The 71247-nt window shown below is 44.8% G+C and overlaps 3 protein-coding genes and 1 pseudogene across 4 annotated transcripts in view; all 4 read right to left on the minus strand.

The window, feature by feature from the left end:
* The window catches only part of LOC106552759 (perilipin-3-like), a 31627-nt gene extending 26186 nt beyond the window's left edge, over positions 1–5441 (minus strand). Inside the window, exon 1 of the mRNA XM_087703356.1 lies at positions 5385–5441. The gene's annotated coding sequence lies outside the window, so the exon portion shown is untranslated. The remainder of the gene's footprint in view (positions 1–5384) is intronic.
* A 9230-nt stretch (positions 5442–14671) lies between these two features.
* Positions 14672–43515, minus strand: LOC106554943 (perilipin-3-like). The gene is made up of 8 exons (XM_087703357.1): positions 43331–43515; positions 32162–32232; positions 31506–31701; positions 30257–30339; positions 24336–24633; positions 22573–22763; positions 17369–17500; positions 14672–16088 (listed from the first exon to the last, which is right to left on the minus strand). The coding sequence occupies exons 2-8, from the start codon at positions 32222–32224 to the stop codon at positions 15621–15623; spliced, it is 1431 nt and encodes a 476-aa protein (XP_087559483.1). The 5' UTR covers positions 32225–32232; positions 43331–43515; the 3' UTR covers positions 14672–15620.
* A 15294-nt stretch (positions 43516–58809) lies between these two features.
* LOC106557325 (phospholipase A2 inhibitor beta) lies at positions 58810–61845 on the minus strand. Its single transcript, XM_087703360.1, has 2 exons — positions 61595–61845; positions 58810–60166 (listed from the first exon to the last, which is right to left on the minus strand). Exon 2 carries the CDS (start codon positions 60163–60165, stop codon positions 59170–59172), a length of 996 nt encoding a protein of 331 aa, XP_087559486.1. The 5' UTR covers position 60166; positions 61595–61845; the 3' UTR covers positions 58810–59169.
* LOC148049866 (phospholipase A2 inhibitor pseudogene) overlaps positions 60057–71247 on the minus strand; it is a 16715-nt pseudogene continuing 5524 nt past the window's right edge. Inside the window, exon 2 of the transcript XR_015695269.1 lies at positions 60057–60166. The product of XR_015695269.1 is annotated as a phospholipase A2 inhibitor pseudogene (transcript). The remainder of the gene's footprint in view (positions 60167–71247) is intronic.

Genomic DNA, 71247 nt, shown 5'->3' on the forward strand with positions numbered 1-71247 from the left:
TTCTCTGCACTGTTCTAAGTCATGGACTATCTGTACAGATAGATTAACAGAAGTAGGTATGAAAATCAGAAAAGTGAACTGGGCATTTATGGGGCTGGTGGTGTGACCTCCCCCAGGAATCCCCAAATGCTGCCAGAAATTTGGTAGGACTGTTTCCAATTCATAGATTGAATTAAAAAGCTTTTTAAAAGTTTATAAAAACTTTATAGCACTATAATGCATTGATGGGAAACGATGCTTAGCAGTGAAAAATTTAATCATTCAGGAATTAGTAGAAAATTGTTAAGTATCTTCCTTGTTCGCACTGCAACCAGGCCACATCGTAAAACTTCAAATAATTAGCATTTTCCCAACCTTGGCACATTTAAGAGATATGGACTTCAAGTCCCAGAATTCCACAGCCAGCATGCAGTGGCTAGGGAATTCTGAGAATTGAAGTCCAGCAATTCAGATGTTTAGATGAGGTTGTTATAGGGACGTGGTGGCTCATGGCTAAGACACTGAGCTTGTCAATCAGAAAGGTTGGCAGTTCGAATCCCTAGCGCCACGTAATGGGGTGAGCTCCCGTTACTTGTCCCAGCTTCTGCCAACCTAGCAGTTCGAAAGCATGTGAAAATGCAAGTAGAAAAATAGGAACCACCTTTGGTGGGAAGGTAACAGCGTTCCGTGCGCCTTCGGCATTCAATCATGCTGGTCACATGACCACGGAGACATCCTCGGAGAGTGCTGGATCTTCGGCTTTGAAATGGAGATGTGCACCACCCGCTAGGGTAGGGAACAACTAGCACATATGTGCAAGGGGAACCTTTATCTTTACCTTATGCCATTCTTTGGTCCAGAATTTACAATACACATCATACCCTTGTAAAATCTTAGTTGTCATAGATAAGGAGATTAAGTTGGGATCAACTCCCAGAATCCCCCAGCCAAATAGAGAAAGGCAAACTTGGTTTGGTGGACTCAAGAGTTGTAAGCCATCATAGCTAAAGAAATTAAGCCAAGATTTTAGAGGTGCATTATGCATATTGTAAATAATGGACCAAAATTAGCATATAAATCACTTAAATTAGCATATAAATCACTTAATTCTGGGATTTCAACTCCCAGAATTATCCAGTCAGCGTGCAAGACGACAACAAATTGTCGCTTGGTGGATTCTATTAGCCATCATAGCTAAGAAAACCAAGTCACAATTTTACAGTGTATTATTATGTGTATTGTAAGTACTGGGCTAAAATTGACATATAAATCAACTCAATTACAGGACTTCAACTCCCAGAATTCCCAAGCCAGGGTGCAAGAAAAAGACAAACAGTGGCTTGGTGGCTTCAGACTTGTTAGCCATCATAGGTAAGGAGATTAAGCCAACGTGGCAGAGTTCAACAAGCTTTTCTCCAGCATGCTGACTGGAGATTTCTGGGAGTTGAAGTCCACCCTTCTTAAACTTGCCAAGGTTGGAAAACAGGGTGCTAAATTCTCACCGGCCTTCCTTTCCCATCCTAGTTTTGAATTATTTTTACATGTGAATGAGTTTCGCCCAAGATTGCTTAAGGTCTGATCCAGCAACTTAAGGATGTCACAATGTATGTATGGCATAAGTCAGCAAATCTCCCTGGGAACATTTGATCTTAACTGGAATTTTCTATTAGAAGTAATGCATAATTGTTTCTTTTTTTTCACATTAGCAACAGAACATATTAGGAGGCTTGCACAAACTGTGACTGGTTTATTCTGGAATTGGGTATGTCTAGTTTAATGAAAAGAAGGACTAAGGGGGGACATGATAGCAGTGTTCCCATATCTCAGGGGCTGCCACAAAGAAGAGGGAGTCAAACTATTCTCCAAAGCATTTCAAGGCAGGAAAAGGAACAACAGATGAAAATAATTACGGAGAGAAGCAACCTAGAATTAAGGAGAAACCTCCTAACAGTGAGAACAATTAACCAGTGGAACCACCTGCCTCCAGAATTTGTGGATGCTCCATCACTGGAGGTCTTTTTTAAAGAAGGGGCTGGACAACTATTTGTCTGAAATGGGATAGGTTTTTTCTAACTGAGAAGGCCAGAGCAACAAACAATGGATGGAAACTAATCAAGGAGAGAAGCAAGCTGGAATTAAGGAGATTAAGCTTCCTAACAATAATGGTATATCGGATCTCCTGCTTGAGTAGGAGGCTGGACTGGAAGACCTCTAAGGTCCCTTCCCAGCTCTGTTTTGATTCTGAAATACCACCAAGATCCCTTCCAATTCTGTTCTTCTATTTAAGTAAGGAAATAAACTGTGGCCTTTAAAATAATAATAATAATTGTACCATTTTGAATGGATTTTACCTTTCAATTCCAAACCACAAAACTCAACTGCCATTCCTTTCCCCCAAAAAATATTAATGTAGGGGTACCTAGTTTTCCTTCAGGCTGTGGGTTGCCCCCAAAAGAGGAGATGGGACACAGGAGGAAAAATAAATGGGATTGATCGAAAAGACTGCTAATTTAATCAAATGTTCCCAAATAGATGTTCCCTTGCCTCAAATTTCAGGAGTAAAGAGGCAGGAGAAAAAAAAATAGTTTTTGAAAAAGGAATTAAGTTGTTAACCATGTTTGGGAGCCCTGGAATTTCATTTAAAGTTTTACAGAGGTAGTCCTCGACTTACGACCACAACTTAGCCCAACATTTCTATTGCTAAGCAAGACAATTGTTAAGTGGGTTTTGCCCCATTTTTGCGACCTTTCCTGCCCGTTAAGTGAATGACTGCAGCTGCTAAGTCAGTAACACAGTTGTTAAGTGAATCTGGTTTCCCCATGACTTGTCAAAAAGGTCGCTAAAGGAGAACACATGACCCCAGGACACTGCAAGCGTCATAAATCGGAGTCAATTGCCAAGCGGCTGAATTTTGATCACATGACCCTGAAGATGCCACAGTGGTCAAAAACACGGTCATCATTCACTTTTTTTCAGTGCCCTTGAAACTTTGAACGGTCACTAACTGAACTGCCATAAGTCAAGGACTATCTGCACTGTGATTGATGGCATTCCAAATGGTCAAAGTTGCTCCATAGCAAAATGGAGAAGTCTAAAACTGAACCAAATAAAAGGCATTGGAATTTCTCAACAGAAGCCTCTTTAAATAGTATGTATGTATGTATGTATGTATGTATGTATGTATGTATGTATGTATGTATGTATGTATAGCAATAGCAGTTAGACTTATATACCGCTTCATAGGGCTTTCAGCCCTCTCTAAGCGGTTTACAGAGTCAGCATATTGCCCCCAACAACAATCCAGGTCCTCACTTTACCCAACTCGGAAGGATGGAAGGCTGAGTCAACCCTGAGCCGGTGAGATTTGAACAGCCGAACTGCTGATAGCAGTCAGCTGAAGTGGCCTGCAGTGCTGCACTCTACCCACTGCACCACCTCGGCTCACATATGTATGTATGTATGTATGTATGTATGTGTATGTATGTATGTATGTGTATGTATGTATGTGTGTATATGTGTGTATGTATGTATGTATGTATATGTGTGTGTGTGTGTATGTATGCATGTATATATGTGTGTGCATGTATGTATATATGTATGTATATATATGTATGTGTGCGTATGTATGTATGTATGTGTGTGTGTATGTATGTATGTGTATGTGTGTGTATGTATATATATATACACACACACATATATATATATATGTACATACATACACATATATATATACATACACACACACACACACATACACACACACACACATACACACACACACACATACATACATACCAAAACTAAACCAATTTTGGCTCCTACTGCGATCTTAACTACTAAACCAGTTTTAGGCACACAATTAATGTTGCTAATTTCTGGCCAAGATCTGTTTAACTTATACATATTTTAATCTTGCATTTCATAATTTAAATATATGCCGCCTAGTATGCCTTATTTTAATTGTGATGCTTCGGACACGAATCAACCAACCAACCAGTTTGGCAACCTTTTAGCAGTTTTAAGATATACAGATTTCAGGATCCAAGTGCTATATAGGCCAGTGGAAGCAGCAGGAGAGAGAGCTACCTCTCAGATAGACTGCTCTTCCAAAGGAGGCTTGGGAACAGAAGTTGCCTTCGGAAGTTGTGGGAGCTTCATCCATGGAGGCTTGCAAGAAGAGACTGGACTGCCATCGGTCAGAAATGGTGTAGGGTCTCCTGCTTGGAGGAGGGGGGGTTGGACTAGATGACCTACAAGGTCCCTTCCAACTCTGATGATAATCTGTCATCTGAAAGCAGCTCACTTTTAAATGCCTCTCCAGTTCACAAAGCTGCGAGGCTGCGGGGAGTCCACACTCACTGGAGGACACGTGTCATTCCATTCATGCAGCCAGTGCGGCGACCCGACTTAAAAGCACCAAATTTATTTATTAAAAGTTTTTTTAAAAAACATAAGACCCTTTATTATTTCAGCAATTCTTTGCAGGCACCGCGCGGGGCGATTTAAAAACTGCACGGTTTTAGAACCGGGATGAGGATTCACTAACCACGAACAGACCACGAATGGACCCGCCCACCGCACTCACGCGTGAAAATCACACAGCTGCCGGAGAGGGAGAGAAAGTTGGGGCGGGGAGAGATGGGTGGGGGGAGAGAAAGCGGGAGGGAAAGGGAGAAAGAGGGGGAGTATGGGGAGGGAAAGAGTGATAGGGAGAAGAAAAAAGAAAAAAGGGAGAAGGGAAAAAAGAAGGGAAGAGGAGAGAAGAGAAAGAGAGAAAGGGAACGAGAAGGAAAAAGAAAGAGGGCAAAAGAGAAAAAGGGAGAAAGTGTAAGAGAGATAGGGAGAGGGAGAAAGAAGGAGAAAGAAGGGATGAGAGAAAGAGAACGAGAAAGAAAAAGGGAGAGAAAGAGGGAGAAGAAGGGAGAGAGTGTAAAAGAGGGAGGAGAAAGATAAAAAGAGGAGAAAGGGAACGAAGGGGAGGAAAGAGGAGAGAGAAAGGGGGAGAAAGAGAACGAGAAGGAAAACGGGGAAAGAAAGAGAGGGCAGAGGAGAAAGGGGGAGAAAGAAAGTGTAAAAGAGAGATGGGGAGAGGGAGAAAGAAAAAGTGAGGAGAAAGAGGGGAGGAGAGAGGAGAGAGAGTGTTAGGGAAAGAGGGAGAAAGGGAACGAGAAGGAAAAACAGGGAGAGAAAGACGGCAAAGGAGAAAAAGGGAGGAAGAAAGTGTAGAAGAGGAGAGGGAGAAAGAGAGGGAAAGAGTAAAAGGGAGACTAGAAAGAGAGATAGGAAGAGGGAGAAAGAGAACAAGAAAAAGAAAGGAAGGTGGAGAGAGACAGGAAAAGAAGGAGGGAGAGAAGGAAGGAAGGAAGGGGAAAGGAGAAAGAGAAAGACGCCGTTCTCAAACTTACCCGACCGAAGTAAAAAGTCACTTCCACAAATGCGCAGTCACGCCCCCGCTTCGCAGCTGGGCTTTTATACTCCGGAGTGACTGCCTTTTGTTGCTGGAGGCAATCAGGAGCGAGCAGGCATCACGTGCACTTCGGAATGTGGGCCGGCTCAGGAGTTGGGGAAGGGGGGGTGAACTCTTTTCCCGAAGCCCCCCCTCTTTTTTTTAAAAAAAACCATCCGGTTTCTGATGGGGAGGGGACCGACTCCGCTTTCTGGTGTAAACGGCGCCAGAAAGGGGCAAATTCGGAGCGGGGAGAGGGGAGAAAAGTTGGAAAGTTGGGTTTGGGGGGATCTTTCTCTCCCCCTCCCCACGTGGGAAGAAAAGTGACCTCCCCTGGTTTGGGGGGAAAGATTGAGTCGTTGCTAATCCGGAGTAAATTCGGATTAAAACATGCCTCCAGATGGGAGCACCTCCACTTTGTCTTGTTTTTTTTCTCTCTCCTGAAATGTTAGTTTTATTCCCAAAAAATTAAAATACAAAAGGTCAAAATATTTTTTTTAAAGAAAAAAAAAAGCTTGCAGCTTTCTCTAATGAAAAGGAAAGTAAATTCGGGCCCTCCAGGGATTTGGGGATGCAATCCCTTAAGAGCTGATTTTTAAATGAAATAAACTGAATTTATCTCTTGGGTGAGCATCCTAAACATGGGAAAAAGAAACTAAAGACAGGATAGAACATGTTATGGCAAATTTACCTGGATGTAGCTCAGTTACTAAATCAGCTTTTTTAAAAAAACACAATTCATTTTGTGGTTTGTTTGCAAACCTTCGAAGGTGGCTAGAGAATCATTTTCCAGTAAAACTAATAATAATAATAATAAATAGATTTCCTAGAAAGTGATTCAGGTCTGTGGTTAATCTGTTGCGATGTTCTTTTGCAGCATTGTTTCATTTTTTTGTAGCCTGTTGTTATCTTGGCAACAGATGGGGAAGTGCCTTGCCTGTAGCAAACCTATAGATTACAAATACAGGTAAGTCCTTGCTTTATGACCACAATCATCATCTTTTAACGTCCCCATAATCCCTTTGGGGGCTGGAGTCTGGGCAACTGAACGGAGCTAGCAAAGTGTTTCAATGGCCGGATGCCCTTCCTGTCGCCAATGTGGAGTCTTGTTCAGCAGATACATTCTCAAGTGTGTCCTTAGGACCACAACGTTAGCCCCAAATTTCTGCTGCTAAGCGAGACGGTTGTTAAGGGAGTTTTGCTCCATTTTGGCGACCTTTCTTTGCCTTGGTTGTTCCTGCAAGTCGTTAAATTAGTAACGCGGTTGTTAAGTGAATCTGACTTCCCCATTGCTGGTCAGAAGGTCTCAAAAGAGGATCATGTGATCCCGGGACACTATGACCCTCATAAATACGATCCACTTGCCAAGCGTGTGAATTTTCATCGGGTTACCATGGAGATACTGTAATGGTTGTAAGTGTGAAAAAAAGGTCATAAGTCCTTTTATTTCAGTGCCATTCTAACTTTGATAACTGAATGAACAGTTGTAAATCGAGGACTACCTGTCCTCCAGAATATGTGGCATACTATTACTGGGGGCAGCATAATCTTTTGGGGATCAGTGTCCAGTTTTTCTCTTCAATTTTTAATATTTTGTTTTTCTTTCCACTTCTTAAAAGTTCAACCAGGGAATTCTGGGAGTTGAAGTCCACAAATGCTGACTGGGGGATTCTGGGAGGCAACTTCTATCACATCTTAAAAGTTGACAGTTGCAAAATTCTCTACTAGATGCTTTTAGCCCATAGCCCTGGGATCTCCTGGTGGTCTCTCTTCCGAGCATTTAGACAGTCCAACCTTGCTTAGAACCTGAATGTCGGTCAGATATAACGACACCGCCCCCCCTCCGCCAACAATCATAGTTGCTTGTTTTTATTTAGCACAAAAATATGTCGGTCGCCCTGATTTTTTTTCAACTTGTGTTCAAAATGGCCGACTAAAGATACTGACAGGAGGATAAAAATTACCCACTTCTTAAACTGCAGCCAAACCCAACATCATAATTCATAGCGAGACCAACCTAAAAAGTAATTAAAGCCTTTGAAATAAGGCTGTAAAGATGAAAAGAAAAAGGCACAGAGGATGAACAGCACAATCTTGTGGTCAGAAATCAGTTTTAACTAAAGGGACTCCTTGATTTTTATTTATTTATTTTTTTTGGTCTCTCTTCAGGATCGGGATGGCACACCACCAGGTAATCCCACAGCTGCAGGGCTGACTGGGGGGGGGGAATAAAAAACAATTGCATTAAAAAGCAACAATATTTTTTTTTCTGGTTGCTGAATTCGTGAGATGGAGGTGGGCTCACAAATTTGCAAAGTCATTTTTTTTTTGAAAGAAATTTTTATCTGTTTTGTGTTCCCTGGGATTAACCTGGGTGCTTCTGTGTATATTTTGGCTATCAGCTGATTATTGGGGGGGGGGTCCTCTGGTGACCTTGGTGTGTGTGGGGGGGGGGTCACTGAACTATGTGAAATACCTTCAGGGTGTGATCCGTGACTCACTTGCCTAAATAGGTAACCTTCAGCTTTCTCTGGGCTAAAATTCAACCCAGCCTCAAAGTTTGTGACTGGACAATCGCATTTATATTACATGCAGGCAGCCCTCGTCTTACAACTGTTCATTTAGCGACCATTTGAAGTTGCAATGGCTCTGAAAAAAAAGTTACAGCACCCCCCCTGGTGACGTGATTTTAAATTCAGGTGCTTGGCCACCCCGACTCACATTTATGACGGGTGCAGTGTCCTGGAGTCACTTTTGCGACCTTCTGACAAGCATGGGGAAGCCCGATTCACTTAACAACCGTGTTACCAACTTAACAACGGCAGGGATTCACTTAACGAAACTGCCAAGAAAGTTCGTAAAATGGAGCAAAAACTCAATTAAGAGATTTCTCACTTAGCAACATAAATGTTGGTTGTAGGTTGAGGACAAATGTACAGGTAGTCCTCAACTTAACAAGCATTCATTTAGTGACTGCGAAGTTACAATAGCCCTGGAGAAAGTGACTTATGACAATTTTTCAAACTTATGACCATTTCAGCATCCCTATGGTCACGGGATGGAAATTTGGACACTTGGCAACTGGCATGTACTTATGACGGTTGCAGTTTCCTGGGGTCATGTGATCCACTTTTACGACTTTCTGAGAAGGAAAATCAATGGGGAAACCAGATTCACTTAACAGCTGTCACTAATTTAACAGCTGCAGGGATTCACTTAACAAGATTCACTTGGCAAGAAAGATAATAAATCGTGCAAAACTCACTTAACAAATGTCTCAGGGAACAGCAGAAATTTTGGGCTCGATTGTGGTCATAAATCGAGGACTACGTGTATTTCATCTAATTTTTACAGCTCATATTATTTTCCCAAACATCTACTATTAAATTTACAATGTAGAGAAAGTCTGTTGAACTCAGATGGGTTCATTTCTGCATAAGCGTCTACATAATTTCTCTTTAAACGTATTAGATAATATATTATTGGAAGAAACGTCCTTCTGGGTTCGGCTCCAAGTGGGGAAAAAGACATTGGAGACATGGAGGCTGCTTGGAAAGATGGTTTAATGGTGGACAGGACCACATGGTTTGAGGTCCTGCGGAAAAAAGGCACATGGGAGAGGGAGAGAAAGAGAGAGGGGGGGGGGAAGAGGGGGAGGGAGAGAGAAAGGGAGACAGAGAGAGGGAGAGGGAGAGAGATTTATACCCTTTGTTGGGCTTTGAATTTGATCTTGTGTTCTGATAAGGAGGTAGATCTTTGTTATGTAGAGTAGACTGGCTCAGGCCCTTATGACCCATTGACAAAGGGGTAGTGGTGATGGTGAGTTTCTGCCTCCCTTTCAGGGAGAAATATTCTGCCATTTTAATATTTCTTAAATATTTCATTTTCCTAGGAGAGGGGTGGGTGCTGACTTCCTACAATATGGTATTTTATTATGATTACTAGTTGATTCTATTAATTCTGCCCAGCAGCTGATATGCAACTCCGGCACACCGGAGTCATCAGTCAGTAAGAGAAAGGGATATTTCCTTCCTGCAGATGTAATTAATAAAATAAATAAATTTAAAAATCCCATTTTTCTTCCCCATTACAATAATTCTTTAAATTCAGTAGTTTTTATATATTAACCAGCTAGGAAGTTCAGGAGGAGGAGATGAAATGGCATATGAAAACAACAGAGGCAAGATAAGTAGAAATACAATATATGCCGGTACCAATTTTATATAATATTAATTAACATCAAAAAGGGATTCCAGCATTTTTAAAATGCTAGACAGAATTAAAAACTCTTTCTTAATTCAACACTTCAGAAAACGAGGGAGCAAAAACTTTGTTCATAATTTCCCAGACTTTAAAATCAAATCCTAAAAGCGCGCGGAACGATACTTATTTGGCAGAAATAATAAACCCTTTTAATTACAAAACAATTAAGAGTTTGCCCACATTGCCCATAATGCTTTGCTTCCAGCCCTTCCTCACGCGCGTGCGCACTCATAGAAGGGCCCTTTTATGCGCTTGCGCAGAGCCATCTCAATGGCTAAGTTTCTCGCGAGCTCAGAAGGTTCCCCTTTCGTTCCTCGGAGGGAGATGGAGACCTTGTTCGCGTTCTCCGCATGCGCAGTGAAGTGCTCCACCCAGTGGCCGTCGAGCGTTATTGCGATTAGTTTGCCGATTGAAGAATTGGTCCGTGCGTATAACTTCGATCTCTGGAGGATTCCTGGGTTCGAGTCCCGCCTTCTCCCCAAAACTTTTTTTTCGGTGGCTGCACCAGGAGCAAAATGTTAGGATAAAGTGGCAATGGAGATTATTGCTACTATTATTAATAATCGTGATATTAATGTTAATAATACCCAAATGCATAGTTATTAATAATAACAATATCCCTTTGGTTATTTGCAAAGCATAATCCAATTTAAAAATTCTTATTCTAAAAAGGAGGAAAAGAAACAACTGCCATTTCATTATAGGGTAACCTCTGTGCAATATAACCATAATTTATTGAATTAACCCAGATGCCCGAGTAAATTATTCCTGTGCTATATATACTAACCACACTAGCTTATTTGCACAGCATCCAAATAAGCCAAGATCGGGCCTCTTGGCTTAATGATTTTGACCTGATATGGGCACCTGACAATGGGGATGGCCCAGTCACCCAGCTGGCTTTCATGCTAAGACAAAACTAGAAATCTGTCTCCTGGTGATTGGCCCAAAATCCCCCAGCTGCCTTTCACACCTAAGGCAGGACCAGAACTCCCAGGCTCCTGGTGATTGGCCCAAATTCACCCAGCTGCCTCTTATTCCTAAGGCAGGGCTAGAACTCCCAGTCTCCTAGTGATGGGCCCAAAAGTCCCCCAGCCAGCTTTTATGCCTAAGGCAGAACTAGAACTCCCCATCTCCCCCTTTTTAACCGGGCCCCTTACCAATAGGCAAAACTGCTCTATTTCTTTCCACCTCTCCGATGATCAGTTCATTGGACTAAACTATAATAACCTTTCCCTGGCCAGGATCTCCCCATATGTTAAATGGGGAGCCAGAGGGGGGGGGGAGTATTTTTCTTCCTTTTCTTCCTTCCCTCCTTCTTTCTCCTTCTTTTTGGTCTACCAAACTCTGCTTCTTCTGCCTCTTTCCATTGCTTAAGGTAAGGGTTAGGTTAAGGGTTATGGTTAGGTTTAGGGTTATGGTTAGGTTTAGGGTTAGGTTTAGGGTTATGGTTAGGTTTAGGTTAAGGGTTAGGTTAAGGGTTAGGTTTAGGTTAAGGGTTATGGTTAGGTTTAGGGTTAGGTTAAGGGTTAGGTTTAGGTTTAGGTTAAGGGTTATGGTTAGGTTTAGGGTTAGGTTAAGGGTTATGGTTAGGGTTAGGTTAAGGGTTATGGTTAGGTTTAGGGTTAGGTTTAGGGTGGTTAGGTTTAGGGGTTAATTTTAGGTTTAGCGTTTACAGCGTGCTTCTGTCTCCGCGCTGTTGTCGCCCTGTTGATGACGCCAGCTACGAGGTTTCGTCGAGCGCGGTTTAGTCGAACGCGGTTTTGTGGTGGAACCTTTCTGCCCAGCTCTGCATTTTTGGATGATGTCGGGATATTCTTTATCGTATTCATTTACTGAAGAATATTAAGAATATTAATTCTAATACGTTGCTGTGTATACTGTGTTGGAAGCATAAATCACATCCATCCACGCTTTCTTGAAAAATCACATCCATCCACGCTTTCTTGAAAGAACTGGAAATTGGTTACATATGAAATATATATGTGGGAATATTTCCAAAGACTTTTTTGCTTTCAGAGATTTATGCCTCATATTTCTCTCAGTCCTGATACATTTTTTTTTAAATACAGGTAATCCTCGACTTACACATTCATTTAGTGACCATTCAAAAAGACTCAGGACCGTCTTTCACACTTAACGACCATCGTAGCGTCCCTGTGGTCACGTGATTTATATTCAGACACTTGGCAAACCGGCTCACATTTATGACGGTTGCAGCGTCCCGGGATGATGTGACACCCCCCCCCACTTTTGCGACCACCTGACAAGCAAACTCAATGGGGGAGTTGGATTCACTTAATGGCCGTGTGACTAATTTAACAACTGCAGTGATTCACTTAACAAAAGGAGCAAGGAAAGTTGTAGAATGGGCCATAAAGTGGCTTCGCAGATTTCTCACTTTGCAACGTACATTCCGGGCTCAGCTGTGGTTGCAGGGCTGAGGACTAGCTGTATCTTATTTATTTTTGTTGCAAAAAGTCCACCTTTGCAAGCCAAGGGAGCCATTTCGACATTGTCATGACTTAGAATTTCAACCACTGGGCCGGAAATAGGTGCAAGGTAATTATATCCTAGAAATACAGGTAGTCCTCAACTTACGACCAAACATTTCTGTTTGCCAGACCTGGAAGCCATCTTTTGTCTTTTGGATTTCATGCCTGCCACACTTTCTACTGTGGGAGAAGGGATTATACAGAGAATGGATGATGTGTAGCCATAACAACATTCTTTCTCCGAAAGTCAAGGTCACTTTTGTCCCTTCATGACAGATATGGGAGGAATCTTCCTTCGTGGCAGTGGATGATTGGACCATGTGATGGACTTGTGGGTGTGGGGGCAGGGTCTTAAAACTTTTAACTTTTACAGAGCCGAGGTGGCGCAGTGGTTAGGGTGCAGTACTGCAGGCCACTTCAGCTGACTGTGATCTGCAGTTCAGCGGTTCAAATCTCACCGGCTCAAGGTCGACTCAGCCTTCCATCCTTCCGAGGTGGGTGAAATGAGGACCCGGACTTGTGGGGGCAAGTTGCTGACTCAATTTGCTAAAAAACTTGTAAACCGCTTAGAGAGGGCTGAAATCCCTATGAAGCGGTATATAAGTCTAATAAATAAATAAATAAATAACTGGGTGGGGAAAACCTGGAAGCTTTCAGATTCGGGTTTTAGCAATAGCAGTTAGACTTATATACCGCTTCATAGGGCTTTCAGCCCTCTCTAAGCGGTTTACAGAGTCAGCATATCGCCCCCAACAACAATCCGGGTCCTCATTTCACCCACCTCGGAAGGATGGAAGGCTGAGTCAACCCTGAGCCGGTGAGATTTGAACAGCCGAACTGCAGAACTGCAGTCAGCTGAAGTAGCCTGCAGTTCTGCATTTAACCACGGCGCCACCTCGGCTCATCCCAGGTGTGCCAACATGACATCTCTAATAAAACGGGACTTTGAGGAAACTCAAAGCCTCGGAGTCTTCTTTCGTTGGGGGCGTTTCTTGCAGCCCTGATACTGTTGTTAAGTGAGACGTTTCACTGAGTTCTGCCCCATTTTACCACCTTTCTTGCCACAGGTGTTAAGTGAATCACCGCAGTTGTTTAAAGTTAGTAACTCAGTTGTTAAGTGAATCTGGCTTCCCCGTCAGGTTGCAAAAGGGGATCACCTGACCCCGGGGCACAGCCACGGTCACAAGTATGAACCAGTTGCCAAATGCCTAAATTTGGATCGTGTGACGATGGGAATGCAGCAACGGTTGTAAGTGTGAAAAACGGCCATAAAGTTACTTTTTCAGTGGTGTTGTAACTTTGGTCACTGAATGAACTGTCGTAAGTTGAGGACTATGAAGTTAGAAGAGAACCCCCCCCCCCCAAGGATCATCTAGACCATATGTATACCGGTGGTCCTTGACTTACAGCCATCTGTTTAGTGATGGTTCAAAATAACAGCACTGAAAAAGTGACCTATGACCGTTTTCACACTTATGACCTTTGCAGCATCTCCATGGTCACGTGATCAAAATTTGGGTATTTGGCAACTGGCATGGATGTGCAGCGCCCTGGGGTCATGCAACCCCCATTGATGACCTTCCCAGTCAATGGTGGAAGTCAGACTCACTTAACAACCTCATGGATTCACTTAACAACCGCAGCGGATTGCTTAGTCACCGTGACCAAAAAACCCTGTTGTAAAGTGGGGTGCAATTCACTTAACTGCTTTGCTTAGCAACGGAAGCTTGGGGCTCACTTGTGATCCAAAGTGAACTTGGGAGGGGCACCCAAGGATCATCTAGCCCAACCCCCCTGCAATGGGCCAAAATGCTAAGTCAACCACCCTTGAGAGATGCTTGCCTATGCAACCAGATCTTTCGCATGCATCCAAACAAACCATTCAACAGGATGATGTGAATTTCCAGTCTCGTGAGCTCTGAAGATAGGCAGGGTCAGGTTGGAAAAGAGGCCACAAGGAAAGCCCAGGGCCGCAGGGTTAGACTGATTTCTTCTATAAATAAGAAAGATATTTTAACAATTGGGAGAGACTTTTAATGCCTCTGGCTTGGCTCAATCAAGATTCGGTTGCAAGAAAAAATCACTTTATTCAATTTGGTAGGATGGTTGCAGGGTTTCCTGCAGAGAGAGGGTACATTGAAACAACAAAGATGGCTGCTCGGGCCCAGATTTGAGCCCGCAAGCCCTTTTATAAAACATTCAAGGCACCTGTTGCGGCCCACTGGCAGCAGCGGAGTCGGACAGGGAGGAGGTTGGGGAGGAAGATGGGCCAATCCTGGGGGCTGAGGAAAGCTCAGACGAGGACTCTGCGTCGGAGGCAGAGAGGGAGCCAGACAGCAGTGAGGCAGAGGAAAACAGCTGGAGCCTGTTCCCAGTGTGTGCATGCGCAGAGCTGCCAGAAGAAAAGAACAGCTAAGAAATCAGGGTCGACTTAGGAGTAAAGCCACACGTGGAAGGTGATTGGCCCCTCCCATAGGAAACAAAAGAGGAGTGAATGGGGAGGGGGCTTTTGCAGGAAACAATTAGTTCCTTTGGTTGTTTCAAGAGTGGAAAGTTCTGTTTTGTGACTATAAGAGACTCTTTGCCAAATTTTGCCTTGCCCTGCGTTTGGAAACTACTTATCTGGCAGCTCTCCAAGCGAGATAAGGTTCGTGTTGATGAACATTCCTCGGAAAGACTGTTTGCTAAGCCTTGCTGACTGTGAATGAAAGGAATCCAGTTGTGTAAATAAAAGGGGTTTTGCCGGGACCAAGACTCTGCTTCTTCCTGGTTAAGGAAGTCGGAATAGCACCATCTTGGCTATTTCGATTCTCCCACTGGTACGGTAATCTAAGCTTGTGGCGTTTGTTAACCTCGGCCTCTTTCAAATGGGTGGACTTCAACTCCCAGAATTGCCTGCGGTCTGGGGGGTTCTGGGAGTTGAAGTCCATCTACAGGTAGACTTACAACGTTTCATGGAGTGACTGTTCGACAACAGCACAACAGCGAGTTATAACCATTTTCACACTTACGACCGCAGCAACATCCCCGTGGTCACGTGGCCAAAATTCAGATGCCTGGCAACCGGTTCATATTTATGACCGTTGCAGTGTTCCCTGGGGGGGTGTCACATGATCCTCTTTTGGCGACCTTCCAACAAGAAAACCAACGGGGAAGTTAGATTCACTTAATGACCGTTTTACTAATTTTAACAACTGCCCTGCTTTCTCCTTGACAAAATGTGGCGAGAAAAGCAATAAACTCGAACGAATTTCTCACTTAGCCACATAAAATTCTGGGATCCACTGCGGTCGTATGTCGAGGACTGCCTGTATCTGAAAGGGCCCGAGGGGGAGAAAATTTCTTCTGAAGGCACAACTTGAGAGTAGACAAGGCAAGCTTTCTGAAATCCACATCCCTGATAAAATTCCATATATTTTTTTAGTTTTTCAGCTGTTTTAAGTGTTTGCAGGAGCCATTTTCAAAAGACATCTCCTGCAATTCTCCAAATTTTCGTCTCCCTCTGCTCTCATGTTGGGCCCCGCAGCGAATTTGGATCTGGGGTCTTCTCCTTCCTCGTTCCCCTCCATGCCGGAGGCGTAAGGCAGTTCCACCAAGCTGGGGGCGAAAGGCCCCACCACCCAAGGCAGGGGAACATTCTGTACCACATAGTCCACGATCTCGTCCACCGAACCCCGGGCTTTGACAATCCGTTGGCAGCTCTCAGCCAACGTGGCGGAGGGCACCTCTTGGAAGGAACCAGCGGCCCTGAAGGATATGCTGAGGTACTCCAACGTGCACAAGATCCACTTGGCTTTGTCTTGGATGCTGGTGGGCAGACCCCGGAGCTGGGACATGAGGGTCAAATAAGAAAGCTGCACCTGTTGAATCAGCCCACGAAACATGACCAGCGTCCGGGACTCGACCTAGAAAACAGCAGCAGAAAAGGTGGTTAGGAAGTTGAAGGAAAAGATGCCCTCGAACCAGGGATGTCAAACCCCATTTCATTGAGGACTGCATCAGGGTTGGATTTCACCTCGGGGCACTGGGCCAGCTTGACGTCACTTGTCGAGGCTCCGTTTTTGGCTGCGACGGCCTCCTGCAGCCAAATGGAGCTCTGACAGAGGGCTGCAGCGGCCAAAAATGGAGCCCAAGTGAGCCGCACGCGGCCTCCTCGGGCTGCGTTTTCGCTGGCAGACAGCTGCAGGGGGCCGTTGTGACCAAAGATGGAGCCCGGGCATCCCGCGTGTGGCATTCCCTGAGTTCCGTTTTCGCCAGCAGAGGGCTGCAGGAGGCTGTTGCAGCTGAAAACAGAGTCCTGGTGGCTACGCATTACCAAATTCCTGTGTGCCGGTCTGTGACTTGGAATGCTGGGGGATTACAGCCACCATGGTTTACAAACCGTGGCTTAGCATGTTGCAGGATGCTATTGGTTTAATGTAGGTTTAGTATTGGTTGATTGGTTTAGTACTCAGTGAAGAAATTGTTCACAGAAAAACAAATAAAACAAAGTAATAAACATAAAACAATAAAACAAAAGACAATAATGAAAAATAGAATGAAACCAGTAAAATAAATGAATAAAGCAAAACCCATAAAACAACAATAAAACAAGAAATAAAAATAACGAAACAAAGCAGAATAAAAAATAAAATAAAAATAAAACAATAAACTAAAAATAAATGAGTAAAACAAAACAAAAACCAATAAAATAAATAATAATAAAATAAAAAATAAAAATAAAATAAAACAAAAGACAATAATGAAAAATAAAATGAAACCAATAAGATAAATGAATAAAGCAAAACCAATAAAATAAACAAAACAAAAAATAAAAATAACAAAACAAAATAGAATAAAAATAAACTAAAAATAAAATAATAAACTAAAAATAAATCAATAAAAAAACCAATAAAATAAATAATAATAATCTAAAAAATAAAAATAAAATAATAAAACAAAATGAAAAAGAAATGAATAAAGAAATCAAAATAAAAACAAATAAAATAAATTAAAATAATTAGTGAAATAAAAGAATAATAAAATAAACAAATAACTAAAACAAAATAATAAAAAAATAAAATAATGAAAATAAAGTAATAAAAATAAAACAACAATAATAAAATAAAGTAATGTAATAAAACAAAACAAAATAAAAATAGAAGGATTGAATCTCAAAACGGGTGAGAAAAACCTGCAGTGTTACCTCTGGCTGTGCTGATGAATCCAGTGGCTCGTAGTTCCCAGGATGCCTCTGGCTCCAGACCAGCCACATCTGATGGAGCGTCTCTTGGCCATTCTGTAGGCTCTGGCCCACCCCGTGTTTGACGTGTTCAATCTAACAGAGGGCAAAAAGCAGAGAGATGGGGAAAGTTTTATGTTTGTTTTGTTTTGTTTTATTAGAATTTGTAGGCCGCCCTTTTCCCTGAGGGGACTCAGGGCGGCTCACATAAAACTGGGAAGGGGGGAATACAAACATCAAGATAGAAACATATAATAAAATGGTAGGCAACATACATTCATCATTCGGGAGGGGTAACTATCCTTATCCCCAGGCCTGACGGGCGAGCCAGTTCTTCAAGGCTATGCGGAAGGCTTGGACGGTGGAGAGGGTACGAATCTCCACGGGGAGCTCGTTCCAAAGGGCCGGGGCTACTGCTGAGAAGGCCCTCCTCCTTGTGGTTGCCAGCCGACACTGGCTGGCCGATGGTATACGGAGGAGGCCTACTCTATGGGATCTTATTGGTCGCAGGGATGTAATTGGCAGAAGGCGGTCTCTCAAGTATCCAGATCCACTGCCATGTAGGGCTTTATGGGTGATTAATAGCACCTTGAAGCGCATCCGGAGATCGACAGGCAGCCAGCGCAGCTCGCGGAGGATAGGTGTTATGCGGGTGAATCGAGGTGCACCCGCAATCACTCGCGCGGCTGCGTTCTGCACTAGCTGTAGTCGCCGGATGCTCTTCAAGGGCAGCCCCATGTAGAGCACATTGCAGTATTCCAGCCTAGAGATCACAAGGGCCCGAGTGACTGTTGTGAGAGCCTCCCGATTCAGGTAGGGTCGCAACTGGCGCACCAGGCGAACCTGGGCGAATGCCCCCCTGGTCACAGCCGTTAGGTGGTGGTCAAATGACAGCTGTGGATCCAGGAGGACTCCCAAGTTGCGAACCCTCTCTGAGGGGTGTAGAATTTGACCCCCCAGCCTGAGTGATGGGATATTAGTCAAATCTTTGGGAGGAAAACACAACAGCCACTCGATCTTTTCTGGGTTGAGCACAAGCTTGTTAACCCTCATCCAGTCCATAACGGCCTCAAGACCCCGGCTCATCACATCTACCGCTTCATTGAGTTGGCACGGGGCGGACAGATACAATTGAGTATCGTCCGCGTATTGATGGTATCTAATCCCGTGCCTGCGGATGATCTCTCCCAGCGGTTTCATGTAGATGTTGAATAGCAGGGGGGAGAAGACCGAACCCTGAGGCACCCCATAATTTAGGGGCCTAGGGGACGATCTCTGCCCCCCCACTAACACCGACTGCGACCTGTCCGAGAGGTAGGAGGAGAACCACCGTAGCACGGTGCCTCCCACTCCCACCCCCCGCAGTCGTCGCAGAAGGATACCATGGTCGATGGTATCGAAAGCCGCTGAGAGGTCAAGGAGGACCAGGATGGAGGAATGTCCTTCATCTCTGGCTCTCCAGAGATCATCAATCAATGCGACCAAAGCGGTTTCTGTGCTGTAACCGGGTCTGAAGCCTGACTGGAAGGGGTCTAGGTAGTTTGCTTCCTCCAAGGACCGTTGGAGCTGGAAGGCAATAGCAATAGCAATAGCAATAGCAGTAGACTTATATACCGCTTCATAGGCCTTTCAGGCCTCTCTAAGCGGTTTACAGAGAGTCAGCATATTGCCCCCAACAATCTGGGTCCTCATTTTACCCACCTCGGAAGGATGGAAGGCTGAGTCAACCCTGAGCCGGTGAGATTTGAACCGCTGACCTGCTGATCTAGCAGTAGCCTGCAGTGCTGCATTTAACCACTGCGCCACCTTGGCCACCACCTTCTCAACAACCTTCCCCAAGAAGGGAAGGTTGGAGACAGGGCGATAGCTATTAAGAGCAGCTGGATCCAAAGATGGTTTCTTCAGGAGGGGTCTCACCACCGCCGCTTTCAGTGCGGCGGGGAAGTTCCCCTCCCGAAGGGAGGCGGTCACGACCGCCTGGATCCAGCCTCGTGTCACCTCACTGCAGTTCGTAGCCAGCCATGAGGGACACGGATCCAGAACACAGGTGGAGGTACTTACAGCTCTCATGGCCTTGTCCACATCCCCGGGGGTAACGTCCTGAAACTCAACCCAGAGCTGTTCTACTTGGTCCCCTTGTGCCTCGGCTGGAACTGCGGGGGTGGAGTCCAAGTCCGACCGAAACCGAGCAATTTTGTCCGCTAAGAATTGGGCATACTCTTCAGCTCTGCCCTGCAAGGGTTCCCCCGCCTCCCTTTTGTTCAATAGGGAGCGGGTTATCCTAAACAGGGCGGCTGGACGGGACTCAGCGGATGCAACCAGGGTGGCTATGTGGGATCTTTTTGCTGCCCTAAGTGCTCTGGTGTATTCCCTGGTGCAGGTGGTTACCATTGCTCGGTTCGATTCGGACTTATCGGACCTCCAACGGTGCTCTAGGCATCTCCTCCGGCGCTTCATCTCCCGGAGTTCCTCGGTAAACCAAGGGGGTCTCCGGGATCCGCTGCCTCGGAGGAGCCGCAGTGGCGCAATCCGGTCGAGGGCCTCCGACGCTGCCGAGTGCCACGCAGCAGCCAGAGTCTCCACCGGACTGTGGGCGAGAGTGTCAGGAATAACCCCAAGCTCTGTCTGGAACCTTGACGGCTCCATAAGGCGCCTGGGGCGGAACCACCTGGTCGGTTCCTCCTCCCTACAGTGGGGGTTTGGCCTCCGGAAGTCGAGCCTCAGTAGGCAGTGGTCTGACCACGACAGGGGTATGATGTCGCTCCCCCTCAGACCAAGATCACAAATCCACTGCTCCGAGAGAAATACAAGGTCAAGCATGTGTCCCGCTGAATGGGTTGGGCCTCGAATTACTTGGGTCAAGCCCATGGCTGTCATGGAGGCCATGAACTCCTGCGCCCCATCAGAGTTTTCACCGAGCGACGGCAAATTGAAGTCCCCCAGGACCATCAACCTAGGGAACTCAATTGCCAGCTCGGCTACCGACTCGAGGAGCGAGGGGAGGGCTGCTGCAACGCTGTTGGGAGGCAGGTACGTTAGCAGCAGACCCACTTGACCCTTGAGGTCCAACTTTAACAGCAAAGACTCACACCCGACAATCTCCGGAGCAGGGACCCTACGAGGAACTAACGACTCCCGGATAACGGCGGCCACACCCCCACCCCTTCCCTGGGCTCTCGGCTGATGCAGCACCTGAAATCCTTCTGGGCACAGCTCTACAAGGGGGACTCCTCCCTCTGGGCCCAGCCAGGTTTCAGTAATACATGCCAGGTCTGCCCTCTCGTCTAAAATTAAGTCCCGGACGAGAGGAGCTTTGTGAACAACAGACCTGGCATTTAGCGACAACAGCCTGAGACCAGGGTCCTGACTACTTACGCCATCTGGTCTTGGAGTGGGACTCCTAGGGCCGGAAGGAGGGATCTCTGCAATGTAGCGAACCCTCCTTCCCCGGTAATGGCCTGCCCTAAAGTCCCCGCCGTATCTGCCCCTCCCTGTTACGACCGCAATATCCCGACCCTCTCCCGTGTCTCTGGTCCCCTCAACCACCCCCATGGCCCCCGCAACTCCCGGCAGGTCCTCCGAATCATACATACTCAAACACTCCCCCAAACAGTCCCCACGTGAAAGTTAAAAACACAAATTTACAACAATATGGTCATAAAAGTGGGACATTCATTCATCTCATGCGTACCTCATATATAGCCCATGCAAAGGAAGAAGAAAAAGATGAAAGAAAAGAAAGAAATTATAAATTGCGCAAAGTTAGTTAAAAAGTCAAATAAAAGCTGCCCAAGACTTTGTTTCCCAAAAATCTTCTGTGCAAAATCCTGAGCAATGGGCATTCAACCCAGCTGGGGAATTCTGGGAGTTGAAGTCCACACATCTAAAAGCTGCCAACTTTGAAAAAAACAATCTCTAAACTTATCGGGAGGTTTCCGACTCAGTTTATTTTGAACTAAAAACACATAGTTTAAATAGCACTGAAGATCTCCAGGAAGTTGGAACGAGCAGTTTTGAAGGTGACTTGTTTTGATCTTGAAATGGTTTGTGCGTCTCAACAAACCGGCCTCTTGTTTCCCCCCAAGAAACAATGCTGGTTTAGTCTACATCCCACCTCGGAAGCTTGCAACCTAGAATGTGTGATGCCAACACAATGACATCACAGCAGGTCAGTCCGTGAGAGTTAAGAATGCATGGTACCTGCGCCCTGTGACATCACGGCAAGATGGCCAATGGGAGTTAAGAATGTGTGGTCCCTGCTCTGTGACATCACGGTAAGATGGCCAATGGGAGTTAAGAATGTGTGGTCCCTGCCCTGTGACATCACAACATCAGCCAATGGGAATTAAAAATGTATCATAGCTGCCCTGTGACATCACAACAAATGAGCGAATGGGAGTTAAGAATGTGTGATACCTGCCCTGTGACATCACAGCAAGTCGGCCAATGGGAGTTAAGAATGTGCGGTCCCTGCCCTGTGACATCACATCAGCCAATGGGAATTAAAAATGTATCATAGCTGCCCTGTGACATCACAACAAATGAGCGAATGGGAGTTAAGAATGCGTGATACCTGCCCTGTGACATCATGGCAAGTCGGCCAATGGGAATTAAAAATGTATTATAGCTGCCCTGTGACATCACGACAAATGAGCGAATGGGAGTTAAGAATGTATGATACCTGCCCTGTGACATCACGGCAAGATGGCCAATGGGAGTTAAGAATGTGTGGTCCCTGCCCTGTGACATCACATCAGCCAATGGGAATTAAAAATGTATCATAGCTGCCCTGTGACATCACAACAAATAAGCGAATGGGAGTTAAGAATGTGTGATACCTGCCCTGTGACATCACGGCAAGACGGCCAATGGGAGTTAAGAATGTGTGGTCCCTACCATGTGACATCACAACCATCCAGTCTCTTCTTAAAAACCTCCAGTGATGGGGCAACCACAAATTCTGGAGGCAAGCTTTCCCACTGATCTGGGATTGTAGAATAACAGAGCTGGAAGGGACCTTGGAGGTCATCTAGTCCAGCCCCCTGCTCAAGCAGGAGGCCCTATATCATTTCAGACAAATGGCCGTCCAGTCTCTTCTTCAAAACCTCCGGTGATGGAGGCACCCACAACCTCTGGAAAAAAGCTGCTCGAAGGAGGTTTTCGCTTACCAGGACTAAAGTTTGGTGGAGCTGGCCCATTGCATCCTGGGTGCCCTCCCTGGCATCTTTCAACTTAGCCAGGAAATGCGGGAAGACACGGCGGTGAAGTTTGCAGGACAAGGACCCCAGGCGCAGAAAATAGCTCTTCTTCCGCCTCACCGGGCCAAATCCAAAGCCGTCCACGGAGGTGGACAGTTCAGCTGGAAGAGAAAGAAGACAACACCGCATAGTTCACAGTAGAAGTACAGGTAGTTCCTCGACTTACGGCTGGCCCCTTAGTGACCGTTCAAAATGACGACCGACTTTGAAAAGGTACTTAGGAGCTCTGGTGGCGCAGTGGTTAGAAATAACAGTATTGCAGGCTAATTCTGCCGACTGCCAGGAGTTCGATTTTCACTGGCTCAAGGACGACTCAGCCTTCTGCCTGAGGCAAGAGGCTGACTCGGTAAGCCGCTTAAGAGAGGCCTGCAAAGCACTGTATAGTGGTATATACAATTGCTATCATCCATCCAGCCATCTGTCCGTCCATCTGTCTCTTATCTTCAATCAATCAACCAACTAATCAATCTACACATCTAATTTTCTGTCTGTCATATATCTATCATCCTTTGTCAGTCTGTCTGTCTATCTGTCATCTACTGTATTTTTCAGAGTATAAGACGCACCAAGGTTTTGAAGAGGCAAATTGAAAAAAAATAGTTTTTGCACTCTGCAAACCTCCCCAAAACGGCCCGTTTTTTGTGAAAACGGGCCCGTTTCTTTCCCCGCAAAAGAGCATGAATAGCTCTTAGGAGGCTTATAGAGTGTTCCTGGTGAGGGGGTGGGGCAAAAACGAGCAAAAAAACCGGCCCTTTTTTGTGAAAACGGGCCCGCTTTTGTCAAAAAAGGGCATTAGGAAGCTTATAGAGTGCTCCTGGGGGATGGGAGGGCAAAAACTGAGCAAGCAAGGCCCAATTTCGGCTCATTTCTGCGCTCCCCATCCCCCAGGAGCTCTCTAAAAGCTTCCTAGAGCCTCTGCACGGCCATTTTGGTGAAGGGTTGGGGTTCCAGGAGGCAAAAAAATGCTGTATTCAGTGTATAAGACGCACCCAGATTTTCAGCCTCTTTTCTGAGGGAAAAAGATGCGTCTTATACTCTGAAAAATACGGTATATCTGGCTCATATTCATGACGGTGTAGCGTCCTGGGGTCCTTGTAATCCCCTTTTGCAACTTCAGTGGAGCAAAGTCGAAGGAGAAGCCTGATTCGCTTAGCAACTGTGCGACCCCCGTGGCAAGAAAGGTCGCAAAACGGAGCAAAAAAACCCCACTTCTCTTGCTTAGCAAACCAAAATTTCGGGGCTCAACTGTGTGAAGTACCCGTGGTTCGCCTCATGAGGCCAATGTTGAGAAAAGACACGGACACGAGCTCTCTCGGGATGAGGCGACCCAGATTGGGGGTCTGGGAGCCCCTTTTATTGAGATAGGACAAAGGCAGGAGGAGCAATCAGCATGTGATTTAAGACAGCCTGTCAAACTACAATTGCTAATCTACTGCTCAGGGAAGTTCTGTCTATATATGGTCATATCCTGGTCAGGATGTTTTATCTTTTGGGAGTTTGTTTTTTCCTGTGTGGTTCAGCGTGGCTGCGCATGCCCTGTTATGCACTGGGCCATGGGTGACCGCCACACCTACACAAGGAGTTATATGACAACACAACTGTGGTCGTAAGTCGAGGGCAACCTGACGACATCTGGATTAGGGGAAGCTGCTTAATTAGAAATTAGCACTCACCCAGCTCCCGATCTGTTATGGGGAGGTAATAATCCACCAATTCTTCGGACTTGTCCAGCATAGTATCCATACCGGCGCTGATCATCTCGCCCACTCTGGAGGCCATCACGGTGTTCACGCCCCCTGCCACGACAGAGCGGGTCATCTCCACGCTGCCCTGGACGGCTCCCCTGGCCATGCCCACCATCCCGCTCACGCCACTGGACACGGCTTCCCTCGCCTCGTTGACGGTGCTGGAAACGGCATCACGGGCTCCGCTGACTTTGGTGGACAACAATTCTTTGGTGTCTGCTACCACCTGGGAAGGGGAGATGAACAGTGAGAAGGACGAATGAATCACTTAAACATGAGCCAGCCGTGTGCAGCAGCTGCCAAAAAAGCCAACACAGTTCTAGGTTGCATCAACAGAGGGATAGAATCAAGATCACGTGAAGTGTTAATGCCACTTTATAAGGCCTTGGTAAGGCCACATTTGGAATATTTGCATTCAGTTTTGGTCGCCACGATGTAGAAAAGGTGTGGAGACTCTAGAAAGAGTGCAGAGAAAAGCAACAAAGAGGATTAGGGGACTGGAGGCTGAAACATATGAGGAACGGTTGCAGGAACTGGGTATGTCTAGTTTGATGAAAAGGAGGACTAGGGGAGACATGATAGCAGCGTTCCAATATCTCAGGGGTTGCCGCAAAGAAGAGGGAGTCAAACTATTCTCCAAGGCACCTGAGGGTAGAACAAGAAGCAATGGGTGGAAACTAATCAAGGAGAGAAGCAACTTAGAACTGAGGAGAAATTTCCTGACAGTGAGAACAATTAATCAGTGGAACAGAATTTGCTTCCAGAAGTTGTGAATGCCCCAACACTGGAAGTCTTTAAGAAGATGTTGGAGAGCCATTTTTCTGGAACGGTAGAGGGTTTCCTGCCTAGGCAGGGGGTTGGACTAGAAGACCTCTAAGGTCCCTTCCAACAATTCTAATTCCTATTTCATCCTATCTTATTGCAATGTTGCAGCCTTGTCTCCAAAAATTCACTGGGTTTTAGAAGGTAGGCGGTCCTTGACTTACAATAGTTCGCTTAGTGACGATTCAAAGTTACAACAGCACTGAAAAAAGCACTTAAACCCATTGCAGCATCCTCATGGTCACATGATGTGCCAACATGGCTTGGCCACTGACTCATATTTATGACCGTCAGAGTGTCCCGGTGTGTGTGTGTGTGTGTCACGCGATCCCCTTTTGTGACCTTCTGATGAGCGAAGTCCATGGGAAAGCCAGATTCGTTTTATGACCGCGCGACTCACTTAACAACTGTAGGGATTCACTTAGCAAACGTGGCGAGAAACGTCGCAAGACGGGGCAAAACTCATTTCTCAATTCTCTTGCTCAGCAAGTTCCAGCTCCAGTGCGGTCGTTAAGTCGAGGACTACCTGAACGTGGTTGTTAAGAGTCCATTTTGACTTGATGGTCCATAAAATCAATCTATCTTCTCTATTTCTTTTCCTTTTTTTTTCTTCTTCATCCTCTTAAGGGTCAAGCAAGCCATCTTTTCTTTTAGATCTTTGGACTGCCACACTTTCCATTATTCTACTATGCATTTTTCTATTGTGGGAAAATTGGAAGGGGGGGTTATACGGGGTTGGTTGATATGTAGCTGTTGTGGCCCAGCAGGAGCCGTTGGAGCTGCCACCAGACTCCAACAGCGAGGGGCCCTATGAGTCGGCTCTGGAGGACCCAGGACAGGGTTCTGACTCCAAGCAGGGCGCAGAGAGGCTGGTTGGCCACCAGGAGGCGCCTGAGCCTTGGACCAGTGGGGAGAAGACAAGGGAGTGTGATCCAGATGTCATGCATTGGAGCAGTGGGGAGGAGCCAAGGGAATTGTTCCTGGATGCCCGGCACCGAAGAGCTAATAGGCGTAAGGAACAGTTGCGCAGTTACAGGAGATAACTGCACTCAGCTAGTGGTAATTAGGCTCCTCTCAAGACTATAAAAGGAATGATTGTGCACACGCCCTTTTGCAGGAGTCAACATATTCACTTGAGCTGGAGAACTCTTGGGGCTAGCTTGGCAGGCTGGATTGCTGCCAAGATTGTGCTGGATTGCTGGCAATGTCTTGTCTGTGTTGAATTGCTGCCAAGGTCTTGTCTATGTGTCAATAAATCATTGCAGTATCTTTGACTCAGGGTGCTTTGGTGTAGGACGAGGGCGGTCAGAACATGTAGCCATAATAACATTCTTTCTAGAAAGTCAAGGTCATCCTTTGTCTCTGCACCTGGCCAGAATTGGATGGGTGGGAGCTGCCAGCATGGCAGTAGGAGATTGGACCATGTGATGGACTTGTGGGTGTGGGGGCAAGATCTTGAACTTTCAACTGGGTGGGGAAAACCAGGAAGCTTTCCGATTTGCGTTTTCCCAGATGTGCCAACATGGCTCTCTTAATGAACTGGAACTTTGAGGAATCCTTTGCCTTGGATTCTGATTTAATTTTGGATGCTATTTGGAACCCTGACACTTAGCCTACAGTTTGGGGTTTCTGCTGAAGTTGGTTGCCCAAGAGGAATTAGATCTTCCTCTAGATTTGCAAGATCATACGAGGTGGCTTTCCTGCCACAGCTGCCGATTTTGAAACAAGCCTTTAAAATCTCGCAATGTTTCATTTCAAGCTAACTTCCAGGAAAGGTGGATTTCTCATTATCATCCGAACTTCTTTCTTAGAATACTAGCTGGATACCCATTGCTTCCCTTATGAAACTGTGTGATGGAGCTGTGTGATAAATGGACATTTAAAAGCTTGCAAAATTAACGAGTAGCATCTTTTTCGGAGTATAAGACGTACCGGAGTATAAGACGCACCAAGATTTTGAAGAGGTTAATTTAAAAAAAAAAGTTTTTGCCCTCCCCGGTCCCCAAAGAGCACTCTGCAGGACTCACAAACCCTCTGCACGACCCCATTTTTTGTGAAAAGCGGAGCATCAGAGAGTTTGGGAGGCCTGTAGACTGCTCCTTGGGGCTGGGGAGATGGGCTTAAACCATTTAATCCCAGAAACAACTGTGGCGGTTTTGTCTATGTAGCCAGTCTAATAGGTTGCATAGCATAGACCCACAATGGTGAACTATGGCACGCATGCCACAGGTAATATGCGGAGCCATCTCTTCGGGCACGCTAGCCATGCCCAGGCAGCTTACTGCGCATGAGGCTCTCACCAGCCAACTGATTTTCATGTCTTTGCTGAGAGATGCCCACATGCAGGGGTAAGGCCCCCAGCCCATCCCTTGTGTTAGGCCTCCCTGATGCCTCCTGAGACCAAAAACCATGTGTGTGTGTGCGCGCGTGCAGCTTCAGTGAGGCCTGATAGCACCAAAACACAAGGGGTGGGGGGTTACTCACATCCCCCCACCCCATTTTTGATCCCAGGAGGCTTCAAGGAGGCCTGCTAGCACCAAAATGGGGGTCATGCACATATGCGTGGGGGACAAGGGAGTGTAGGGGGGATCACACGCATATGCGTAAGGGCGGGACCTGTGGGGAGGACATTGCATTATGGGTGTCTGAATGCGGGCGCTTTTGGCACCCAAGGGAAAAAAGGTTCGCCGTCTCTGGCATAGACTTTCAATTCGGAGATCAGATGGCCGAATTGTCCCTGATCCTCCTGGTCGAAGGATGGGAGAAAGAGTCACTCGTCAGATGCACACGGAGCCACTTTCAAAGCCTGTCCCTGTGCCTTATTTGATGGTGATGGCATAGCACACCTTAACGAGAAATTGTAGACGTTGGAACTCAAAGTGGTAGTAGCAATAGCAATTAGACTTATATACCGCTTCATAGGGCTTTCAGCCCTCTCTAAGCGGTTTACAGAGTCAGCATATTGCCCCCAACAACAATCCGGGTCCTCATTTTACCCACCTCGGAAGGATGGAAGGCTGAGTCAACCCTGAGCCGGTGAGATTTGAACAGCCAAACTGCAGAACTGCAGTCAGCTGAAGTAGCCTGCAGTGCTGCATTTAACCACTGCGCCACCTCGGTAGTCTTATGGGATGAAGAGATCAGGGGTATGAAAACAGTTTTTCCCTGATGGACGCCTGTGAAAATCGTGGCTTTGATTAACATATTTTTCGGAGTATAAGACGCACCCCCCCACCCCCCAAAAAGGGCAAAAATCTGGGTGTATCATACACTGAATACAGCATTTTTGGCCTCCTAAAACCCCGCCTCAGGCATCCCGTTTTTATTTTTTATTTTGCAAAAATGGACATGCAGACGGTTTGGGAGACTTGCAAAGTGCTCCTGGGGGTTATGGAGGGCAAAAATGAGTGAATAGCGGGGCTGTTTTTGCCCAGCCCAGCCCCTAGGGGTAGTCTGCAGGCCTTTCAAACTCTCTGCATGCCCCGGTTTCACAAAAAACGGGCCATTTTTTTGGCCCTCTCTGGGCCCTAGGAACACTTTGCAGACCTCTCAAACTCTCTGTATGTCCCGTTTTCCACAAAAAAACGGGGCGCGAAGAGGGTTTGTGAGGCCTGCAGAGTGCTCCTGGGAGCCGGGAAGGGCAAAAACCTTGTTTTTTAAATTGAATTGAATTTGAATTTATTTAGCTTGTATGCCGCCCTACTCTCGGAAGACTCAGGGCGGCTAACAAATAAGAAGGGAAAGGGGGGGGGAATACAAGAAATAAAAAACAACAATTTAAAAATTCACAACTGTCATAACTTAGGATAATGGATAATTCAACAGCCCCAGGCCTGCCGGAACAGCCAGGTCTTGTCGCTTTGCGGAAGGCCGGAAGGGTAGTAAGGGTCCGGATCTCAACGGGGGGATCGTTCCATAGGGCCGGAGCAGCCACAGAGAAGGCCCTCCCCCGGGGGGTCGCCAGCCAACATTGGCCAGCAGATGGAATCCGGAGGAGGCCTAGTCTGTGCGATCTAATAGGTCTTTGCGAGGTGACTGGCAGGAGGCAGTCTCTCAGGTAACCAGGTCCGATACCATGTAGGGCTTTAAAAGTAACGACTAGCACCTTGAAGCGTGTCCGGAGACCAATGGGAAGCCAGTGCAGCTCGCGGAGGATAGGTGTTAACGTGGGTGTACCTAGGTGCACCCACAATTGCTCGCGCGGCTGCATTCTGGACTAGCTGAAGTCTTCGAACAGTCTTCAAGGGCAGCCCAATGTAGAGCGCGTTACAGTAATTTACCTCTTCAAAATCTTGATGGGTCTTATACTCCGGTACATTTTATAATCTGAAAAATATGGTACTCATTCATTTTGCAAGCTTTAAGTGTCAATTTATCACACAGTTTCGTAGGGAAGCAATCACACAGTTTCGCAGGGAAGCAATGGGTATCCAGCTAGTATTCTAAGAAAGAAATTCGGATTATAACGAGAAATCCCCCTTTCCTGGAAGTTAGCTTGAAATGAAACATTGCGACATTATAAAGGCTCGTTTCAAAATCGGCAGCTGTGGCAAGAAAGCCGCCTCGTATGATCTTGCAAATCTAGAGGAAGATCTAATTCCTGGTGGGTGAGCCACTTTAGCAAACCCAAAACTGTAGGCTAAGAGGATGAAGAGAAAAAAGAAATAATTATAGAAAACGGATTCGAACTGCCAACCTTTCTGATCGACAAGCTCTGTGTCTTAGCCACTGAGCCACCACGTCCCCTAAAATGTTGTATACAGATGCAAAACCCTGAAACTTCTCTGCACCCAGGAAGGTGGGCAACACAACACAATGGGCAAACTTGATCCAGAGTAGAGCTGCCTCAGGGATCCACTCCCTGTGAAGATCCTGGGTTCGCCTGCCATCTTGGTTTCTCCAGGATGGATGGGAGACCACCCAGAGATCAATCTGTGGCTGAGGGTGTGGGCTGACTCTGCGAGGTGATCCAGGCAAAACGAGACTCATCATGAATTCAGAATGCCTGTGGGCAAAAGGTCGCTCACCTTGTCAGATGGCTGCTGCAGGATAGGTAGCTTCTCTTCCAGTTTATCCAATCCTTTGCACGCATACAGACTGGCTGTTGCAACTGGGGAGAGAGAGAGAGAGAACAACGGCTCAGCTGAGTTCACACCATCCCCTTTACCGATCTAAGAAGTCGAGCCGAGATGGCGCAGTGGTTAGGGTGCAGTACTGAAGGCCACTACAGCTGACTGTTATCTGCAGTTCAGCGGTTCTAATCTCACTGGCTCAAGGTTGACTCAGCCTTCCATCCTTCTGAGGTGGGTGAAATGAGGACCCAGACTGTGGGGGCGATATGCTGACTCTGTAAACCGCTTAGAGAGGGCTGAAAGCCCTATGAAGCGGTATATAAGTCTAACTGCTATTGCTAAGTGTTTATAAATCTTGATAATTTTCAGATGTGTGGACTTGGGACATTCAGAATTCCCCAGCTAGCCTCCGTGGACTTCAACTCCCAGAATTCCCCAGCTAGCATGAGTGGGCCTCAACTCTCAGAATTCCATAGCCAGCATCTGGGGACTTCAACTCCCAGAATTCCCCAGCTAGTATGAGTGGACCTCAACTCTCAGAATTCCCTAGCCAGCATCTGGGGACTTCAACTCCCAGAATTCCCCAGCTAGTATGAGTGGACCTCAACTCTCAGAATTCCATAGCCAGCATCTGTGGACTTCCAACTCCCAGAATTCCCCAGCTAGCATGAGTGAACTTCAACTCCCAGAATTCCCTAGCCAGCATGCTTGCTGGGGAATTCTGGGTGTTGAAAGTCCACACAGCTTCAACTTGCCAAGATTTTCTCAGGAATGGACCTTTTTTTTTTGCGCACATCTCTCAAAATTATTTGGGAATACTTAAAAAAGACACGTGCAACACACGAGATCAGCACCACAGCTGCAAAAACCTGTTTCAAGATGCTAGCCCTCAGGATGGCTTGAATGATGCCCGGGCATCAGATTTGTATTAATAGTTCATCGTTTTGCCTTGGACTCTGATTTAATTCTACATGATACTTGGAACGCTGACACTATCGTGAAGCAACCCGACCATAGAATCCTAGGGCAGAAAATCTGGAAGGGCACTTAAAGGCCATTCAGTCCATCCCACCGTGGTCAATGTAGGACTCCACCGCTTCAGGACCACTACCCCCAGAACAGGGCCATCCATTTCAGTGCCCAACTTTGGAGCCCATGTACTCCAGCCACCTCCCCAAAACATTGCTCCAGCTTTCTTACTCACTCTGAGGCTCCAGTCTGGTGACCAGAGGTTGGGCACCACATAGGGCAGCTGCTGTGAGGGTCTTCACCCCTTTCTCGGCTACATCACAGACGGACTTCAGGTAGGGACTCGTCTCCTTGGTGGAGGTATAGGCCAAGGAGACCATGTCGCAGGTTGAACTCACCAAGGTAAGGCCAGCCACCCGACTGATCACGTTCTGCAAGGAAAGAATTCCAGGTGAATTCGGCACAAATTGGCTGCCAATCCCGGCAGCCTTGAGTTGGAGGGGCGGAGCGAGGCTTGGCGGCCGCCAGTTGCCCACCAGACCTCAAAACGTCCCAACTGGACCCCAAGTTATCAAATGGCTGGTTGGGTTCTCTAGGACAGGGGTCTCCAACCTTGGCAACTAAGATTCCCAGAATTCCTTAGCTACCTTTCTGGACCTCAACTCGGCTCCGTATGCCACTTCCGGCATGCATGTCATAGGTTCTCCATCACGGCTCTAGGATGTGATGTGGACACTCTGGGAATTGAAGTCCACAAGTCTTAAAGGTGCCAACTATTGTGGTTTCCACACCATTGCCATAACCTGAACAACGATGGCTTATTCAGCAAACCCGGGTTAAAACCAATCAGGGTTTAGGAATGAAGGGGGAATCCAGGCCTAGAAAACTTACCTGCTGCTCCAAAGCCTGGCCATCAGGAACCAAGTAGTTCTCTGCTTTTTCTTCCGACGACATGGGTGACGGCTGAAAAGCAGAAGAGAGGGGAGTTAAAAGAAGCTGCCCGATTTTAGAGGGTTTAAGGGGATGGGAGGGTAAAGGATTGCTATGGTATTTGATTTCTTATTCGTTTATAAAACGTTATCAGTGAAATCTACAAAGATGTAGGACACAATGATCTAAAGGAGGAGAAAGAGAGAATGAGACAAAGAAGAAGAGGAAGAGAAGGAGAAGAGGAGGAGGGGGAGAAGAAGAGGAAGAGAAAGGGGAGAATGAGAAGAGGAGAGGAGGCTGGAGAAGGAGGAGATGGAGAAGGAGAGGAAGAAGAGAAGAGGAAGAAAAGGAGGAGAATGAGAAGAGGAGAAGCAGGGGGAGGAAGAGGAAGAGTAACGTGGAGAAGGAGGAGGGTGAGAAGGCGAAGAGGAAGAGAAGGGGGAGTGAGGAAGAGAAAGAAGAATGAGAAGGAGGAAAGGAAGAGAAGGGTAGAAAAGGAGGAGAAAAAAAGGAGGTGGAGGGATGAGGAGAAGAAGAGAAAGAGAAGGAGGAGAAGAAGAAGAGAAAGAGAGTGAAGGAGGAGGAGGGGGAGAAGAAGAAGCAGGAGGGGAAGGGAAAGAGAAGGAAGAGGGAGGGAGGGAAAAGAGGAAGAGAAGAAGGGAAGAGAATGAGAAGAGGAGATGGAGAGAAGGAAGAAACATATATCCATATAAAAAGTTGCAATGACAATATTACTTATTAAGTCAGCTCAGTCCCTTAACGTGACCTTAAATATGGCATATTTTAAAGCACAATGCTCCATTTTCTCATTTCTAGAAAACAAGGACATTTCAACCATTGACTCTTGAACTCGCTCCTCAATATAGTGTTTTCCAACCTTGGCAACTTTCAGAAGGGGGAACTTTAATTCCCAGAATGCTTCAGGCAACATGCCGGATGGAGGAATTCTGGGAACTGAAGTCCACGTACCTTTAAGTTGCCAAGTTTTGAGAACAACGGCATTGACATCTTGCAGAGTCCACACCAGGAATTCCTTAGAATTGTGCGGCCACTTAAAACATCTCATAACAATGAAATGAAGAAGAGTGGTGGGGTGGCCCAGAGGTGGAGATCTCGCCTTGCAACCAGGAGGCTCCAAGTTCCATCCTGGGTAGAGGCCAATATTTCTCTCTCTGGGCACACTGAGAATCTAACTGTCCAAATAGAATTCCGCTCTGGTGACAGGAGGAGCATCCGGCCAGTCAAAACACCTGGCTAGCTCCATTCAGTTGCCTGGACTCCACCCCGCAAGGGATTATGGAGCCATTCAATGACGACGCTAACAATGAAAAGAAGACTAAAACAGCAAAACCGATGAGGAGAATAATACAACAGAAAAGAACCAGAAGCAACCAATATAGGTGATTTATAACCATTCATTTAATGAATGGTTCAAAGTTATAACGGCACTGAAAAAAAGTGACATGACAGTTTTTCACACTTAGGACCACTGCAACATCCCTGTGGTCATGAGATCAAAATTCAGACGCTTGACAACTGACTCATACTTACGACGGTTGCAGTGTCCCAGGGTCACGTGATCCGCCATTGCGACCTTGTGACGAGCAAAGTCAATGGGGAAGCCAGATTCACTTAACAACCGTGTAACTAATATCATAAGGGCAGTGATTCGCTTAACAACTGTGGCAAGGAAGGTCGCAAAATGGGGCAAAGCTCAATAACTATTTTTCCTGTTTGGTTTTTAAATCTCTGGCCTTTCTCTCTGTTTCTAGTCCTCATGACGTAGCAGACGACGTCACCAGAGGCTTAAAGTAAGCTAGGTTGGCCCCCCAAGGTCTCCTCTGGATAGCAAATTGCATTTTGTACGGCATAATCTGTGTTAATACCACTTTATAAGGCCTTGGTAAGGCTACACTTAAAATAGTGCATTCAGTTTTGGTCATCACAATGTAAAAAAGATGTGGAGACTCTAGAAAGAGTGCAGAGAAGAGCAAGAAAGATAATTAGGGCAATTGGTGGCTAAAACATATGAAGAACGGTTGCAGGAACTGGGTATGTCTAGTTTAATAGAAAGAAGGAGCAGGGGAGACATGATAGCAGCCTTCCAATATCTCAGGGGTTGCCACAAAGAAGAGGGAGTCAAACTATTCTCCAAGGCACCTGAGGGTAGAACAAGAAGCAATGGGTGGAAACTAATCAAGGAGAGAAGCAACTTAGAACTGAGGAGAAATTTCCTGATAGTGAGAACAATTAATCAGCTTGCCTCCAGAAGTTGTCAATGCCCCAACACTGGAAGTTTTAAAGATGTTGGATATCCATTTGTCTGAAGTGGTGTAGGGTTTCTTGCCTAAGCAGGAGGTTGGACTAGAAGACCTCCAAGGTCCCTTCCAACTCTGTTATTCTATTCTAATCTATAATCTGAGAACCCAACCATTGGGGAGAACGGAGTAAAGGAATAAACAAAGCAGCCATGACGTGCCAGGCGAATATGCTCACAAAATTAACTTCTGTCCCACTGGGCTGGTCGCCAGGGGCACAGAAAGCACCTTAGTCACTTGGGTAAGGTTATCGTTCTTTCACGCTCGTGCCAGGAATGCCACCCTATGGCGACTCAGACAGAAATACAATCCCTGGGTACAACCTGTTCATAGAAGACTCCTGAGGAATTATCTCCTTGTTTGGTGAAAATGACACAATGGGGTGCAACGGAGCTCGTACCCCTTATTAGGCAAACTGGCACAATCCCAATCGTTTATTATTTTTTTTTCAATCGGAAGGAATAAAAACCCAAAGTGATTTAACTTTCTACATCTTGCCTTCCAGCTTTGTAAATTGCACACAGGTTATCGGTATGCAAAATGAAAATGAAAATCTATCTATATAAAAATGGCTGTGTGTCAGGGGTGGGTTTCAACCGGTTCGCGGAGGTCCCCGCGAACCGGTTGGTCGGCGAACCCGGAAGTAAGTAACTTCCAGGAACGGCAAAGGGCCCACCCGCCCGCCCGCATTCCTTACCCGGTTTTGACGAGTTCTGTGCTTCCACGCATGCGCAGGACGCATATAGCGCCTGCGCGAGCCTCCAGGAGCAGCTGGAGCATCGCACAGACGCTAGTACGCATGCGTGTGCTGCGCGCGTGCACGAGAACGCCGCCGGCCCCATTCCAACCGAACCGGTTGGAACGGGGTGAGAAACCCACCCCTGCTGTGTGTGTTTAACCCCTTGAGCAATTTCAACCAAACTTGGTACGCAGATGACTTACTCTCTGGAGAAAAATACTGTGGGGGGTTAAGACACCCGTAAAACCCCTCGGGGTGTGTTCTGTTAAGATACAGCCTGTTGTGCCTTAAAACGGCTTCTACTATACTGCCGTCAAATAGCTTCTCCTGTACAGGGCAGTGGAGTTGCCATGATAACGACTTCACAGTACTCCACAAGGGGGAAAACCCAACATTAGAAATTATGTGTGGTCGGAACATTTCCCCTCTATAAATGCCGGGTTATCAGCCAGTCCGATAATAAAGCACAGCTCGACCTATGACGACAAGTGACTTACGATCGTAGTCCCGGCCTCAGTTATGGTCATAAGCCAAGGACCTCCGTTCTATCAACATCGTTCTTCAGAAATAGTTGTAAGCCCGCCAATGAAGGGCTGATGATCAGATGTCCTTGAAATGGACCTACACAGAATCCCTGCACCAATAAGTAGTTCCTTGCTCAATAGTAGGAACCGTGACGGGGATCTTGGTTGGAGTCCTAGTGGGCAACCACTTAAATATGAGCCAGCTGTGTGTGCAGCAGCTGCCAAAAAAGTCAATGCAGTTCTAGGCTGAAAAAAAAACAGAGGGATGGAATCAAGAGAAGTGTGAATACCTTTATGGTGGGAATGATCCATGTGTGTGTATGCCCTCGTGACCTCAAGACTGGACTACTGCAATGCACTCTACATGGGGCAGCCTTTGAAGAGTATTCGGAGACTTCAACTCGTCCAGAATGCAGCTGCGCGAGCGATTGTGGGTGCACCTCGGTACACCCACGTTACACTTATCCTCCGCGAGCTGCACTGGCTACGGATACGCTTCAAAGTGCTAGTCGTAACTTATAAAGCCCTTCATGGTATTGGACCTGGGTACTTGAGAGACCACCTGCTGCCAATTACCTCCCAAAGACCCGTCAGATCTCACAGGGTCGGCCTCCTCCGGGTTCCGTCCACCAGCCAATGCCATCTGGCTACTACCCGGGGGGAGGGCCTTCTCTGTAGCAGCTCCAGCCCTTTGGAATGAACTCCCCGCGGAGATCCGGACCCTCACCTCTCTCCAGGCCTTCCGGAAAGCCGTCAAAACCTGGCTGTGCCGGCAGGCCTGGGGTTGATGAGTTCCCCTCCCCTCTCGACTGGTATGGCTGTGTGATTTTTGTGTATTTTAATTATGTGTACTGTTGTTTATGTTCCCTTTCCCCTTTGAGTTGTTCGCTGCCCTGAGTCCCTCCTGGAGAAGGGCGGCATACAAATAAACCCAATAAATAAATAAATAAATAAGTCCTTGTGTGCCCTTGAGGTGATTGTATCTGTTAAATGTATCTTTGGCCACCTAAGGAGAAGGAAGGACTCCCTGGAGAAGAGCCTCATGCTGGGAATGATGGAGGGCAAAAGAAGAAGAAGGGGACGGCAGAGAATGAGGGGGCTGGATGGAGTCACCGAAGCAGCAGGCGGGAGATTAAATGGACTCCAGAGGATGGTAGAGGACAGGAAGGCCTGGAGGAACGTGGTCCATGGGGTCACGATGGGTCGGACATGACTTCACAACTAACAACAACAAAATATATCTGATCCCTAGAGACAAGAATTTTAATTTGTTAGGAAAAGAAAGGTTGAAACAATGAAAGGGTGGGAGGAGAGATATCTTTTGTCCTGTGTTTGTCTGGCCAACAAAAACAGAGTAAAGAGGACTTTTTATTTTACTTCCTTTCTTCCTCTTCCTCCTTCTCTGTACCGTTAAGTACAGCCCAAGTTTATGAGGAAACATTTTAAGTTCATTTACAAGAAAAAAAATTCATTCTTCCATTTACTGTGTTTAAATGGTTTTATCTGTCCATTCTGAAGCTTGTGAATCCAGTTTTCCTTCCTTCCTCATCTGTGATGCCTCCATTTTGCTAGAACTGGTTTATCTGTTTAGTAACTGTAGAACTTCCCACCAAAGTTGGTCCCTATTTTTCTACTTGCATTTTTTTACGGGCTTTCGAACTGCTAGATTGGCAGAAGCTGGGACAAGTAACGGGAGCTCACTCCGCTAGGCGGCGCTAGGGATTCGAACCGCCGACCTTTCTGATCGACAAGCTCAGCTTAAAACAGCCTTTGGCATTTAGTCATGCTGGCTACATGGCCACGGAGATGTCTTCGGACAGCGCTGGCTCTTCGGCTTTGAAACGGAGATGAGCACTGCCCCCTAGAGTCAGGAATGACTAGCACATATGTGCGAGGGAAACCTTTACCTTTAACTGTAGTCCTGATGTGTTTTTCTTTTCAAATTTTGCCTGCAAGGTATCTCCCACTATCCCCATCTCTAAATCCTCTTACACCTTTCCTCACCCAGAAAGGGGGGGAGGGGACCCTGTTCTCATGTGTTTCAGCCCCGTACAGATGACCTTTCGAAGTAGAGCACATGGATCCAGCTGCTGCCTCCAGAGGAGACCCTTCCATCCATTTGAGCCAGGAATTGGGTTTGGATCCAGATCCTCCATCGAAAGCCATCACAGATCCAGAGTGGAGCAGACCTTCCAAGCCTGACTGACTAGCCCAGAGGTCAGCAACTCGCGGCTCCGGAGCCGCATGTGGCTCTTCCATCCCTCTGCTGCGGCTCCCTGTCGCTCAAAATATGCGTCATAAACTGCCAATGCGTGATACCCACCAGCACACAATTTATTGAGCTTTTTGACCCCCATGGTAAGCCAACCCTGGATAAATCCAAGAAAAAGAAAAGTTTTAGAAGAAAAAAAGAACATTTAATTCAACCACATATGCTGGTGCTGTGGCCCCTCAGGAAACAGTCAGGCACAGGAAGGTTTTTGTGGCTCCCGGTGTTTTCTGTGGGAAACGGGTCTGAATGGCTCTTTTGAGTGTTTAAGGTTGCCGATCCCTGGGGTAGCCTTACCACTAAGCATGCCACCTGGCAGAGATGAAAGAAAGGACCCTGAGATGGACAAGTAAAGACCAAAAGACTCTTTCCCATCCCCAGAAGACAGCTGGGAAGACTATGGAGGGACGGTGGAAAATTCATTGTAAGGTTTTCTTTCTTGTCTCATTTATATTGCAATCAATTTAATGTACTCGTGTAAAAATTGTACTTGGGAGTGGTTTGCCACAGCAAGTTCTGTACCTCTTAGATTTCTCTCTGGTGGGAGAGAAATTTGCCCAAAATGTCTGGATTGCCTGTATTTTAGAAGTAGCTGCACACAGGGAGAGAGAGAGACACAGAGAGAAAGCCGATTCAGAATTAGATTGAATTTATTCCCTTCATTTACGTCCACGCAAAGCTTTTCCTAGGTTGATTTTTGCTTTATGGCACTAAGGCCCAAGCAGTCACTCCCTGCTAATCCCATTGGGGAGGGGTGATCCCCCTCCGGCAATTGCCTCCCTTGAAGAGACAGCAGAAAAGAGATCTCCAAAAACTCAAACTGTGACGGTGACTCACAAATGATGCTACCGGGCAAAGCAGGATATGTTGCAATGGTGGTCTCACGTAGGAGTCTCAGGGTTCATTGGGTGTGATTAAATAAATAAATAAATAAATAAATAAATAAATAAATATATATATATATGTGTGTGTGTGTGTGTGTGTGTGTGTGTGTGTGTGTGTGTATATGTGTGTGTGTGTGTGTTATATTTGTGCTGATACACAAATGTGTAACAAAGGCAACAGTAAAAAGTATTGGGTTTCTGTCGTGATGGACTCTTGTGACGAGCCGATTGACAGATAATGGAAGCTGTTAGCTTCCTCCCATAATTGGGGCTTACCAGGGGTTGTGACCACACACACACACACACACACAAAATAGCATGGATTACACACTGGCTAAGCTCAATTTGGAATCACAATTCCTGGATGCAAGTAAGAGCTAAGGCAGGTTCAAGAACCATTCCTTGGTCTGTAAGGGAATGAGAAACAATACCAAATTATATTTGGGTTTACAGAAATACTATCCCAAGGAAAAATAAACTGAGATTTGAGAGATGCCTACAACAATAGAAAAAGAAAGAGAGAGAGAGGAGGAGAGAATGAAAGGAAGACGGGGGAGGGGCAGAAAGAGTCAAGGAGAGGAGGATGGAAGGGAGAAAAAGAGAAGGAGAGAGGGTAGGAAGGAGAAGAGTAGGAGAGTGGTAAGGGAAGAAGGAAGGGGAAGGAGAGGAGGAAGGAAGGAAGTAGAGAAGGGAGGGAGAAAAGAAAGGGAAAATAAGGTGGTGTTACAACAGGCGGAAGGGATGGTAAATAAAGCAACCCAAACTGTATATTATAACCCTATTAAATGAAATAACAAATGTGTAAGAATGACAAATGTAAAGAAGAATAACAATTATTTGAATGTATACGTAAAATGGTATGTAAGAGAATAAAAGAATAAAAAATTGGCAAAAAAAGAAAAGAACCATCCCTTGGAATTGGGCAGCCTGTAGTTATTTAAAAGGCAAAAACATGGCTGTAAAGAATCTTGGGGCTTCTGCTTGCTTGCAACCTGTCTGGAAGCTCACAGAAAGTGTTATCTGACTTTTGAAATTAATTGGCATAGAAAATTGGATTCTGTCAATTTCTTTCCAGAACTTTTGCCCTGGCTACTAGACCTTCATGGTTGAAAGCTCTCCTTTTGGGAGCCACTGAAGGAATCCTTCTTCTGCTGCCTCTATCAATGCCTTCCCCTTTGCATCACCCATCAAGGCTCCCTGATCTGATCAATTTTTAATTGATATAAGTCTATAACTGTCTGGTTTGGCTCTGCAACCAAACAGGATAAACACAGATTTCAGTGGATAATTAGAACTGCAGAAAAAAAACAATGGCTACCAACCTGCCTTCCATCGAGGACCTGTATCCTGCATGAGTCAAAAAGAGGGCTGTGAAAATATCTACAGACCCCTGACATCCTGGACATAAATTGTTTCAACTCCTGCCCTCAAAACAGCACTACAGAGCACTGCACAACAGAACAACTAGACACAAGGACAGGTTTTTTCCCCAAATGCCATCACTCTGCTTAACAACTAATTCCCACAACACTGTCAAATAATTTACTGTATTACTGTTATTCTTCTTGTCCTTCCTATTACCTATCTCTGCCTACTTAGGAGTATAATCTTGTTGCTTGTATCTTTCAATTTATATTGTTTTTTATTTGTTTCCTAATACGATTTGATATCTTATTAGTAACCTTGACTATCACTTAAGCGTTGTAACTTTTTATTCTTGATGAATGTATTTTATTCTCCTTATGTACACTGAGAGCCTATGCACCAAAGACAAATTTCCTTGTGTGTCCAATAACACTTGGCCAATAAATAATTCAATTCAATTCAATTCTTCCAACACAACGAAGGCAGGAAAGATCGTAAAATGGGGTAAAACTCACTTTAACAACAGAAACTTTTGGTCACAATTGTGGCTGAAAGTTGAGGACTAACTGTATGTGTGTGCCTGCATGTATTCAGGGTGTGCAGGGTTTCCTGCCTAGGCAGGGGGTTGGACTAGAAGACCTCCAGGGTCCCTTCCAACTCTGCTATTGTATTGTATTATATTGTGTCTTTGTAAGAGAGGGAAAGCTAGAAAGTGAGAGAGAGAGAAACGGGAGGGATAAATTATTTTTAATGCCACCCATCTCATCTAAGTGACTCCGGGCAACTCACAACAACAAACACAATATACAAATATATTGTTGGAAGAAATGTCCTTCTGGATTCAGTTCCAAGTGGGGAGGAAAAGACACTGGCAATACGGAGGCTGTTTGGAAAGACGGTTTAATGGTGGACAGGATCACATGCCTTGAGGAGGGAAGAGATGCTGAAAGCCCAGGGGTTTTATGCCCTCTCTGGGCTTTGAACTTCCTGGGGCACAGCATCCTGATTGGTTGCTGTCAGAGGTCAGAGCTAGCTTTGTGGATTGTCTCTGTGTTAAGTTTGGTTGAAACTTGGTGGGTGGTGCAATGAAATGGCTCTGCCTGAAGGGGCCAAATCTTTGTTATGTAGAATAGATTGGCTCAGGCCTTGACGGCTGATTGACAAAGGTGGGGAGGGGCAGGAAGCTGCTCTTTGTCTTTAAAACATGTTTCTCCTTTTCTCATCCAGGTGTGGGAAGTTATCATCCAGCCCTCTCCCACAGTCTGGGTCCTCATTTCACCCACCTCGGAAGGATGGATGGCTGAGTCAACCTTGAGCCGGTGAGATTAGAACGGCTGAACTGCAGATAACAGTCAGCTGAATTGACCCGCAGTACTGCACCCTAACCACTGCGCCACCTCGGCTCTTTTTGGTTGCTAATAAGCAATCAAATTATACCAGGGAACAATATAAATTTTAAAGATACAAGCCACATGGTCATAGTTGTAAGTGGAAAGAGATAGGTACTAGGAAGGAAGGGAGGAATAATAGTAATACAGCCTTAGTAGTGTAGGAAGTTATCACCCAGCCCTCTCCCAGAAAAAATGAAATGTCCTAGGAAATATTGAAAAGGCAGAATATTTCTCTGGATGTGGAAAGGAAGAAACATGTTTTAATAGACGGAATAGCTGCACTGCAGCTTCCTGCCCATCCCCACTTTGTCAATGGGCCATTAAGAAGGCCAAGCTAGTCCACTTTACATAATAAAGAGTTGTCCCCTTCAGCTCCAGGGAGATGGGATTAAATCATGATAATATTGACCCTTTACTCAACTGACCACATGGCATCTGAGAACTCAACCAAACCTGGATTCAAAACACAGCCTAGAGAGTTGCCCCTGCATGGCGCCATGGGAGTCTCACAACCAATCAGAATACAAGAGCCAAGGTGGTGCAGTGGTTAGAGTGCTGTACTGCAGCCACTTCAGCTGACTGTTATCTGCAGTTCGGCGGTTCAAATCTCACCGGCTCAGGGTTGACTGAGCCTTCCATCCTTCCGAGGTGGGTAAAATGAGGACCCAGACTGTGGGGGCAATATGCTGACTCTGTAAACCGCTTAGAGAGGGCTGAAAGCCCTATGAAGCGGTATATAAGTCTAATTGCTAATTGCTACAAGCTCAAGATCAAAGGCCAGAGGGGGATAAAACCAGCGTCTCTCTGTCCTTCCTTCTCTTTTTCTCCACCAACATTGAAGCCTGTGATCACCTTTTCTGCTCAGGAACTCAAGCCATGTGACCCTGTCCATCAATAAACCATCTTTCCAAGCAGCCTCCATGTCTCCAGTGTCTTTTCCCCCACTTGGAGCCGAACCCAAAGGAAAACATTTCTTTCATCAATAGGTAATATGAGAGTGTTGTGAGAATTTAAAAATAAACCAGAAAAACAGGACCAACAGCTGGATTCCTTCGACATCACACAGGAGAATTGGAAAGATTCCGCAGGGGAAGAAATATTTGACATCACTCGAGGCTTGTTGTTTTTTTTAACCCAAGGAGAGATCTTTCCCCCCCAAAAAGCTTACTTTAAAGTTCTCCAAACTTTGAATCACTTTGGAAAAACAAACCTGGTAAAATTAAGATATATTTTTTTTAATCACCCTCTCAAAAATAGGCCCAAGGAATTGTCATTGTTTGGCCGCTTGGCGTGGCCCGACGACTCAGGGGGGAGAGGAAAATCTTTTTAAACCTTTAAAATCTGTTCGATAAAAAATCGCAGCCGAGGAAACTACGCGGTTAGTCGATTCCCGCACGGGAAGTAAGTCTAATCTACAAGTTTGGCCGTGCAAGAAGAAACTCGTGTACGAGTTTCAAGGAGGCACAATAGAAACTCGCATGCAATCGTTCCCACGCGCGAGTTTCCCCGCATGAAATCTCAAGGCACCGACTTCTGGGTGTGGTTTTAATTTAATTTTCCCTTTAATCATCTAATTATAATGATATAATTATAATCTATGCACTAATTATGATATAATTGTATAAATATAATTTATATACCTTAATTAGATTTCCCCTTAAGGGAGGGATATTGGGCAAAGTCTCCCTCGAAGCCGGCCGGCTCCAATTCCCACGCTTTTCCCCTCCTCGTTGCACGTAAGTTTCCGACCCGCCGGAGCTACTCCTTACTTAACCTCTTACTCCGCGTCAATCAACCTCGCGCTCCCAACTCGACTCGCGAACGATTGCAGCTGATCCAGGGAGAGAGAGAAGAGGGGCGTGGTTAGAACGTTGGCCCGGGAATTTTTCGTTCCATCGCAGCGCGTCGGAGCCAATCAGCGAAGGGGAGGGCTGGAGCGCAGCCAATGAGGAAAGAGACGGGAAGGGAAGCGGACGGGGGAGCCGCGGGGCAGAGCAAAACTACGTGCTCCACGTGCGTTGGGAAGCGAGGCGTTTCTAGCTAGGGGGAGGGAAAAGAAAGGGGTGGTGTTTATAATTAATAATTATTCGTAATAATTAGAAGCCCTGTAATATATTCCAGAGGGGGGAGAAGGAGGGAAGGAAGGAAGGAGGGGGGGGGGAACAGAGCTAGAATAAGTGCAGATGGAAAGTGGGGGGGAGAAAAAGAAAGAGTGCCTCTGAGCATATGCAGAAGGTGGCCGAGAGGGAATAGGACATAGAGGGCAAAGTTTACAGTTCGGATTTAAGGGGCAACCGCAGCTAGGGTGCCCAGCAATGGTCTAAAAAGCAGAGGTCTCCAAATTTGGCTATTGTTAAGGCTCGTGGGCTTCAACTCCCAGAATTCCACCAGCCAGCACGTTGGCAAGAAGGGAATGGAGTGTTCTGGAGAAGGGCGTGCTTTGACTGGCTGGCACAATAATCAGATCTTAAAAGTCAATTGGCCCTTCACTGTGCCACCTCTGCAAGTCTGTAATGACATCTGGAGCCCAGGAAATCTGGAATCTGGGGTGGGAGGGGGGGAAGAGTTAGTGGCTATGGCAACCACCTCTCTATTTCTGGAAAGATTCTTGTTACCGTGGCAACGCCCCATGTGAAACTGATGCTGAAAGGGAGGGTACATCCTGATGGGTGCTGAGCCCCCCCCCCAATTTGGACATCATCCTTATTCAGAACTATTCGGATTACAGGTCGTCCTTGACCTACGACCAGTGGTGGGATTCAACTGGTGTAACAACGGTTGCGGGGATAAACCGCCTGGGAAAGCCAAGGGAGATCATCAAAACCATAAAAAAAAGCAAAAGTTAGAATATGTTGGACATGTGATGCGATACCCAGGAAAATACGGCATCCTTCACTTCATCCTCCAAGGAAAGATTGAAGTCAAACAAGATCCAGGCAGAAGAAGAACATCAGGGCTTCAAAATTTAAGAGACTGGTTTGGACAAAATTCAGCGGCACTTTTTCGTGTGGCTGTGGATAAAAATAGGATCGCCAACATGATCGCCAATGTCCGATGATGGATATGGGAGGAGGGGGAAGAGGAGGAGGAGGAGAAGAAGAAGAAGAAGAAGAAGAAGGGGGGATGGGGAATGAGGAAAATAAGAAAAAGACGGGAAGAAGGAGGAGGAGGAGCAAGGAGAGAAGAGGGAGGGGGAAGAAGGAGGAGAATAAAAAGAAAGTGAAGAGGGAGGTGGAAGGAAAAGAAGAAAAAGGGAGAGAAGAGGGAGAGGGAGTAGAAGAAGAAGGGGAAAGAGGGAGGGAGAAAGAAAAGGGAGGAGGGAAAGGAGGAGAAGAAGAAAGAAAAGGGATGGGGAAGGAGGAGAAAAGAGGAGGAGGGAGAAGAAGGAGAAGAAGAAAAAGGGAGGGAAGAGGTAGGAAGAGGAGAATAAGAAAGGTGAGAAGAGGGGAGTAGGAGTAGAATAAGAAAGGAAAAGAGGGAGGGGGAAAGAAAAGAGAAGAGGGAAGGGGGAGAGAAGAGGGAGGGGGAAGGAGGAGGAGGAGAACAAAAAGAAAGTGGAGGGAGGGGGAAGGAAAAGAAAAAGAAGGGAGAAAAGGGGTTGTAGAAGAAAGGGGAGAAGAGGGATGGGGAAGGAGGAGAAAAAGGAGGAGAAAAAGGAGGAGGAGGGAGAAAAGATGGAGGGGAAGGAGAAGAAGAAAAAGGGAGGGAAGAGGGAGGAGGAGAATAAGAAAGGAGAGGAGGGAGGGGGACTAGAAGAAGAAAGAGAAGGAGCGGGAAATAAAAGGGAGAAAAGAGAGAAGGAGGAGAAAAAGGAGGAGGAGGGAGAAAAGATGGAGGGGAAGGAGAAGAAGAAAAAGGGAGGGAAGAGGGGGGAGGAGGAGTAGAAGAAGAAAGGGGAGAAGGGGGATGGGGAAGGAGGAGAAAAAGGAGGAGGAGGAGGGAGAGAAGAGGGAGGGGGAAAGGAGGAGAAGAAAAAGGGAGGGAAGAGGTAGGAGGAGGAGAAGCAAGGAGAGAAGAGGGAGGGGGAAGGAGGAGGAGAATAAAAGAAAGTGAAGAGGGAGGGGAAAGGAAAAGAAGAAAAAGAAGGGAGGGAGGAGGAGAAGCAAGGAAAGAAGAGAGGTGGAAGGAGAAGGAGGAAGAGAATAAGAAAAGAGGGTGGGGAAGGAAAAGAAGAAAAAGGGAGAGAAGAGGGAGAGGAGGAGGAGAAAAAGAAGGGAGGGAAGAGGGAAGGAAGAGGAGAAGAATAAAAGAAGGCAGAAGAAGAAGAAGTTGTTGTTCTTACAATTTGGGTGGTGAAGAAGGATGTAAATTTTAATCCCATCGCTGGAGGTGAAAGTGTTTTGTTTTGTGACTAGGCTGGCCCAGTCTTCCTTAATGGGCACACAAAATCTGTGGGGAGGTTATTATCAGCTAGTGCAGAACGCAGCCGCGCGAGTGATTGCGGGTGTACCTCGATTCACCCGCATTACACCTATCCTCCGCGAGCTGCGCTGGCTACCTGTCGATCTCCGGATGCGCTTCAAGGTGCTATTGATCACCCATAAAGCCCTACATGGCAGTGGATCTGGATACTTGAGAGACCGCCTTCTGCCAATTACCTCCCTACGACCTATAAGATCTCATAGATTAGGCCTCCTCTGTATTCCATCGGCCAGCCAGTGTCGGCTGGCAACCACAAGGAGGAGGGCCTTCTCAGCAGTGGCCCCGACCCTTTGGAACGAGCTCCCCGTAGAGATCCGTACTCTCTCCACCGTCCAGGCCTTCCGCATAGCCTTGAAGAACTGGCTCGCCCGTCAGGCCTGGGGATAAGGACTGTTACCCCGCCCGAATGTAGTATGCATGTTGTTTGCTATTTTATTATGTGTTGTAATCTCAATGTTGTATTCCCCCCTCCCTTGGTTTTCTGTGAGCCGCCCTGAGTCCCCTCAGGGAAAAGGGCGGCCTACAAATACAAATAAAACCATAAAAACCATTAAGAAAGACTGGGGGCAGCTTTCTGCCTCCAAAAACACGTTTCTCCATTTCTCCTTTGGGGAAATAGAATATTCTGCCTCTTTTAATATTTCCCCAAAATATTTCATTCCCTAGAAGTGGGGAAGGGGGGGCCTTCCCACACCATCCCAGTATGGTTTTCCAAATCTCCCATTGGGAACACCACGTATTCCTGTGGTCAGCTGGAGCAGAAACGGATTTAACCGTGTAAAAATTGTATTCTGGAGCTCTGTCCAATCTTTCTGGCATCGTGTTTTTAAAAGATTCTGGCAGGTTCCAAGCTTAGATGCCAACTGAGTTTGTCCCCACGCCACTTTTGGCATTTGCAACGGCCCGGATTCCCTCCATCAATTTTATTTCCCTGCAGTATTCCCTACCCTCCTCCTCCCGCCCTTCATTCTTAATTTTCCTTTATTTCTGTTTACATCAATTTCGCGGAGATTATTTAAAGGAAGGAACAGATAGCAAATAAATGCCAGAAGAAGAAGAAAAACTGCTTTGGGATAGCAAGTGCTATTTTAGCCCGGGTTTTATTGCTCGTTTAAATCACCGCCAATTGCCGAATATCTTTGAAACAATTGGATTTAATTTAAAACTTCCAAGGGACTTGTGCCTTTGTCATCCATTTGCAAGCTGAAACAATCGCGGGTAGCTCGTTTGTTTTCTTCCCAATTAGAAAGCGAGGTTGAGTGGAGAGAGGAACATAATTAAGGAACAAAACGAAATAATAAGCAAGAGAAGCAATTGGGATGATCTTGAATAACAGCTTTGCTAAGCAGAAGTGAGATGTTGGTTAAGTGGGTTTTGTTAAACAAATTTAAGCAAACTCCCTCTCTTCCCTCCCTTGATTTTACGACCTGCCATGCCCACGGTTGCTAAGTGAATCACTGCAGTTGATAAGTTAGTATGGTTGTTCAGTGAACCTGGTGGCTCAGTGGCCTAAGACGCTGAGCTTGTCGATCAGAAAGGTCGGCAGTTTGGCAGTTCGAATCCCTAGCGCCGTACAACGGAGTGAGCTCCCGTTACTTGTCCCAGCTTCTGCCAAGCCGGCAGTTCGAAAGGACGTAAAAATGCAAGTAGCAAAATAGGAACCACCTTTGGTGGCAAGTAACAGCGTTCCGTGCACTTTTCGGCATTGAGTCATGCCGGCCACATGACCACGGAGATGTCTTTGGACAGCTCTGGCTCTTTGGCTTTGAAACGGAGAGGAGCACCGCCCCCTAAAGTTGGGAACGATTCACACTTATGTACGAGGGGATATTTACCTGAGTGAAGCTGAAAGTCTAGGGATTCTCCGTCATCCATGTCATGGTTGTCCCAAAGATGCTTTTTCAGGAGGCAACTGGACTTTCTTGCTTTTATTATTATTTTTATTAAAAGTTTAAAAAGGTTTTACAAATATTTACCTCCCCTCCCGCACCCGGACCCACCTCCCCCCCAACCTCCCAGAGCAAATACAGGGTATAAATCTTTAACAACCATATTCTAAAATAAACGAACAGACTTTAGCATCATCCCTCACTTGTACTTTAACTTGCCTTTTGTTAAACTAACTCTAAACAATTTATTTATATTTATTTTGAATATAATCAATCCATCTTCTCCAGTCCAGCTTATATTTCTCGTCTGAATGGTCCTTGAGGTATGCTGATATTTTAGCCATCTCTGCTAAGTTTGTTACTTTTAATGTCCATTCTTGAATAGTAGGCAAATCTTCCTTCTTCCAGTATTGCGCCACCAACAGTCTTGCTGTTGTTAGGTTCAGAATCAAGTTAGTCTCTATAACAGTACAATCAGTAGTTATACCTAACAAGAATAACTGAAGGGTAAACTTTATCCTCTTTTTAAAAATATTTTGCATAATCCACCATATTTTTATCCAAAATGCTTTGACCTTTTTACAAATCCACCGTATATGATAATACGTAGCATCAGCACAATCACATCTCCAGCATTTAGGTTGTAGGTTCGGATACAGACAAGCCAATTTTTTGGGATCTAAATGCCATCTATAAAACATCTTGTAGAAATTCTCCCTCAGATTTTGGGCTTGCGTAAATTTTACATTTCTTACCCGCATATTTTCCCATGTATCCGTCATTATTGGTTCTTCAAAATTTTGTCCCCACTTTATCATACAGTCTTGAACTAATTCTGTTTCAAAATCTATTTCTATCAATATATTATATAATCTTTTTATATGCATTTGACTTTGATCCCTAATTTGTTTTACTAGACCAGTGGTAGTCAACCTGGTCCCTACCGCCCACTAGTGGGCGTTCCAGCTTTCATGGTGGGTGGTAGGGGTTTTGTCCAAGGTGGCGCAGTGGTTAAAAGCAGCACTGCAGGCTACTGCTAGATCAGCAGGTCAGCGGTTCAAATCTCACCGGCTCAGGGTTGACTCAGCCTTCCATCCTTCCGAGGTGGGTAAAATGAGGACCCAGATTGTTGGGGGCAATATGCTGACTCTCTGTAAACCGCTTAGAGAGGCCTGAAAGGCCTATGAAGCGGTATATAAGTCTACTGCTATTGCTACTGCTATTGTCCGATACTGAAGCACTTTCCTTTTTTAAAATTTAATTGACTTTAAAAAAATTTCATAGCATTATTTAAAAACATTTTCATTAGGTTTTCATAAAATCACCATTTCTGTGGAACCGGTGGGCGGTTAGAAAATTTTACTACTAACAGAGATACAAAAGTGGGCGGTAAGTATAAAAAGGTTGACTACCCCTGTACTAGATTGTCCTCATTTTGCATAATACCAATTTTCTGGTCTTTTTTCCATCTGGCCTGTAGCTGTCCATACTGAAACCATGTTTGGATTACCTTTTCCTCTTTTAATACATTCAGAGGTTTTAGCTGTAATACACCTCTTTCTATAGTAAGAAGCTGTCTGTATGTGATTACATCCTGTTTTTGTGCTATGCTTATATTCTCTATTGCATGTCTGGGAATTGCCCATATAGGTATCTTTTTTCCCCCCTTATGGAATCTTGTAGCATAGAAGCTAGATTTAAATAAACAATTAATGCTCTCGCATACGAATTCTGCTCGTTTTGAAATCAGGTAATTCACTCTTTGAACTGAGTGGCAGGGAAGCTTACTTGGGGCTGCAAAGCAGCCGGAGATTTCCAGTGCGGAGCAGTTCTGCCTTCAGCTGGCCCCCCTTCTCTTCACAGACACAGAAACTGCAAAGATCAGAAAGGCATTTGCTTGACAAAACTTCTCTCCTTTCCCTTCTTTTCCCAAAGAGGAAGATGTCTGTCAGATGTCTGATAGATGATCATCTTAACAGATAACGCCACTGGTAATACGGGAGCAGCTGTGTTTAACTGCTACCATCAGTAAGTCCCGCCCAGGAAGCCCCGCCCATATAGGTATCTTATCATTTAATTTATGTTGATATTTTTTCCAGACACGCAATAGGGCATTCCTTAAAATATTACTTTTGAAAGTCTTATCCACCTTCTTGTCTTATATCAAATAAGCATGCCAACCGTATACCAAATCATGCCCTTCGATGTTCAGTATTCTATCCTCTGTTGAATTGATCCAATCACTAATTATTGATAAAACTACTGCTTCGTAATATAATTTTAAATTTGGCATTTTCAAGTGTCCTCTCTCACGTACATCTTGCATTTTTTAAGTTTTATTCTCGGTTTCTTCCCTGCCCAGAAAATTTATTAATACCCTTCTGCCATTCAAGCAAATTTGCATTTTTTAAAAGTATTGGTATCATTTGAAAAAGAAATAAAAACTTGGGCAGAACATTCATTTTTACTGCTGCTATCCTTCCCAACAAAGACAATTGTAGTTTTTCCCAATTTTTCATCTCTAACTGTATTCTGTGCCATAATGGTTCATAATTGTACTTATATAATTTCCCATTTGAAGTTGTAATATAAACTCCTAGATATTTAACCTTTTTTAACTATCTCGCATCCTGTTATTCTTTCTAATTCTTCTCTTTGGCTAGTGTTCATATTTTTAACTAACATCTTTGTTTTCCCTAGATTTATTTTAAACCCAGATACTTGACCATATTGATTAATCATATTCATTAAGGCCTTAGTAGATTTCCCTGGTTGGGTTAAAGTTACAACCAAGTGGTCCGCAAATGCTCATAATCTGTATTCGTGATGCCTAATCTTAATTCCCTGTAAATTATCTGACACCCGTATTTTATTCAGCAATAACTCCAGGGTTAAAATAAATAGTAATGGTGATAGGGGGCAACCCTGTCTTGTACCTTTTTCAATTTTAAAAGATTCTGTTAAGTTTCCATTAACTATAATTTGTGCTGTTTGTTCCTGGTATATTGCCTTGATAGATTGTATAAAATACTCTCCAATTTGCATCTTTTGCATTATTTTCATTAGAAATTGCCAATTCACTCAATCAAATGCCAATTCACTCAATCAAATGCTTTCTCCACATCCAGAAATATAAGCGCTGCGGGGACTTGGTTATCTTTCCCAGATACTCCGGTTCCACCACAATACCGCAAAGCCCTTATCCGCGGAGACATAAGCACGAACCCTAATCCACGCCGTCTGAATCGCTAAAGCAAATGCGACCTTACCGCGCTGACATAAGCGCGCAGGGCAAATCCGCGCTTCCGAAGCACTCAGCACCCTAAACCTAACACTAAACCTAACACTAAACCTAACCCTAAAGCAAACCCCTAAACCTAATCCTAACCTTAATTTAAATCGGCTTTCTGCTGCCGCGCTATTTTAAAGCGCCCTTCTGACGCCACGCTGTTGTCGCAGTGGTGATGATGCGCGGTGATGACGTCGCGGCTTTAGCGACACGGTTTTATCACTGCTATTTTGACGAGCGCGGTTTTGTCATGCCACGGATACTCCTATATATTAACAATTTGTCTTACATTACTTCTGATTTGTCTCCCTTGTATGAAACCAGTTTGATCATTGTGAATCAGTTGCTGTGTAGCTAACATCAACCTGTTTGCTAATATTTTGGCAAAAATTTTGCAATCTGTTTTGAGTAATGATATAGGCCTATAATTTTTTGGCTGGCTAAGATCTTGATCTTCTTTGGGAATCAAGGATATAAAAGCTGTTCTCCAAGATGGAGGTATCTTTCCTTCCATTTGGATTCTGTTAAATAATTCCTTAAGAGGTTCTACCATTTCTAATGGTAAATTTTTATAGTAAACCGTTGTCAAGCCATCTGTGCCAGGTGTTTCCCAGCTTTCAACTGTTTAATTACCTGGAAGATTTCCTCCGAAGTTATTGGTTGGTTCAATCTCTCCCTTTGCTCATCTTTAACTATAGGTATTTTTTCTTTGTCCAAGTATCTATCTATATCTAAACCTTGTATTTTATCACCCGTGTACAGTCCTGTGTAAAATTCTAAGAAGTCTTTTGGATCATATCCTGTTGATGAACCTCTTTGCCTTTATAGTATATTTTTTGTATAGTACGAGATTTTTGTTTCTTCCTCGTCATATATGCTAATCATCTGCCTGGTTTGTTTGTATTGCAAAAAGTATTATGTTTAGCATATAACAAATTAGTAGCCACCTTATCTGACATCAATATATTAAATTGCACTCGTAATAGAGTAATTGCCTCTTTTATCTTCTTGTCACCTGGGTTGGATATTAACTCCTGCTCTTTCTTCTTTATCTCTTCCTCTAGTTCCTTTCTTTCCCCCCCTGTCTACATCTATGTAACTTATTTAAATTTATTATGACTCCTCTCATATACGCTTTGCTTGCATCCCAAACCATTTCCATAGATGTACCCTTGTTCAGATTAAAAACAAAATATTCTCGCAGCAATTTTTTACATTCATTGACATTTTTCTCATATCTAAATAAATTTTCATTTAACCTCCAACACCTTCTAGATTCCTTCCCATATTCCAATTCCATCCAGACCAGGTTATGATCTGTTAAGGCTCTGGAACATATCTTCGTTTTCTTTACCTTAGAAAGCAAATAATTGATTGTTAGTATAAAGTCAATCCTAGAAAAAGATTGATGTCTATCAGAAAAGAATGTAAAGTCCTGTTCTTTAGCATTCCTTTCTCGCCAAATATCTCTTAGCTCCAAATCATCCATCATATCGAAGAAGAGACTTAGGTAATTTCGCTCGTGTTTGGATATTTTGCAAAACACCCTTCTTATCTTTCTTGGTATCCAAAACTCCATTCCAGTCACCCATTAATATGCAGGATCTATAGTCCCATTGTATTAACTTGGTATGGAGCATCTTATAGAATTTGACTTGTTGTTGATTAGGGGCATATACTCCCATTAAGAGTATCTTTTTCCCTTCTAATAATAGTTCTATTGCAATATATCTTCCTTGAGAGTCTGCTTCAATTAGTTCAACCTTCATGTCCTTTCTTAGGTATATAACTATACCATTTTTCTTTTCCGAGGCGGAGGCCACAAAATGTTGTCCAAGTCTTGCATTCATCAAATGTTTCTGGTCATTTGTTCTAATATGTGTTTCTTGCAGGCAAATTACATCATTTTTGAATTGTTTCAAATAGTGGTTTATTTTTTTCCCCTTTTCTGTGGTGAATTTAAGCCATTGACATTCCAAGTTAAAAATTTAATTTTCATCTTTAGCTCCCTGAAGCTTTTAAAGAGCCACCTGGAAATCCTGTAATTTGATTTTCGGCCTGGCTCCTCCCACCGCTTCTGAGCTAATATTTATGGCTTCTTGAGCCGTTGTCTGGGCTTGTTGCATTCTTAAGTTCTTGTTCCTTACGTCTGGTAGTCCCTCGGGTTTGTCTTTGCTCCTTGGTTCCTTCTAACTCCACCAGAGGATTCAGAACTTGGGCCACCTACAATGATCCTTGGGTATCTTGCTGTCTGGCCCCTCCTGCTTGCTCCCTTTCTCTACATCCTGGAGATGAGGGATGACCAGCCTTTAGTACGTTACTGTAAAAATCTCTGGCCTTCCAAACTGAGTTAAGATGGTGTCTTTGTCCCAGGTAATTTACCACTAATCCGGCTGGAGCTTCCCATCTGTAACGGTTTTTGAGTTCGTCCACTAGGAATGCATAGTCTTTTCTGTATGTCAGCATTTTGGGTGGGATTTCCTTCAAAACTATCACCTCCTGTCCCGCAATCTGCAACTTGGTTTTATAGGACTCTTGTAGTATCAGGTTCCTCATATTTCTTAGACTACAATGTCTCTTGGGAGTTGTTTCTGTCTGGCCATGCATGAGTTGACGTATATTTTGTCTATTTGTCAATCATAGTCCCTTCTTGGTTGGCCTACTAATTGATCACAGGCTTCTGAAAGAATCTCCTTCAGGTTTTCTTGATTATTCTCTTTAAGGCCTCTTATTCTCAGAGCAAGTTCCATCCGCCTATATTGTAACATTGTGATTTCAGTTTCTGCATCGTGAACCTTGTTTTGGACTTCCTCCATTTTATTTGCTAAATTAACATTAGACTCGTTAACTTCTTCCACTTTATCATCCAATAAAGATATGTAGCGGAGACAAGCCTTGAAAGGCTTCCACAATATCTTCTCTGATCTCTTGATTACGAGTCTGAATTAACTCTTTAATCTCCAAAATCTCCTCCGAGACCTCCTTGAAAGCAGCAGAAACCTTTTCCTTATTTTAAGTTCTAAAGCAGCTGCATGGTCTTTTAGAGCATCATTTAAAACTCTTTGCAGCACCTCTTGGGTTAAGGCTTCTCTAGCAGGAGGAGGGGGGGTGTAGTAATGACTGTAATTTATTTGTCGGGACTGGAGAGCTCCCAGCACTCTTCAAAACTGTTGTTGTTTTAACTTGTTTTGAAGCCATTTCTAACCTTCAGTTAAGCTTATCTTCCACCAAATTATTAAGTCCAAACAAGCCGCTTATTCCAATTATTACTCTTGTAGCTTGCTAATAAATCAATGCTGTTTTAAGTGATTTTAAGCTCGGTATGAGTTTATTAAATTACGATTCGGCCCTGCCTTCAAGACTCCGCACCATTTTATCTTCTGTCTCATTAGTTTTAATAGAAGGAATTTCTAGAAAATGGAGTTAAAGTTTACATATACCTTCAGTTGTAAATTCTCCGGTATCTGCTCTGCCTGCTTTTTGCTCAGATGTAAATCAAACGTTGAGCAGGGATGGTCGTGAGCCTTGGTTTCTGCGGAAAAGCAGAATGAGTCCCGGGCACAGAGTTTCACACCCCAGAATTATCTCCTGTGGGGGGGTTAATGGAGCTCTCCCCAAGCAGCTCTCCCCTTTCCTCTTCACCCTAGCAAAGGGTTATCAATCTGTCAGATGGCTGATATACGCTGTCCAAACAGTGTAACATGATCTCCGGGCTGGAGCTATTTAAAAGATCAGCTCTTCAGGCTACACAAGCACCGGAAGTCCCCTTGCTTGCTTTTATTTTTGAAGACATTTCGCTTCTCACCCAAGAAGCTTCTTCAGCTCTACTGAAGCATGACTGGAGCACCGCTCAGGTGACCTGAGGACACAGACAAAGCTGTAAGTGGCCTCAACAACCCTCTAGGACGGATGTCAAAACACAAGGCCCAGGGGCCAGATCTGGCCCACAGGGTGCTTATATCTGGCCTGAGGGGCTGCCCTGGAAATAGGGAAGGACTGGCCCATGGTGCCTCTGCCAGCAAAAGCGGATGTCCCGAGGATCATGCGTGCTCCTTCCATGCGCCATCTTCATGGCAGAGGGCTGCAGGAGGCCATCCTAGCTGAAAATGGAGCTCGGGCTGCAGGAAGCCGTCCCAGCTGAACATGGAGTTTGGGCTGCAGGAGGCCGTCCCAGCTGAACATGGAGTTTGGGCTGCAGGAGGCCGTCCCAGCTGAAAATGGAGCTTGGGCTGGAGGAAGCCGTCCCAGCTGAAAATGGAGCTCGGGCTGCAGGAGGCTGTCCCAGCTGAAAAAGGAGCCCGGGAGTCCGTTTTGCCTGGCAGAGCACTCAGGCCACCATAGGTCCCCCCCAGTACACAAGTGATGTCATGCTTGCCATGCTCTCTGGCCATGCCTCCCCCCCCAGTCCCCTGGAGGTCAAACACAACCCTGATGTGGCCCTCAAGGAAATCACATTTGACACCCCTACTCTAAAGAAAGTCCAGATACTCCATCTTTAAACCTGAGGGGGGGGGTTGAAATTTTACACCCCTCAGAGAGGGCTGGATGTTCTCCTGGATCCACAGCAGACACTAGAACATCATTTGTCAGCTGTGACCAGCTGTGCCCAGGTTCGCCTGGTGCACCAGTTGCGGCCCTATCTGGACCGGGAGGCACTCCAAATGGTCACTCACGCCCTCGTCACCTCAAGACTCGACTACTGTAACGCGCTCTACATGGGGCTGCCCCTGAAAAGTGTTCGGAGGCTACAGTTGGTCCAGAATGCAGCTGCGCGAGCGATACTGGGTGTACCGAGGTACACCCATGTGACACCTATCCTCCGCGAGCTGCACTGCCTCCCACTTGGTCTCTGAACGCGCTTCAAGGTGCTGGTTATTACCTTTAAAGCCCTACATGGCCTAGGACCTGGATATCTCCGTGACCGCCTCCTACCACATACCTCCCAGCGTCCGATAAGATCTCACAGGGTGGGCCTTCTCCGGGTACCGTCGACTACACAATGTCGACTGGCGGCCCCTCGTGGGAGAGCCTTCTAAGTAGCTGCCCTGGCCCTATGGAACGATCTACCCCCTGAGATCCGGACCCTCCCCACTCTCTCGGCCTTCCGAAAGTCTACTAAGACCTGGCTGTTCCGGCAGGCCTGGGGCTGTTGATCCTCGGTTGAGTTCCAGCCACATTAAGAACTGAGAATATGTTGTGTTCTTTTAACCTCTTCGTTTTTGTATTTTAAATTTTCTAGTATTTTTAACTATTTTTACGTGAGCCGCCCAGAGTCCTTCGGGATTGGGCGGCATACAAATCCATTCAAATTCAAATTCAAATAAAGGGATGCCAATGACCAGCTGTCTGCAAGGAGTATCAATCCTGCCATTCCCCACCATCCCGTCAGAGCTGAAGAAGCTTCTTGGAGGAGAAGTGAAAGGTCTTCAAAAGAGAAAAACAGTCTAGTTGCCTCTCGGAAAAGCAGCTTTAGGAGTCCCTGAAAGGGCTGATCATTGTCCATTCACACCTACCACTCCCAGCCCCAACTTCCCCCTCCCTCGGTTTCTCCCTCCCGTTTCCAGATGATGGAATCGTGGAGTTGGAAGTTGACCTTGGAGGTCCTGTTCTCCTCTTCAGGTCCATCCTCCTCCACCTGTTGCTCAAGAATGTTGGGATCTTTCGAACTCATCCTCTCTCCTCAAATGTTTGTTTGCATTCGCTTTGTCAAATCTGCAAACTTAATACGGGCTGGTTTGAGTTAGGGAGCAATAGTTGCAGCGTAGAATAGAGAAAGATCAGAATTCTCTTTCCTTTTCCTTTCCTTTCCTTTTTCTTTTCCCTTCCCTTCTTCATCTATTTACTCCCTTCCCCTTCCCTTCCTCTTTCTTGTCTATTTACTCCCTTCCCTTCATCATCTATTTGCTTCCTTTCTCTTCCCTTCCACTTCCTCTTTCTTATCTACTTCCTTCCTTCCTTTCCATTTCCTCATTTATTCACTTCCTTCCCTTCCCCTTCCTTGTCTATTTACTTCCTTTCCTTCCCCTTCCTGTTTCTTATCTATTTACTTCCTTCCCTTCCCTTTCCCTTCCTTGTCTATTTACTTCCTTCCCTTCTTCTTTCTTATCTGTTTACTTCCTTCTTTTCCCCTTCATCATCTATTTGCTCCCTTCCCTTCATCTATTTACTTCCTTTCCCTTCCCTTCTTCTTTATCTATTTACTTCCTTCGCTTCATCATCTATTTATTTCCCTCCCTTCCCCTTCCTTGTCTATTTACTTCCTTCCCTTCATCATCTATTTGCTTCCTTCCCTTCCATTCCTCTTTATCTATTTACTTCCTTCCCTTCATCATCTATTTACTTTACTTCACAGCTGACCTTCGAACATCATTTGTCAGCTGTGACCAGGGGGGCATTTGCCCAGGTTCGCCTGGTACACCAGTTGCGTCCCTACCTGAACCGGGAGGCCCTCACAACAGTCACTCGTGCCCTTGTGACCTCTAGGCTGGAATATTGCAATGTGCTCTACATGGGGCTGCCCTTGAAGAGCATCCGGCGACTCCAGCTAGTCCAGAATGCGGCCGCGCGAGCGATTGTGGGTGCACCTCGGTTCACCCACGTAACACCTATCCTCCGCGAGCTGCACTGGCTACCTGTTGATCTCCGGGTGCGCTTCAAGGTGCTACTTATCACCTATAAAGCCCTTCATGGTAGTGGGCCTGGGTACTTGAGAGACCGCCTACTGCCAATTACCTTCACTAGACCGATCCGATTGCATCGATTAGGCCTCCTCCGAATTCCATCTTCCAGCCAGTGCAGACTGGCAACTACCCGGAGGAGAGCCTTCTCGGTGGCTGCTCCGACCCTCTGGAACGAACTCCCCGTGGAGATTCGGACCCCCGCCACCCTCCAATCCTTCCGCGCCGCTTTAAAGATCTGGCTGTCCCGGCTGGCCTGGGGTTAAGATTTTAACCCCACCCGAATTGTGTGACTGTTGTGCTTTCTTTTAATATGTTGTATTGTCTCCATGTTTGGAATACTGTTTGTCTTGCCCCCCCCACCCTTCTGAATTGTGAGCCACCCTGAGTCCCCCCAGGGAAAAGGGCGGCATACAAATAAAGGAAACTAAACTAAACTAAACTTCCTTCCCTTCATTATCTATTTATTTCCTTCCCTTCCTCTTTCTTATCCATTTACTTCCTTCTTTTCCCCTTCATCTATTTGCTTCCTTTCCCTTCCCTTCCACTTCCTCTTTCTTATCTATTTTCTTCCTTCCCTTCCCCTTCCTTGACTTCCCCCTTGACTTTGCTCTTGAGAGGTCTCACAAAAGGGGATCCCATAACCCCGGGACACTGCAACCATCATAAATACGAGTCAGTTGCCAAGGGTCTGAATCTTTATCATGGGACCATGGGGAGGCTGAGACAATCATAAGGGTGATTTGTGGATTCAGACTAAGGGGTGGGAGGGAAATTTCTAATGCTGAAGAAATCAGAAGGAGAAAAGTTTGGCTAATATTGAAAAGAAAATCAAACTTAGCTTAATTTGTCTGATTGGTGTTTAATCATCTTGTTTTATTTCTTTTATTGCTTTGTTTGCTACACCATTTTTCCCTTTTTCATTCTTTTTAACAGATCTGACAGCAGGCTCATTGGGAATTCTGGGAGTTGAAGTCGATACATGATGGCTGGGGGATTCTGGGAACTGAAGTCCAATCATCTGAAAGCATGCCTGCCTAGGAATTCTGGGAGTTGAAGACCATGCATGGTGGCTGGGGGATTCTGGGAATTGAAGTCCAATCATCTGAAAGCATGCCGGCCCAGGAATTCTAGGAATTGAAGTCCATCCATCTTGTAACACACCAGCTGAGCAGGCTGGGAAAAGATCCGTCTCAAAGGCTTTAGCAGGCACAAAGTTGGGATCCGTTAAGTGAAGTTGCAACTTGACCCTTCAAACGTTTGGGGAAAGCGCAGACAACATCCTCCTTGGAGAACAAATCCACCCCATCTTTCTGGACCCAGTTGAAGAGGGCCTGCAGGCGGCAGTCACACGCCCAGGGGTTCCCGGAGAGATCGAGTGTGAACAAAAAAGACACGTTGACCAAGGGAGAATCCAGAGACACGATATCGTTGCTGGCGAGATCCAACCGTCCCAGATGCTTCAGGGACCGAAAGAGCCCAGCCGGAACATGGGTCAGGCTGGTGTTCCTCAATGAGAGGATCCACAGCGTGGGAGTCCCATGGAAGGTGTTGGGGGCAATCGACTGGATGGGGTTGTTTTTCAGAGTTAAGACCGTTAAAAATGTGAGGCCTCTGAACATCTCCGGAGAGAGGCAGCGGAGGAGGTTGGAGGAGAGATCCAGGGACGTCAGCAGGGTCAGCTTACGGAAGCAAGAATCCGGGATCTCCTTCAGCTGATTGTGGTCGAGACGCAGCTTCCTGAGGTCCTCCAGGGTATCGAACCAGGACGGGCGCAGTTCGGCCAGTTGGTTTCCACTGAGGGCTAAGTAGGCCAGGCTACTTGCATTGGTGAAGAGCGCTGGAGGTAGATCTTCCAGGAGATTTCCAGAAAGATCCAGGGAGTGCAGGTGTGGGAGGTTATGGAAGAGGCCACCCGGAAGGGTCTTCAACTGGTTGTTGGTCAGATAGAGCTCCCGGAGCTCCGGAAGACCCTGCAGGGCCTCCGCGTCAAGGCCAGAGATCTGGGTGGACTGAACGAAGATTGTCTTGGTTTCACTGGGGAAGCCTTTGGGAAATTCATGGAGGGATGAAACATTGCAGATAAAAACCGTCTTTTCTGTGCCGGGATGGGGCAGGCAGTGAGGGACCTGTTGGGTGTAGCTGTTGAGGGACATCACAAGGCAGGCGATCAGAAGAAGTGGAGTTGAAGGCTTCATCCTATGGGGAAAAAAAGGGAAAGACAACACCTTAAGCTTCCCTCTCACATGTGGCCCAGCCAGGAGCCCTCTGCCCCGCCCTCTGTTTCTGCCTGCTGTTCTCAGTTGCAGCACTGACTTTTCCTTCAGCTGAATTCCACCCTCACCACCCGGTTGCTCGATCGGGGTTGAAGCTCTCCTGAAATATCTGCAGCCCCTCCCGACTGTGTTGTTTCCAAAATTGATAAGGGGCTCGGAATAGAAGATGGTCAGAATGGGCTGAGGCTCAGGACTGGATGTGTTATTCATCTCTCTTATTTCCCTTTCTCTTTCCTTCGCTTCTCCTCTTTTCACTTCTTTCACTTCCTTCCTTCTTTGCTGCCTGTCTGCCTCTGTACCTTCCTTTTCCTTGACCACCTTCTATTCTTCCTTCTTTCCCTCCTTCCTTCCTTCTTGCCTGCCTGCCTGCCTCTGCCCCTTCCTTTTCCTTGACCTCCGTCTATTCTTCCTTCCTTCCTTCCTTCCTTCCTTCCTTCCTTCCTTCCTTCCTTCCTTCCTTCCTGCCTGCCTCTGTCCCTTCCTTTTCCTTGACCTTCTTCTATTCTTCCTTCCTTCCCTCTTTCCTTCCTTCTTGCCTGCCTGCCTGCCTCTGCCCCTTCCTTTTCTTTGACTTTCCTCTATTTCTCCTTCCTTCCATCCATCTCTGACTCATTTTTTCATTTGTCTGTTCTCTCTCTTTTCCCTCCTTCCTTCTCTCCACTTTCCTCCCTCCCTCCCTTCCTTCCTTCCCACACTGCCATCCACTTCCTTGCCTCCATTCACTTTTAAACCCCCAAGAACACCACCTGGCTGGAAGGCCCCCCCTAGCCACGATTCCCTTGTTTGCTTGTTCTTGCCGTTCTCTTTCTTCCAAAATGTGAGCCTGAGTGTGAAACTTGTTTGCAAAGGGTCCAGGATTTCTTTTTCTCAGTTAGAAAATCTGAAGGACTAGAAATTTGGAAGAAGTGGAATCAAACCGATGAAGTCTTTTGCAGATTCCAAGGCTTTGATTCCCACACTCATTCTTTCTTTCTTTCTTTCTTTCTTTCTTTCTTTCTTTCTTTCTTTCTTTCTTTCTTTCCTTCCTTCCTTCCTTCCTTCCTTCCTTCCTTCCTTCCTTTTTTCTTTCTTCTTTCTATGTTTCTTCTTTCTTTCCTTTATTTCCCCCTCCCTCCCACTGTTTCTTTCCTTCCTTTCTTCTTTTTCTCTTTCTTCTTTCCTTCCTTTCCTCCTCCCTTCCATTCTTCCCTCCCTCCCTCCCTCCCTCCCTCCTTTCTTTCTCTCTCTCTCTCTCTCTCTCTCTCTCTCTCTCTCTCTCTCTCTCTCTTTCTTTCTTTCTTTCTTTCTTTCTTTCTTTTCATTCCAAACCAACACTCAGCTTGTGCAAGAAAGCCAAAAAGTGCCCACTTACCTATCTCTCTCTCCAAACCAAATGTCTGCCAGCTTCTCTCCCTCTTTTTGGTCTGCTGTGTCCAGCAGTTACTCTCTCATATATATCAGTGTTAGAAGGAAGTTCCTGCCCTCAAAAATCTTTCCCAAAAACATTGGGGGAAATTCCCCCGTCCTGATTGCATCACGGGGAGAAAAAAAGATCCAGAGCCCAGCTGAACCTTTGTTCAAAGGCAAATGTTGACAAATGTTGAAAACCTGAAGCCTTTTCACAAAATGAACTTTTCTCTTTTTTTGGGGGGGGGGAGGAGAAACAATTTCCTCATCTCTTTTGGAGAACTGCCTCAAACAATTGGAAAAAAACACACCTAGACCAGTGATAGGGAAAGATTTTTGGCACCGAGGGCCCAAACCGGAACACGCGTGCAGTAACACTCATGTCTGCACGCTAGAGTGTTGGAAACCTGAAGACCAGCTGGCTGATGCACATGTGTTTTTGGCCATTTTTGGCCATTTTTCAGTCCATTTTCAGGCTGTTTTTTGGGCCGTTTTCCGGCCATTTTTTGGAGCTGTTTTTTTAGGACATTTTCAAGCTTGAAAAACAACCTGAAAACTGGGGGAGGAGCTAGCGTCGCAGCAAAACTGCAGCTAATTCTGGTTACTCCAGATTAGCTGTGGATTCTGATCGGTTGGACCGTCTGAATTAGACCCAATCTGTCCCGAAGAGACAGTGGGAGGTAGGGGGAAGCCCTGTGAACCCAGAGACACCCTCAAAGTCTCTGGGAAAACAGGGGAAGCCCCCTTTTCCTTGCAATCTTGAGCCAGCCGCCTAGGCTGCCGAAGCTGCCGACAGCTCCACAAAGCAAGAGCTGGAGAGAGAATAAAGCATGCCCTTATGGTGAGATCTTTTATAAAGGTTTTTTTATTCTAAAGAGAACACCCTAAACTTGAAGACTTAAAGAAAATACAGTATAAACAGAGAACTATCGGCGGGTTTGAGCATGGTTAATTGAGATTGCTTGGACTTTACATTTCTTATCACCGGAAACCAGATTGGACTTTTGTTATAACTTGTTTCAACTACATGAGGAAGCTTTTTTTGACATCTGGCAGTGATTTGACTGGGACTATTTTCTCCTTTATTATGCCTTAAAGACTCTTTTATTTGTTTTGTTATGCTTTCTGTTGTGACTCAGCAGAAACCTCCGGTGAGTGGTTTCGGGATGCAGGGCTGACCCGTGACCCGACAAAAGCGCGAATGTCATAAGCGCGCCGACAAAACCGCAGCGCTAAAACCGCGATGTCAAAAGCGTGTCGACAACAGCGTGCCGACAACAGCGCGCCGACAGAAGCGCACTTTAAGTTAAGGTAAGGTTTAGGGTTAGGGTTAGGTTTAGGGTTAGGTTTGGGTTAGGGTTAGGGTTAGGTTTAGGGTTAGGTTACAGCACGCTTCTGTTGGCGCGCTGTTGTCGGCGTGCTTCAGGGCTCATTCGTCGCACGGTTTTGTCGGTGCGGTTTTGTCACCGCGGTTTAGTCAGCCGTGCTTTTTTCGTTCGCGCATTTGTGGTGGAACCGGGCTGACCGGCTCACAGGAGAGGATAATGAGCAGCTGTGGCTCATTAGGATCTCCTGCGGATAAAAGACGGAGGGTGCCACGCCCTAGTGGCAGAAGTCAACGTTCGTTCGTTCGTTTCATTCCGTTCCGTTCTCCGTTTCGTGTGCAACCATTGAGAAAGGCATTTGGATAAGTGTCTTGATTTATGTAATCCTGTCTTGTATTAGTTTGAGTGAAGACTTTTGCCAGAGCATTTTATCTGTGTTTATTTTGGGCTCGCAGCCAGCAAGAGCCGGGACTGATAAAAACATTCCTTTGCAAGCTTTGTTTGGGCTTCCGTTTCTGAACGGGCAAGGTGTGGGTCAGAACAGCTTTCCTAGCCCCGTGATTCTCTATTAAGAGTATTTTTTTCCCCCCCGGGGCTAGGAATTGATACAATACAACACTGCCACCTTGTAGACTTTGAAACAATGTTACCAAACTTTATTGCGGGAGTTATTTAGTTAGAATGGCCCTGTTGAGGGTCAAGACACAATAAGAGGCAAGAGCTACAATTGTTTACACAGGTGTCTCTTGTGGATTCTTAGTGTCTGGAAACTTATTTTGGAAAATGCATGAAAACCTCTAAGAGAAAATTGGGTGAAAGTTCTTCTAATTGAAAGTGAAAAGAAAATACTTTGAACTCTCTCCGTCATATTTTTCTTTGACTATGTTTACACCATTCTGCCTGGGATATGACGGTTTTTCTCTTTCTTTTTGATCGCCTGTTTGCATTTTTTTCTTTTTTGGTAGAAGCCCTGAAGTTTTGAAGTGTTGAATATATATTTTTTGTTTTGTTTTATTGCCCCTTTTTTGGCCTATCCCCCTCCCAGGGGTGGGTTTCAACCGGTTCGCGGCAGTCCCTGCAAACCGGTTGGTCGGCGAACTCGGAAGTAAGTAACTTCCGGGAATGGCGAAGGGCCCACCCACGCGCCCGTGCACCTGCGTGCACTCCTTACCCGGTTTTGACGAGTTCTGCGCTTCCACGCATGCGCAGGACGCATACAGCACCTGCGCAATCCTCCAGGAGCAGCTGGAGCATCGCACAGATGCTAGTACGCATGTGTATGCCATGCGCGTGCACGCGCGCACCACACACGTGCACGAGGACGCCACCGGCGAGAAACCCACCCCTGCCCCCTCCCTACCTTTTTGAAATATTCAAGATACGTGTGTGTGTATGTGTGTGTCTGTGTGTATGTATGTATGTATGTATGTATGTATGTATGTGTATATATATATATATATATATATATATATATATATATATATATATATATATATATATATATATATAGAGAGAGAGAGAGAGAGAGAGAGAGAGAGAGAGAGAGAGAGAGAGAGATATGTATGTCTGTCTGTCCGTCCATCCGTGTGTGTCTGTGTGTGTATACATATATACATACATACACATACATAAACTTTCCTCTTCTTTCACTCACGCTTATTTTTTTTATGCTCAACTCCCCTGCTTATCTTTTCTTTACTTCTTTCCTCTTTTCAAAACAAAAACAAAAACTGGGCCCTAAAATCTGGAACTGATTGGATAAGGTGGCCAAGATTTTGACTATTTTTTTCCTTTTCTTCTTTACCCACCCTCCTTTTATTCTCTTATTATATTTCCTATATCCCTTTTTTTCTAATCTTAATCTTGATCTATCTCTTTGCTTCTCTATTTAACTTTTACTTCCCTCCCCTTCCTTTTCTTATTCTTTCTTTTTCCCTTCCTTCCTTTATAATTAAACTATAATTAGATTGAGCCTCAAAAAGGAAAAGAGATAATAAATCAGGAAGATGAGCCGGAAGGTGACATCAGTGGGCTCCACTACCACGACCCCCTGCCTCTTCTCCAGCAGGGGGGCAAAGATCAATACAAACAATGATCCAGCAAGAAAAAAAAAGGCTACAACACTAGAGACAATTATGCAAGCAATACAAAAACTACAAACAAGCACAGATGAAAAACTAGACATATTAGTGAAGAAGTCTGAAAACATGAAAAAGAGGATGGAGACAATGGATCAGCGAATTGGAAACATAGATCAGAAACTAGATCAGACAGGGGGAAAAATTGTAACTATGTAAAACTGGATTGTGAAACAAGAAGATAGAATGGAAAAATTGCTGAAAAAGAGGAATAAAGAGAGAAGAGGGATGGAGAATTTGACAGTAGATTGAGCGAAATTGAAATAGAAAGTAGCGCAATAATAGGATGGGAGATGGAGCGTTCTGAGTATTTTTTAAGATTCCAAAATATAACAGAAGAAAAGGGAGAGAATCTGCCACAACTAATGTCTGAAATCCTGATGGACGTGCTAGAGATATCTCGAGAGAAGATGTTGGATTGCATAGATGAGACGTTTCGAATAAATACAAGATATGCAACCAGAAATTCTCTTCCAAGGGAAGTCCATGTAAGATTTACTAAAAAAGCACTTAAACTATAAATATTGCAAAAAATAAAGAGATAGAAAATTGGAATACAAAGGCAAGGAGATTGTAATTTGAAAGCAAATCCCTAGAAGAGTGCGAGAAAAAAAGAAGAAAATACCAATTTTTGACTACAATTCTACTCAAATTAGGAGTTAACACCAGATGGCTGATACCGGAAGGTTTAATATTTATATGGAAAGGACAAAGGTACAGAATTGATACAATTGAGAAAGCAGAAGCCTTTTATACAGAACATCTGAGAGGAAAGGCCGAGAAATCCGGAAGCGAAGAACCTCTGGTGCAATTGTTAGACGTACCTATAACTGAACCTGAGAAGGTGGAAGGTGCCGTAGGTGGGATTAACATTGTAGAAGGTGCTGTAGGAGGGGTAGAGATTAGAGAACAACGGGAACCAAGAACAACTAGAGCTATAAATCCTAATTATAAAACATAAAGATGGAAGGAACAAAATTGCTCTCAATTAATGTAAATGGACTTAATTTGGTAATCAAAAGAAGGAAAATATTCCATAAATTTGAAAGGCTAAATTTTTTTTAAAGACTTATATACCGCTTCATAGGGCTTTCAGCCCTCTCTAAGCGGTTTACAGAGTTAGCATATCGCCCCCAACAACAATCCGGGTCCTCATTTCACCCACCTCGGAAGGATGGAAGGCTGAGTCAACCCTGAGCCGGTGAGATTTGAACCGCTGAACTGCAGATAACAGTCAGCTGAAGTGGCCTGCAGTAGTGCACTCTACCCACTGCGCCACCTTTTTTATCTAAAAAAAAATAGATATAATTTGTTTATAAGAAGTACACATTCAACAAAGATACAATTATTTATTACTACAACCAAAACTTGGCAAAATTTTCACCTCGTTGGCGGACTGTAAGGAAAGAGGTGTGACTTTTTAAATTAAAGATAAAATCCCAGTAAAACAAATTTATACAGATGAGGATGGTGGAAATTATGGACAATGTAAGGAAAATACTTTTAATTGTAATCTACGCACCTAACAAAAAACAAGATGAATTTTATAAAAAACTCCACAAGAAAATAACTGACTTAGAGTATGCTGATATTCGTATGATGGGAGACTTTAATGGCATTATAAACCAGAACATGGATCATAAAACCCATAAAACAATATAATCAAATAGAAAAACACTCCTGAAATCTTTCTTTAAGATGAGGGATGAAATCAATCTAAAAGATATCTGGAGAGAAAGAAACCCCACCCAAAAAACAATATACCTTCTACTCAAATAGGCACCTATCACTTTCTAGAATTGATATGATTTGGTCCTCAACGGATTTACTTGGCAGTATACAAGAAGTTGAAATTGAACCAAATACTTGGGCCGACCAAAACCCAATGACAATTAGATGGAGATCACAAAGAACAAGAGCTAGAGGGACTTTAAACGACACGATACTGAAAGAGAAAGACTTTCTAAAGAAAGTTGAAAAAGAACTGACTTTCTTTTTTAAAGAAAATAAAAAAGAAGATACATCCTTGCAGAACCTTAGGGATACAATGAAGGCCTTCTCTAGAGGTCTGATAATAGACTGTACAAAAATGAGAAACTCAAAGAAAAGACAAACATCCAAAAACCTAGAAAAAGATTATAGTATTTTGGAAAAAGAACTACAGAAATCTCCACAAAAGAAGGAGATTAAAATAAAAAATGGATATAATTAAACATAAAATGGACTTACTGGAAAAGGAGGAACTGGCACAAAAAATTAGAGGTGCTAAACAGAACTATTTTGAAAATGCAAAGAAACCAGGAAGATGGTTGGCATACAAACTGAGAAAGGAGAGAGAGGTAAAGAAAATACAACAACTAAAAAATGAACAAGGAAAAAACCCACTATGGAAATGCAGAAAAGAAGAAAATCATACAAGATTACTATGCTAAGTGGTATGAACAAGAGAATATAAAAGAGGAAAAGCTAAACAATATTTACAAAATGCTAATCTTCCCCTAATACCTAATGGTATTAGAACTATGTTAGAAGGTAGAATAACAATGATGGAGTTAGCTGAAGGTCTTAAAAGACAAAAGATTGGGAAGGCCCCCGGTCCAGATGGCTTACCTGTGGAATTTTACAAAACGTTAGAGGAATCCTTGTCTCTTCACCTGTTAGAAGTTATGAATGAAGGAATGACTGAAAGTAAAATACCTGACTCTTGGCTAGAAGCATACATTAATATCCAAAGAGGAGGCAGATCACACGCAAATTAAGAACTACAGACCAATTTCCTTGTTAAACTCAGACTACAAGCTATTTGCTTCCATAACTGGCTGAGAGACTGAAAAAATATTTAAATGGGGTTTATCCATTCGGACCAAAATGGTTTTCTACCAAAGAGGCAAATTAGAGACAATACAAGAATAATCTTGGACACTTTGGAATATTATGAAGCCCACCCCGAAAAGCAAATGGCCTTGATGTTTCTTGACGCGCAGAAGGCTTTTGATAATGTGAACTGGCAATTCATGATACAACAAATGGAACTAATTAATGAAATTTGGCAAGAACTTCATTCAAGCTATACCAACAGCATACCACAAACAAACAGCTAAGATAATGATAAATGGAGAACTGACAGATCCTATTGAAATAAAGAGAGGTACGAGACAAGGCTGTCCATTGTCACCACTGCTTTTTGTCCTAATGCTAGAAGTTTTAAACAGAAGAATCAGAGAAGAGAACTCGTCCAGAATGCAGCCGCGCGAGCGATTGTGGGTGCACCTCGGTACACCCACGTTACACCTATCCTCCGCGAGCTGCACTGGCTACCGATCGGTCTCCGGATACGCTTCAAAGTGCTAGTCGTAACTTATAAAGCCCTTCATGGTATTGGACCTGGGTACTTGAGAGACCGCCTGCTGCCAATTATCTCCCAAAGACCCGTCAGATCACACAGGGTCGGCCTCTTCCGGGTTCCGTCCACCAGCCAATGCCATCTGGCTACTACCTGGGGGAGGGCCTTCTCTGTAGCAGCCCCGGCCCTTTGGAATGAACTCCCCGCGGAGATCCGGACCCTCACCTCTCTTCAGGCCTTCCGGAAAGCCGTCAAAACCTGGCTGTGCCGGCAGGCCTGGGGTTGATGAGTTCCCCTCCCCTCTCGACTGGTATGGCTGTGTGATTTTCGTGTATTTTAATTATGTGTACTGTTGTTTATGTTCCCTTTCCCCTTTGAGTTGTTCGCCGCCCTGAGTCCCTCCTGGAGAAGGGCGGCATACAAATAAACCAAAACTGAAACTGAAACTGAAATAAAGGGAATGACTATTAAAAAAGAAGAATATAAGTTGCAAGCGTTTGCAGATGACTTAGTCTTCATTCTCCAGGAGCCACTGGAATCTACACCCAAACTGATAGAAAGTATTGAGGAGTATGGAAAAGTAGCAGGTTTGAAAATAAACAAAGGCAAAACAAAAATCATGACAAAGAACATATCATCAAAACACAAAGAAGAATTGGCAGAAATCTCGGAGATGCAAGTTGCGAACAAGGTCAAATATTTGGGGATCTTTTTAACAGCTAGATGCAGTACCCTCAAAGAGGACAATTATTCTAGATTGAAGCAACAAATCGCAACGGATTTGGTGAAATGGGAAAATCTTCAACTATCAATGATCGGGAGAATTTCTACAATCAAAATGAACATTTTACCTAGAATCCTATACCTGTTCCAGACAATCCCAATTAGGTTGGGGAAAGATTATTTTGAAGACTTAAATAAATTGGTGTTGAAATTCATATGGCAGGGGAAAAAAAGCAAGAATAAAATGCAAAGTTCTACAAGATTCTAAATCAAGAGGAGGGTTTGGATTACCTGACTGGGAGCTATACCACCAGGCAGCTAGTCTGAAGTGGATCAAGGAATGGATAATGTTAAGAAATAGTAGAGTCTTGAATCTAGAGGGACATGATTTGCTGTTGGGATGGCATGCTTTTTTATGGTATAAGGGAACTAAAGCACATGGTTATTTTAGGAGGCACCATATAAGACAGGCTTTGTTATTAAACTGGGAGAAGATTAAGAAACTACGCTACTTAAAAATTCCAGTCTGGATATCAACCATCGAAGCTTTTTCATATTCAATAATATATAAAAAGGAACAAACAGTTAGATATACGGAATTATTAAATACAGAGGGTGAACTCAAATCTATACAAGATTTGAAACAGGAAGGTATTGAAGTTAATTGGCATTCATATGTGCAAATACATTCTAGATATAATGAAGATAAAAAAAAAGGAGGGTTTTTACGATAAAATGACTGAATTAGATAAAACCTTAACAGGTACCGATGGAAAGGTAATTTAAAAACTCTATGGCTACTTACTAGAGGTGAAACTGCATGAGGAACAAGTCAAAGAAACTACTTTAGCCTGGGGGAAAAACTTTGGGCATGGGATTGAACTAGAGAAATGGCAAAAACTGTGGATTCAAAATTATAAAATGACAATGTCAACTGCATATGAAGAGAACTTGTATAAGATGTTTTACAGGTGGCATTTATCCCCATCGAGAATTGCAAGAACGTCCAAGAATAAATCCGAAAAATTTTGGAAATGTCATCAGACACTGGGCACATACTATCACATGTGGTGGACTTGTACTGAAGCTAAAAGATATTGGACTAAAATCCACATGTGGTTGGAGAAAATGATACATAAATACATAGACTTAAAACCAGAACTCTTTCTATTGGGAATAATACCAGAAATATACAATAAGGACTTGAAATACCTGATCGTGAATGTTTTAACAGCTGCTAGAATTGTATTTGCCAAAAATTGGAAAAACGAGAAAGTACCATCACAGGAGGAAACTATTCGGAAAATAATGGAATGTGCCGAAATGAGTAAGCTTACATTTGAAATTAGAGAACGAGAGGATGAGCAATATTATAAAATATGGGACTTGTTTTACCAATGGTTAGATAAAAAAACCTGGGAATGAAACTGTTTACTTATGTAGTAATAGAAAGTTATAGTTATTGTTATGAAAGTTTTTTTCTTGTTATGATATAGAGCACTATTTACATGATATATAAAGGACAATAATGATCTTAATGTATAAGAGTGGGATGATTTGAATACTTTGGTACAATTGTATGTAGTGACCATTTTATATTAGAAAGACCTTGGTATATTTAACGGATTAATAACGATGTAATGAACTATATATATATATATATACATATAAATATATATGTATATATATTTACAACCCCCGGTATGCCCAAATATGGGAGGAAGATCACTACTTCCATTCTCTGTCCTTTGGCTCGTCACAAGAGACCATCCAGACAGAAACCCAATATTTTTACTGTTGCCTTTTTGTTACATTTGTTGTATTTGTGCTGATAAATAAATAAAGGGAGACTAGTATAGATCTATTTCAAGCTATTTAGCTCTCATCAGCTAGCCATACCCTTACTGGGAATCGAACCTGTGCTGTATTGCATCTTAGGCAGATGTGATAACCACTGAGCCACAGAGCTCGACCTCTTATCAGCCAGCCAGGGTGAAAGGTATCTATTTAGATTTACAACCCCCGGTATGCCCAAATATGGGAGGAAGATCACTACTTCCATTCTCTGTCCTTCGGCTCGTCACAAGAG

The sequence above is a fragment of the Thamnophis sirtalis genome, unplaced genomic scaffold, assembly GCF_051295495.1.
Source record: "Thamnophis sirtalis isolate CommonGarterSnake01/CBP01778 unplaced genomic scaffold, rThaSir2_p1.2 scaffold_1, whole genome shotgun sequence".
In the NCBI taxonomy this organism is placed as follows: domain Eukaryota; kingdom Metazoa; phylum Chordata; class Lepidosauria; order Squamata; family Natricidae; genus Thamnophis; species Thamnophis sirtalis.

Coding starts and splice junctions, on each gene's coding strand:
- LOC106554943 (XM_087703357.1), bottom strand. CDS start 32,224: ATGTCGTCGGAAGAAAAAGCAGAGAACTACTTGGTTCCTGATGGCCAG. Junction 22,764..24,335: donor CATAACAGATCGGGAGCTGG/GTGAGTGCTAAT, acceptor TTTCTCTTCCAG/CTGAACTGTCCACCTCCGTG. Junction 16,089..17,368: donor ATTCATCAGCACAGCCAGAG/GTAACACTGCAG, acceptor GCTGTTTTCTAG/GTCGAGTCCCGGACGCTGGT.
- LOC106557325 (XM_087703360.1), bottom strand. CDS start 60,165: ATGAAGCCTTCAACTCCACTTCTTCTGATCGCCTGCCTTGTGATGTCC.